This window comes from Trichosurus vulpecula, chromosome 2 (assembly GCF_011100635.1).
Source record: "Trichosurus vulpecula isolate mTriVul1 chromosome 2, mTriVul1.pri, whole genome shotgun sequence".
Lineage (NCBI taxonomy): Eukaryota > Metazoa > Chordata > Mammalia > Diprotodontia > Phalangeridae > Trichosurus > Trichosurus vulpecula.
The window spans coordinates 3141926-3214014 of NC_050574.1; the positions used below are offsets into that span (position 1 = coordinate 3141926).

At 41.9% G+C, this 72089-nt stretch overlaps 1 protein-coding gene and 1 pseudogene across 1 annotated transcript in view; both read right to left on the bottom strand.

Annotated features, from left to right (window-relative positions):
• Positions 1 to 9034: 9034 nt before the first annotated feature.
• Positions 9035 to 54228, bottom strand: LOC118839118 (annotated as a pseudogene).
• Positions 54229 to 63652: 9424 nt separating this feature from the next.
• Positions 63653 to 72089, bottom strand: part of LOC118840248 (zinc finger protein 345-like) — an 8446-nt gene continuing 9 nt past the window's right edge. Inside the window, exons 1-3 of the mRNA XM_036747738.1 lie at positions 72024 to 72089; positions 70588 to 70683; positions 63653 to 67196 (exon numbers count right to left, since the gene is read on the bottom strand). The exon at positions 72024 to 72089 is cut by the window's right edge and continues 9 nt beyond it. Of these exons, the coding sequence (XP_036603633.1) occupies positions 64993 to 67196; positions 70588 to 70683; positions 72024 to 72057 (2334 nt within the window). The 5' untranslated portion in view covers positions 72058 to 72089 and the 3' untranslated portion in view covers positions 63653 to 64992. The remainder of the gene's footprint in view (positions 67197 to 70587; positions 70684 to 72023) is intronic.

Genomic DNA, 72089 nt, shown 5'->3' on the forward strand with positions numbered 1-72089 from the left:
AATTGGATACTTAATAAGAGCTGTCTTATTCTACTCATTCTCCATAAATCAGGTAATTTTTCTTTATGACACCACTGTCATATGAAATGGTCCTCCCTCTGCTAAAGTAAACTCCTTTCCATGTGCAAATCCTCCCATTCGAGCAGCTCATCATCATCAGTATGCTACCTCTCCAGCATCCCCTTTTTCACTGCTTTTCAGTCTCTACCACACTAATGACCCCTTCCCTACAGCCACAAGTAAAGTCATTTCTCTCTAATCCTCAAAACACAGTCACTTGATCCATTCAACATGAAGAGATATTTTCCAATATCTTTCTTTCATTCTTTGGTTAAACAACTGGAGACTCCAACTTTATTTACAGCTGGTGTCTCCAACTCCTTTGGCTTCTCTGAAATTCTCTGCAGTCTAGCTCCCAATTTCATTGATGAACAGAAATTCCTCTCTCCAAAATGACCAGAAATCTTAAAGTTGCTACATCCACTGTCCCTTTATTCATCCTCATCCTTCTTGATTTCTCTGTAGCCTTTGATGCAGTCAATTACTCTTCTGTGTGTGTGTGTGTGTGTGTGTGTGTGTGTGTGTCTGTATGTCTGTCTCTCTCGATTTTAGTGACACTCTTCTCCAATTATCCAATACCAGACTCATTCTTTTTCCTACCTCTCATCTTCCTACTTTCCTAATGGTCTCCAACGAATCCTCACAATACTACAGACTGATAAGTCCAGTGTCATGTACTTCAGTGAAACTCACATATTCACACTTGTAACCCCCATATTCAATCTGCTACAAAGTCCTGTGATTCCACCTTGGAAACATCTCTCCCAACGTTGCCATTGTCTTGGTTCAAGTCGCAATCACCACACACCTGAGATATTGCAACAGACTACTGGCTGGTCCAGTTCTCTCAAGTCTCCCCTCACTCCAGTCATTCCTCCACATACTTTATCAAGTTCATCTTCCTAAAGATCTTACTTGACAATGTCGCCACCTACACAACCTCCTATGGCTCCCTAGCAAAAGGATCAAATATAAAGTCCTGTCTAGGTCTGTTAATCAACTACCCCTTCATCATCTACCCCTTTTGTCCTCTTCCTGTCTTCCTCAATTCCCCACCAAATATGTTATAATCTAGTGGTACAGGACTCATTACTCTTCTGTGAATAGGGCATTCCACCTCCTGACTCCACAGGCTTTCCTCACCATCTCCTTGCTTACAATGTTCACCCTGGCTTCCCAGAAGCCCCAGCTAGAGCCCACCTCCCACCATGAACCTTGCCAGTCCTTTCCTTTTATGCCTTCCCTCTCTCAATGAGCTCCAATTTGTCCAGTCCAGAACAGGATTTACGCTGTTGTTGCCATGTTTCCTGCACTTCCCCCCCTCCCCTCCCACCCCCCCCCCACCTCAGTCTGTGATTTCCAGGAGAGCAGAGAATGTTCCTTGTATCTCTTGTACCCCTCGTGCTTGGCAGAGAGGCTGAAACATAGTAGGCACTTTAAAAACGCTCATTGACTTGAAGGTCTAAGAAAGAGCCAATATTGGAAAGCCTAACTCATTTTTTGCACTTTCAGGGGAGTTCCATGCCCCCAAATTCCAAACACTGACTTTTTATAGGATCAGAGATTTATCACTGGAAGAGAGCTTCAAGGTCATGGTGCCCAACTCCCTCGTTTTAAAGGTGGGGAAACTGAGACTCAGTAGTTCAATGACTTGACCAGGATCCCACTGCTAAAAAGTTTCAAAAAGAATTCCAAGTCACATCTTCCTGCCCCCAGATCCAGTGCTTGCTTCACCCCCACACCCAGAAGCCTCTTGTAATCCCAGCTCTCATAGACCTGCTTTCCCCTCACTCACCTGGACAGCAGCTCCTCAGGCCTTCTTGCTCCAACAGCCATGGTGCTTCCCTTTCCTCCAAATAAGAGATCAGATCTTCTCTGGAAACTGGCAGCCCTGGGCATGGGGAATCAGGGATGAGGATGGAGGAAAACTTGTAATTTAGGTCTCTTTAGGGAAAAAAGTGGGCATACAAAGCTAGACAATCGCTCCATCATGTTCACACAGACCTGGCTTATTCTCCCATTAATACTTGTAATGCAAGTAACCCAAGCTAGGATGTGCCAAATCAGCCTTGAGCTCCAGCAAAAGGAACCTTGATGAATCAGCTTTGGCCCTGTCCCCTCCCTGCTCCCCACTCCCTGAAACCTATAAAAACCTTGCGACTCTTCATTCAGGGAGGCATTGCATCTTCAGGTGAGATCCTCCTGCTGGGGAACTCAATGAACCTTAGTTTGACCAAATTCTGATTCTTGGCCAGTCTATTATTCCTGCATTGACAGGGGCCTGCAAGCAAGGAGCACAGGATGGTTCCCAGAAGTCCTAAAACAAGGTGTCCATAGCATTTATTTGGGGAGCTTTGGGGAGAGATGGGGAGATCATGGAGCCAACTTGAAGTCAGAACATTTGGTCTTGGTGCCCCTTCTTCATAGGAGGATGGACTCACTGCAGAGCTTCCCTTATCTAGACAGGGTTCAAATCCAGCCTCAGCCAGTTACTAGTTGTATGCTGCTGCACAAGTCACTTAACCTCTGTTGGCTTCAGATTTCTCCAATGTCAAACACGGATAATAATATCACCCAATAACATTATATTGTAAAGACGGCACTTAGCACAACAGCTGGTGAACAGCAGGTGAACAGAAATGCTTGTTCCCTTCCTTCCTTCCCCACCTTCTGGGCTGGAATTTGGGGCAACGTAAAGGAAGATGAAGCACAAACGTGCCCTACCAGGCACAGCTAGGAGCTGGGAGCTACAAACTGATGCTTCTCACAAAGAAGAATCTCCTAAATATTTGGCCCCTCCCAAAGAGGACAGGGGGCAGGGAAAAGCTGCCTGAGCAGATTTCAGAGATTTGGCAGACAAAACTCATGTCCAGGCAGAGGCTGAACTAAGTAATTCATGGTATCATTTCCACATCTGAGGAGCTTCAACACTGATCTGAACTTTCACCTCAAGCTACCAATTGGCAAGAGACAGATTCAGGAGAAACTAGGAAACCTCTTCATCCAATTCATTAACCTTTTATAGGAAAACCAGGCAGCAGGAGAATCCTGTCTCTAGGACACAGGAGACCAGCACTTTTCCCTTTCTAGTAATTGATAAATGCTCCAAAGCCAGCTCACTCAGGAACGAAAATATGCCCTTTGATTGCAGACTCAGAGTGGGTAGAGGAAGTGTCCTTACCTAGGGAGAGCAGGTTCCTGGCATTCTCCAGCATGACCTACTTGTTGGTTGTTGTCTAGAATTAATTCTAGAAGAGGACCAAAATGGCATCACTATGCTAGCTGAATTTCAATGTATCTGACTGTGGTTGATCAGACCACTACGAGCTTGGAGTGCTCAACCATAAGTCAGGCACAAACAGTCCGTGTGAACATTTGGGATGAATTCTCTAAATTTGCACATCCTGCATCTCCTTTGAGCTGTTTCAATTCTGCTTTGTTCATAGAGCACAGTACCTTCTCTGATGTGGGCATGCCATGCTGAGCGGTCCTGTGCCAGTGTCTCCCATTTCACACAATCAATTCCAAAATTCTTGAGAGAGACCTTGAGAGCATCCTTGTATCCCTTCTTCTGAATGCCATGTGAATGTTCGCCCTGTGTGAGTTCCCTATAAGTTCTCCATGGTGCTGGCTGATGGAGCACCTGTGTTTTCTTGGTGTTAGTTTTTAGGCCAAAATTAGCACAAGCAGCAGAGAACAGATCCATAATTTGTTACATCTCACCTTCACAGGCTTCATTTGTGCACAATCATCTGCAAACAGAAAATCATGCACCAACACTCCCTCCACTTTGGTCTTGGCTTGCAGCCTTTTCCAGTTGAAGAATTACCATCAGTGCCACAACTGACTTTGATGCTGTGATCATCTTCATTGAAAATATTTGACAACATGACTGAAAACATCAAGATAAAATAGCATGGGAGCAAGCACACAGCCTTGTTTCACTCCATTAGTGAAAGGGAAAGCACAAAAGCACTGTCCATTATCTAGAACCTGGGCAAACTTGCCCTCATGAAATTCATGTATAATGCTGATGAACTTCTCTGGCAACAAAATTTTCATATAATTTTGCATAAGTTCCCACACCTGACAGGATCAGAGACCTTGGTTAGGTCTGAAAATTGTGTTCAGACCTCTGTTCTACTCCTGGCATTTCTCCTGGAGTTGTTGAGCAGCAAATACCATATCGAATGTTCCTTAGCCCTTTCTGAAGCCACACTGACTCCCAGGTAGGTGACCATTTTCCAGGTGAAGGATCAGCCTATTAAGGAGGACTTTGGCAAGAATCTTGCCAGTAATGACTAGGAGAGAGGACACCCTCCCTCCCCGCCATGATTGTCACAGGACAATCTATATCCTTTACTTTTATAGAGATGAGCAATGGAGGCATCCTTGAACTCATGGGGGATAACCTCCTCCTACCATAAAACCCAGAAAATCTCAGTCAGCTTTTGTATGAGCAATGGACCCCCTACTTTGTAAATCTCAGCTGGATTAGAATCTGCATCATTAGTTATATCACTTGACAGGTTACCTTTAAGTAAAGTCAACTAATTCCTCAGTAATTTGTGACAAATGTGATTTACAGAACTTATTTCTATACCAGAAGAGGAAGAAAAAAAATTACAAGAATCTTAGGAAACATTTTGAACATAATTCAATTGGACAAGGCAGGTCATCTGACTACTTACTCCTCCCAGGTTTTCTTGACCCAGATTCATCCTGTGTCTATCAACCTGTCTGCCAAATTGAGATTACCCCAGAAGTCATTGCTCTGCAGCTGATGAGTTTTGCAACCAAAAGTATTACTTTAAAGGAGCCTATAGTTTGAAGAAAGACTGGAAAAACGAACCCGTAGTTTGTAGTTAGAAGTCACACTCCATCCTCCAGCTGTCAGAAAGGGAAACATAACTTTAGAAGATTACACTTCTCAATATAGACTTAACCTCTAGCTGCAGAAAATATAAAAAGGAACTTATATACTAAGAGCTATAGTCACAATCCTACACACAGGTAGCCCAGGCCATAGAGTCATCTTTTCACTGAAAGTAGCAGTGGGATTGGGCAGCTCCCTGGGTGTCTCAGCAGCCTTTTAAGTATTGCATTGTTCATCTCCTGGTGTGAGGATGGGGCTAGAATAGGTGCCCTAAAAATTGTCTACTTACCCAGACCTGGCCTGATTACCATAGCAGGTGGGGATTGCACCCTGTGGTTGAAACACAAAAAAAAAGTCCAAAAATTTCTGCAAACACGATTATCCTTACTCTTAGTACATTGAGGTGTGCACAAAATCCAGTAGACATGAAAGATGCACAGCTATTGTTGCAAGGGAACTCAGCAGGCATCACATCCAAAAAGCAGCCCTGAGTGAAACAAGGCTGGCAAATGAAGGCATAGGTTTTGCAATCAAACTTAATCTAATCAACAAGCTTGTATGTCTGCCAAAAGGAGTGAATGACAGGCTCATGACAATGTGATTGCCACTTGCAGGAAAACATCACACCACCATCATCAGTGTCTATGCTACCCCCATGATAAACCCTGATAAGGTTGAAGAAAAAATTTATGAAGACCTGGCAACCCTTATCATCGATGTACCAAAAGAAGACAAGCTTATAACTCTGGGTGACTTTAATGCTGTAGTAGGCTCAGACTGCCAGACATGGCAGGGAGTCCTTGTGGGGAATGGAATTGGAAACAGCAACAGTAATGATCACTTACTACTGAAGACTTGTGCATCTCATGACATTCTCATCACCAACACTGTCTTCCATTTACTTAAATGCAACAAAACTTGGTGGGTGCACCGTTGCAGCAAACACTGGCATTTAATAGACAATGTCATTGTAAGGAGAAGAGACAGGATGTGAAAGTGACAAAGGCAATCAGTGCTAGACTGATCATAGACTTATACCCTCCAAGCTAAATAGTCACATTTACCAAGAGCAGTGGTCCCAAGGTAAAATGACTACCAGAACTAATGTGAACAGATTAGTGTTTCTAAGTAAGCGTGTGAACAGTTTGTTGCTAACTTGGAGGAAAAGTTGAGCCAACATACAGTTGGCAGCTGTGGAGCCGAAAAGGAGTGGGCAGCTTTTAGAGACTTGGTGTATAGCACTGCATTGGCTCATCTAAGTCAGAACACTGGCAAACACCAAGACTAGTTTGATGAAAATGATGGGGAAATTCAGAAGCTGCTAAATGAGAAATGAGAACTCCACAGGGTTTACCAGAAGGATAGTTGATCCACCTCTAAGGAGGCAGCATTTAATTCCACTACAAGTAAAGTACAAGCAAAGCTTAGAGAGACGCAGGATGGCTGAGTAAAAAGGCAGATGAAATGCAATTTTAGGCTGATAGTAACAATCCAAAGCACTTTCTACCCTGAAAACTATTTATGGACCAAAGACATATAGTGCATTCCCATTACTCAATAATGATGGAGCCACATAGATTAGGGATAAGGTGGTGATCCTAGAGGGATGGGCTGAAGACACTTCCATAGGGTTTTCAACAGACTATCACTCAAACTCATTTGTAAACTAGGCCCTCCCCTGAGTTAGCCCCACCTTGGGCCCCACCTTAGTTACCAATCCACACCCACATAGGTTTGGTTAACACCTAATAGGGGTTAGAGCCTGGGGCTTAGCACTTAGTTAGACTCAATGAAATACACTGAATTACTCAAAGCAAACAAAGCCAAACTCTTCAAGGGCACTCGTTGAACTAAGTGCTAAGGAACCCATTTTGCTTACCAACACAAATGCTGAGGCCATTGACTGTTTACCTCAGGTTGAAGTCAATCCCTCTCTAGCTGAAGTTCCAACTGAAGAAGAACTTTGGAATGGCATTAGGCTCCTTTTGTGTTGCAAAGTACCTGGTGGGATTCTATTACAGCTGAGATTTACAAGTGAGGGGATCCATTGCTCATACAAAAACTGACTAAATTTTCCAGGTTATATGACTATATTGAGTTTTTTTTCCTCCCTCCCAAGATGGCAACTGATCTGACAGAGGTTATCCAGGTGCAATCATGTGAACATATTTCCAAATTAGTCATGTTGTGAAAGAAGAAATGGAACAAAGGGGAACAGCCACACACAAAAGAAAAAAAAAGAACAGTGAAAAAAAGTACCCTTAAATCTGCATTCAGACTCCATAGTTCTTTCTCTGGAGGTGGACAGCATTTTCCATCACAAGTCTTTTGGTGCTGTCTTAGATCCTTGCATTGCTGAGAAGAGCTAAGTCTATCATGGTTGATCATCACAAATTATCACTGTTACTGTGTACAATATTCTCTTAGTTGGCTTCAGTTTGTATCAGTTTATATAGGTCTTTACAGGTTTTTCTGAAATCTGCCTGCTCATCATTTTTTATAGGAAAATAGTATCCATTATATTCACATACCACAACTTGTTCAGCCTTCTCTCAATTAATGGTCACTCCCTCAATAGGCAGTTTCTTTGTCACCCCAAAAAGAGCTGCTACAAATATTTTTGTATATGTAGGACCTATTCCCTTTTGTATGATCTCTTTTGAGATACAGTAGTTACTGCTGTATCAAAGGGTACGCACAGTTTAATTGCCTTTTGGGCATAGTTCCAAATTACTCTCCAGAATAGCTGGATCAGTTTACAACCCCACCAACAATGCATTAGTGTCCTAAGTTTCCCACGTCTTTTCCAATATTTATCATTTTTATTTTCTGTCATATTAGCCAATCTAACGCAACCTCCCCCTTTCAGAGACAAGTAAATGGAGGCACAGAAAGGTTCTTCCTCACCCAGAGTTACACAGTGAGAGAGTATTTGAAACAAGATTTGAAGCCAAGACTCCCCAACTCTAAACCCTTCTCCCTATCCATTACAACATATTGCTTTCAACTACACTCTTCTGAATGTCAATTTGAACAAAAAGAAAGAAAAAAGTGACTAAACTATCCATGCCTTTTAGGCCACTGACATTGCTATGAGACTTATGAGTCCAGGGAAAAATCATAATAGTGAGCTCACAAGTAGTTCACTTTACATAGTGCTTTAATACTTGCAAAGCACTTGACAGATACTGTCTCATAGTCATTGTCCCCATTCTACAGATGGGGAAACTCATCCAGGAATAAGTTAAGTAACTTGTCCAAGGTTGCACAGCCAGTAACCATCAAAGCCTGAATTTGAAGGTGTATTAACAATCCGGCTAGCAGCTCCTGTGGGGGCATAAGATCCCCCCCCCGCCCCCCACAGCCAGCACCCAGGAGGCTGCTGGGACGCCTGGAAAGCACAGGTTCTTTTTATCTGCTTAAACAAGGAAAGAACGGTGAAAGGGCTGACCAGCTTACTTTAATCCAGCATTCAGTTAGCATACAGACAACATTCATTTAGTTCAGGGGAAAAACGTCAGCATTCAGTTAGTTCAGGGGAGCAAAGAGACAAGCATCAAGAGATATACCAAATACAGATTCATTCACGTACTTCAGGGGAAAAAGCCAGCACCCAGAGGTTCAGAACATTCATTTGGTTCAGGGGAAAACAAACCAGCACCCCGAACCTCAAAACCAAAATACAAACAAATTACAAATATCAACAGACAGACCCAATACAATTCATAGTTACCAACATCTGGGCTCAGCCAGAGAGCAAGGGCTGGCCCAGAGTCATGCTCCCCACTGCTCCCACACCAACCGGAAAAGGAAAGAGAGCTCTTCAAGCTGTCCTCTCCCCTCTTATAGAGTTTTTGACATCATCAAGCGCTGCCTGAATGAGCGGGGCCAATTGGTTCTTGAGTTGGCCCCTCCCTCTAGCATAGACCAGGTTAACACCCAATAGGGCGTGGCTCTGGAGTTAACACCTCCCCTCAGCCAGCCCCATGACTCATCACACAGGAAGTTCTCTGCTCGCAGGCCATGAGTCTCTGGACTTCCTGCCCCAGAAGAAGTCACACAGGAAGTTCTCTGCTCCCAGGTATGGCCCTGCGAGGTTCAATGAGGTAAGCTGAGTCACTCAAAGAAAACAAAGGCCATTCTGGCTATAGAAGGGAGGTTTTCTGGACTCAGGGACTGCACCCTATCCATTGTGCTACCCAGCAGACTAAAACATCATTACAAAAATAAATGTCAAACAGACACCAAAATATTTATACTAGGGTTTTTGTGTCAGCCAACATCATGAGATAAAGTGAGTACCAATCATCTGGGGAATGGTGTAAAAATGCCATGGAATATTTTAGGAGAGCTATGAGAAACTTTAGGATTTCAGAGAAAAATTCAATCCATTTTCAGGGATCCATGCACAGTATACAATTTGTGGTGTCTAAAGAAGTCTGTGCTTCAGAAAGACATCCTCTCACTAATTAGATCTATAAATTTTATCTCCAGCAAGATTTTTCCAATGTTGATGTATGTATGAGCTCCAGGTGAAGTCCCTCCCATAACTGTTGCTTTTATAAAGGTTCTATTTTTAATATTGTGATGTCTACTGAACTCCATCTTCCAGGAAAGGCAGGACCTCATTGAACACATTCATAAGTCTTCTCTCTACAATGAATCCTTGATGCAAAGGAAGAGATGATCTCTGGCTGAAAGCCTTCCCACATTAAGTCTTTATAGGGCTTGTTCCCAAGATGGATTTTCTGATGTCTAAAGGCTCTGTATTCCATGTGGATGTCTTTCCACACTCATGACAGGCAAAATGATTCTATGTCCTATGAATTCTCTGACGAGACATAACAGATGAATTTAGCCTGAAAGCGTTCCCATGTAGATCATACTAATGAGGTGTAACCTCTAGTATGGATTCTCTGATGTTTAGTAAGAAAAGAGTGTGCATTAAAAGGTTTGCCACATTCTAGATACTCATAAGGTTTCTTTCCAATGTGGATCTTTGGATGAAGAGTAAGATAAGGGCAATATTTGAAAGCCTTTCCTTCTTGATTATATTCAAAAGCTTTCTCTTCATTGTGGCTTCTATGATGTTTAACAAGACTGGAGCTCTGTGTGAAAGTTTTTCCATATTTTTCAAATTCTCCCCAGGGAGGACTCTCTGATCTTCTTCAAGAGTGGAGTGCTGTGTAAAAGCCTTTGTACATTTATAACATTCATAAGGTTTCTCTCCAGTGTGGATTTTCTGATGTACAGCAACATTAGAAGTTCCTCTAAAAACTTTTCCAGACTGATTACATTCACAAGCTCTCTCTCCACTATGGCTTCACTGATGTAGAGCAAGTTTAGAGTTTTGTTAGAAAGCTTTTCCACACTGATTACATTAATAAGATATCTCTCCAGTGTGGATTCTCTGATGTACAGCAAAATTGGCCCTTTGTGTGAAAGTCTTTCCACACTGATTACATTCATAAGGTTTTTCTCCAGTGTGGATTCTCTGGTGTACAGCAAGATTAGAGCTCCTTCTAAAAGCCTTACCACACTGCATACATTCATAAGGTTTCTCTCCAGTGTGGATTCTCTGATGTACAGCAAGATCAGAGCTTCTTCTAAAAGCCTTTCCACATTGATTACATTCATAAGGTTTCTCTCCAGTGTGGATTCTCTGATGTAGTGCAAGTTTGTAGTTCAGTCTGAAAGTCTTTCCACATTGATTACATTCAAAAGGTTTCTCTCCAGTGTGGATTCTCTGATGTGCAGCCAGATGGGAGCTCTGTGTGAAAGCCTTTCCACACTGATCACATTCATAAGGTTTCTCTCCTGTGTGGATTCTCTGATGTGCAACAAGATGGGAGCTGCAACTGAAAGCATTTCCACATTGATTACATTCATAAGGTTTCTCTCCAGTGTGGCTTCTCTGATGTACTGCAAGACTGGAACTGAAACTGAAAACCTTTCCACATTGGTTACATTCATAAGGTTTCTCTCCAGTGTGGATTCTCTGATGTAGTGCAAGTTTGTAGTTCAGTCTGAAAGTCTTTCCACATTGATTACATTCAAAAGGTTTCTCTCCAGTGTGGATTCTCTGATGTGCAGCCAGATGGGAGCTCTGTGTGAAAGCCTTTCCACACTGATCACATTCATAAGGTTTCTCTCCTGTGTGGATTCTCTGATGCGCAACAAGATGGGAGCTGCAACTGAAAGCATTTCCACATTGATTGCATTCATAAGGTTTCTCTCCAGTGTGGCTTCTCTGATGTAGAACAAAATGGGCCCTGTGTTTGAAAGCCTTTCCACACTGATTACATTCAAATCTTTTCTCTCCAGTATGGCTTCTTTGATGTTTAGCAAGTTTGGAGTTTACTCTGAAAGCCTTTCCACATTGATTACATTCAAAAGGTTTCTCTCCAGTATGGCTTCTCTGATGTAGAGAAAGTTTGGAGCTCTGCGTGAAAGACTTTTCACATTTATCACATTCATAAGGTTTCTCTCCGGTGTGGATTCTCTCATGTACAGCAAGACTGAAGCTGCAACGGAAAGCCTTTCCACAATGATTACACTCATAAGGTTTCTCTCCAGTGTGGATTCTCTGATGTACAGCAAGGCTGGAGGTACAACGGAAAGCCTTCCCACATTGATTACATTCATAAGGTTTCTCTTCAGTGTGGATTCTCTGATGTTTAGCAAGTCTGGAGTTCAGTCTGAAAGCCTTCCCACATTGATTACATTCATAAGGTTTCTCTCCTGTATGGATTCTCTGATGTAGAGCAAAATGGGCCCTGTGTTTGAAAGCCTTTCCACACTGATTACATTCATAAGGTTTCTCTCCAGTGTGGATTCTCTGATGTTTAGCACGTTTGGAGGTCAGTCTGAAAGCCTTCCCACATTGATTACATTCATAAGGTTTCATTCCAGTGTGGATTCTCTGATGTGCAGTAAGATCAGAATTTCTTCTAAAAGCCTTTCCACATTGATTGCACTCATAAGGTTTCTCTCCAGTGTGGATTCTCTGATGTAGAACAAGGTTGGAGTTCAGTCTGAAAGTCTTTCCACATTGATTACATTCATAAGGTTTCTCTCCAGTGTGGATTCTCTGATGTGTGACAAGATTGGTGCTGCAACTGAAAGCCTTTCCACATTGATTACATTTATAAGGTTTCTCTCCAGTGTGAATTCTCTCGTGTACAGCAAGATCAGAGCTTCTTCTAAAAGTCTTTCCACACTGGTTACATTCATAAGGTTTTTCTCCTGTGTGAATTCTCTGATGTAGAGCAAGTTTATAGTTCAGCCTGAAAGCCTTTCCACATTGATAACATTCATAAGGTTTCTCGCCAGTGTGAATTCTCTGATGGGCAGCAAGATTGGTGCTGCACCGGAAAGCCCTTTCACATTTATCACATTCATAAGGTTTCTCTCCAGTGTGGATTCTCTGATGGGCAGCAAGATTAGAGCTTCTCCTAAAAGTCTTTCCACAATGATTACATTCATAAGGTTTCTCTCCAGTGTGGATTCTCAGATGTACAGCAAGTTTGTAGTTCAGTCTGAAAGCCTTTCCACATTGATCACATTCATAAGGTTTCTCTCCAGTGTGGATTCTCTGATGTAGAGTAAGATGGCTTTTAAATCTGAAAGCATTTCCACACTGATTACATTTATAAGGTTTTTCAGCAGTGTGGATTCTCTGATGTTGAGTAAGTTTGGAACTCTGCATGCAAGCCTTTCCAAATTTATCACATTCATAAGTTTCCTCTCCATTGTGGATTCTCTGATGTACAGCACCACATTCATGATACTCATATGTTTTCTCTGCAGTATAACTTTTTTGATGGTTAATAAGTGATGACTGTTGACTCAAGTCTTTCCCACAATGAAGACAATCATAAGGCTTCTCTCCTATGTGGATTCTGTGAAGTACAGCACAGATTTGTCTCCCAATGAAGTCACAGGGACCATCGCTCATGAAGCTATGCTCATGACTTTGTTCCAAAGAAATGCTTAGTTTTGCAGTAGTCTCTTTCATTTCAGGTCCAATCTCTCCTTCTGCAAGAAAGAAACAATAAAACATAGAGAGACACATGTACACACTTATACAGTTATAATCCCTTCTCTTTACTGGGATAAAGTAAACTACCTGATCTACATCCTATTTCCCAAATCTGAGACAAAAGTCTTCAAAGTTAAATGGACAGAATCAATCATTTGAAATTGCCATTAGCTCTTATCTCCAGGATGCTTGATTTACTAAGAGCTCCACATATAATCACATTGTATCTTCACAACACACCTTTGACAAAGGCAAGCCAAGCATTTTCATTACATTCACAGCTTAGGCCATGAGCTCAGAATGGCTGAGTGACCTTCCCATCATCCCTGCTGCTGAGACTAGAACTGCAACCCTGCAAGTGGGCATGCTCTGTCCATGGTACTAAATGGCCTTTCTCCATTGCATTTTCTTTTGGTTTTGGTTTTGTTTTTGTTTTTAAGAAAAATGGTTTCATTACTTCATGTTGATTTGTTCTGTCTCTCTTTCTCTTTGGTTCTTCCTATTCACTGAGACTCAATAATACTGAAATTAGGATGATTAATAACCCTACACTGCCAACCTTGAGCAACCACCACCCTGATCAGTCAGCAGCCATCAAAATTGAGCCAGAGCCTCTACCAGGAACAAGATTAAGACTCATTGGGGAGAGACAAGAGACATGAAGGTGGACTAAAGGCAGGGATTCACCTAAACACTCCCCAAAACCCCTCCAAATACCTTTTTTTCAGGGGGGAAGTCAGGGCAATTGGGGTTAAGTGACTTGCTCAAGGTCACACAGCTAGTAAGTGTGTCAAGTGTCTGAGGCCAGATTTGAACTCAGGTCCTCCTGATTCCAGAGCTGGTGCTCTACTCCCTGTGCCACCTAGCTGCCCCCCTCCAAATATCTTTAAAAATGACTCTAAACAAATTCTAGAGCAGCAGAACCCACAGAAAGAAAGAATGAAACAAATTGCCTGCCTTTCAAAAAACTTGGAAGTTCAGCAAGGTCTGTTGCACCAGGGTGAGAGAAGAGTGCAGTCCAGGGCAGGCCATGCCAGCACTAACTGGGCCCTAGAAAACTGGGAGCAGGCCTCAAGAAGACTGACTCGCTGGAAGCTGGGGCAGTTTCTAGACTTCTCAGCCCACAGATGCCAAAGACAACTTAGAAGGTCAGCCGGAAAGGTCTGTTGCACCTGGGTGAGAATGGAGCACAGTCCAATGCAGGCCACATCAGCACAGTCTCAGCCCCAGGAAACCAGGAGCAGGCCTTGTGAGTGACTGAATCAGCAGGGGCAGCAGCAAGGGCTGCTTCTGGAGCTCTTAGCACACAGATTGTAAGGGGGTCCAACAACCAGTCAGTAGGAGATTATAGGGGTCTTTTCTGCCAGCACTAAGGTAGGACTCTGTTGCTTTTTCCATACTTGGATTCAGGTCACAGTCCTAGGTGGTTGTCCCAGAGCAAGGAGAAGAACTAGCATAGCAGAGCTTGCAGCAACAGTAGAAGAGGGACCCTCCTCACAGTCCCAGGGCAGAAAAGAGTGTTTGTGGTTGCTCACAGACCAGAGCACAATTCAGGAGAATATTAAAAACTTCTCCTTAGATCACACCACCTTGGAAGAACTGAAAACTTGCAGATCCCTAGAAGTATCTCTGAAAACCACTGCACAAAACCCCTGAAGCTTGGGATGGTGCACCCTCCACCCTGGAATCAGAGCCCTACTTTAACAAAGAGTGAAAAGCAAAAAAAAAAAAAATTGGTTGGGAAAATGAACAAACAAAAAGTTACTATAGTGACAAGGAAGATCAAAACATATACTCGGAAGAAGACAAAAAAGTCACAGCTTCTACATCCAAAGCCCTGAAGAAAAAACATAAATTGGTCTCAGGCCATGGAAGAGTACAAAAAGGATTTTGAAAATCAAGGAAGAGAGGTAGAGGAAAAATTGGGAAGAGAAATGAGAGTGATGCAAGAAAATCATGAAAAATGAGTAAACAGCTTGGTAAAGGAGATACACACACACACACACACACACACACACACACACACACACACACATAAAACTGAAGAAAATAAAACCTTAACAAACAGACTAAGCCAAGCAGTAAAAGGGGGTCCAAAAAGCCAATGAGGAGAAGAATGCCTTAAAAAGCAGAATAGGCTAAATAGAAAAGGAGGTCTAAAAGCTCACTGAAGAAAATAATTCCTTAAAAATTAGAATGGAGCAAATGGAAATGAATGACTTTATGAGAAATCAAGAAATTATAAAACAGAACCAAAAGAATGAAAAAATGGAAGACAATGTGAAATATCTCATTGGAAAAACCATGGACCTGGAAAATAGATCCAGAGATAATATTAAAATCATTGGACTACCTGAAAGCCATGATGAATAAAAGAGCCTAGACATCATCTTTCCACAAATTTTCAAGGAAAACTGCCATGATAGAACCAGAGAGTAAAATAGAAATTCAAAGAATCCACCAATCACCTCCTGAAAGAGATCACAAAATGAAAACACTCGGGAATATTACAGCCAAATTCCAGATCTCCCAGCTCAAGGAGAAGATACTGCAAGCAGCCAGAAAGAAACAATTCAAGTATTGTGAAAACAGTTGGGACAGCATAAGATTTAGCACCTTCTACATTAAAAGATTGGAGGGCTTATAATATGATATTCCAGAGGGCAAAGGAGGTAGGATTACAACCAAGAATCACCTACCCAATGAAACTGAGCATAATATTTCTGTAAAAATATGGACATTGAGTGAGATAGAGTACTTTCAAGCATCCTTAATGAAAATACCAGAGCTGAATAGAAAATCTGACTTTCAAATACAAGACTCAAGAGAAGCATAAAAAGGTAAACAAGAAAGGGAAATCATAAAGGACTTAGTAACTTAGTTTACATTTCTACATGGTAAGAAGGTATTTGTTACTCATAAGACTTTTCTCATTATTAGGGTAATTAGAAGGACTATATACAGACAGAGAGTACAGATATCAGTTGAATACGAAGGGATGATATCTAAAAAGTAAAATTAAGGGGTGATAGAGGAATGTAATGTACTTTGAGAAAGAGAAAGGGAGAGTTAGAATGGAGTAAATTGTGTCACAGAAAAGAGGCAAGAAAAAGCTTTTACAGCGGAGGGGGAGAGGGGAGATAAGGGGGTGTGAATGAACCTTATTCTGATCAGAATTAGCTCAAAGAGGGAATGACATAAACACTTAATTGGGTATAGAAATCTATTTACCCTGCGGGAAAGTAGAAGGGGAAGGGGATGAGATAAGGGAAAGGAGTGACAAAAGGGAGGGAAGATTGGGGGAGGGGATAGTCTGAATCAAAACACTTTTGAGAAGGGAGAGGGTGAAAGGAGACAGAATAGAAATAAATGGTGGAGGGAGAGAAATGAGTAAAATTTATAAAAATAAGAGCCATTCTGCAATTGATAAATGATGAAAGGATAGGATCAGTTTGCAGATGAAATAATCGAAGCAGTCCATAGCCATATGAAAAAATACTCTAACTCACCATTGATTGGCAAAATTCAAACAATTCTGAGGTACCACCTCATACCTATTAGACTGACTAATAGGACGGAAATAGGTAGATGACAAAGGTTGGAGGGGATGTGGGAAAAATGAGATATTAATGCACTACTGGTGGAGTTGTGAACAGATTCGACCACCTGTAATTTGGAACTATGCCCAAAGGACTATAAAACCATGCATATCCTTTGACCTAGCAATACCACTATGAGGTCTGTATCCTAAAAGAGATTAAAAAAAAGGACTGATAAGTACAAAAATATTTGTAGCAGCTCATTTTTCGGTGCAAAGATTTAGAAATTGAGGGGATGCCCATCAATTGAGAAATAGTTGAAGAAGCTGTGGTATGGAATTATGATGGAATACTATTGTATTATAAGAAATGATGGACAGGATGCTCTCAGAAAACCCTGGAAAGACCTCCATGGGCTGATGCAAAGTGAAACACTCTGTGTACAAAGTAACGGCAGTATTGTAAGATGACTGGCTGTGAATGACTTAGCTATCTTTAGCAATACAATGATCCAAGGCAACTCTGACTATCCCCAGAGAAAGAACTGATGGTGTCTGAATAAAACTTGAAGCATCCTTTTTTTTACTTGACTTGATCTGATTTTTTTTTACAACATGCCTAACGCAGATATGTTTTTCATTACTACACAATATCAAACTGCTTGATTTCTCAATGGGGGTGAGGAGTAGAAGGGGGAAAATCTGCAGCTCAAAGTTTTCACAACAAGCGTTAAAAGTTATTTTTATATGTAACTTGGGGAAAATAAAAATAAAAAAAAGATTATGACTCGCTGAAGGCTCAGATGATAGCTTTTACTAGCAATAAAATATTCTTTAATTAAAGTACATTATTTTAGACATAATAGAATTGTACATATAATAGACAACAGTACTTTATAAAGTCAACTTTTATATGCACTGAGAAACCCAAAAATCAGGTGACTGACTTGATTGCAATATTCCGGTTACTGTGGTGCTCTGGAACAGAATCGACGGTATCTCTGAGCTGGGCCAGAAATTTGTCACTCTTGCTTTGATTTTGACTCTTTGCTCCCTAATTCTCCTCTCCTTTTGAAACTGTTACTCCCTCACTCCTCAAGTTCCCTTATATCCCATCGAACTAGATGTCTTTCCATTCCCAAACATTCTCCTTTCCCTGGACCAGCTATGGGTGAGGTTCCTGATCTGTTGCTTTCTTCTCAAACCACCTCCATGTTTGTGGGTCAGGGAGCTCCCTGATGGCAGGGACTGGCTTTTCCCTCCCTATGTATCCCTAAAGCTGAGCACTGTGCCTAGAAAATTGTAGGTGCTTAATCCATGCTTATTGACTGACTGATAGGGTTCACACCAGGCCCCACCCAGCCTCTACCTCACTCCCTGTACTCTGGTCTCTTTCTTAGTTGGCAAATTCAGGTTGTGGCCTTAGCCCTGTTTCTGGCTGTTTCTTGCACCTTATCCCCATATGGACTAATTTTGTCTGGTTCTAACTGTGATGGGACTTGACTAGACCCATAGAGAAAATCACAGAGACATCTTTCTAGGCTCCTAAAGCATCTCATATTATGGAGACCTGGAAATTTCTCCCTCCCCTTTCCTAAAATGAGAGTGGCTGTCACCTCAACGAATCTGGCCAATGATTCTCCAAAAATGGGCCAGAGATTGAGCCTTAGAGATCAGGGGGGTGATAAGGTTTAATGATTTATGTAAATCACAGTCTTGTATTAATTCTAAGTAAGGCAGCAACCTTTGCTACTACTTAGATTCTGCTGAATGGAGAGAGAGAAAATCATAAACCAGGCTTCCTGGGATCACTGCACATCTAGGCTACACAATCTGTGTGGCCCTCATTGTGTCGAGGCTGTCCTTTGACACCTCCCTGACTCCTTTGGGACAGCTAAGTGGTGCAGGGGATAGAGAAGTGGTTAGGAAGACTCAAGTTCAAATCCAGCCTCAGACACTTACTAGTTGTGTGACCCTGGGCAAGTCACTTAGGTCTGTTAGCCTCAGTTTCCTCATCTGTAAAATGAGCCTGAGAAGGAAACGGCAAATCACTTCATTATCTTTGCCAAGAAAACCCCAAATTGGGTCATGAAGAGTCAGAAACAACTGAAATGACTGAAAACCATATAACTGACTCATTATCCCATTCAGCATAGCAGCTTTTCCAATTCTTTTCATTCTTCCCCAACCCTCCTTTATTGCTTGCTCCCGCTGTCCACCCTGCCACTCACCTTCTCAGCAGAGAAATTTGTCTTCTATTTCATTGAAAAAAGTGGGTCCTTATCAAGGGCCATCTTACCCTCGTCATCTCCCATAAATCAGGCGCCATCTTTTCCCTTTCGACCCTGATATCTGATGAAATGATCCTCCCTCTGCTAGTTAATGCAGACTCCCTTTCTTGTGCAAATCATCCCATTCCAGTCTGCCATCTTCCTCAGTGTACTGCCTCTCCAGCATCCCCATTATTATTATTACTAATGACTCCTTCCCTATCGCCACAAATAAAACCATTTCTCTCTAAGGCTGAAAACACAGTCACCTGATTCATTCAACTCTAAGAGATACTTTTCCAATATCTTCCTTCCATTTCTTGGCTAAACAACTGGAGATAAACATTTATAACTGGTGTCTCCAACTCTGTTCCTTTGCTTTCTCTGAAATTCTCTGTAGTGTAGCTCCTAATTTCATTGTTCAACTGTCTCCAAGTTGCTAAATCCACTGGCCCTCTATTCATCCTCATTCTTCTTGACTTCTCAGAAGCTTCTGACACAATCACCCTTATCTCTCTCTCCACCCCTCCTTCTCCTACTCTCTCTCTCTCTCTCTAAATCTCTTTGGGTTTTAGTGACACTCCTCTCCAGCTTCTCCAAAATAAAGTCACTCTCTTTCACCCAGCCCTCCCATCTTCCTACTTTCCTGAGGCTCTCCAAGACATCCTTCCAATACCGCAGACTCAGAAATAAAGTGTCACGCATGCATCATTGACTCTCAAACATTCACAATCATGACCCCCATATTCAATCTGTCGTCAAGTCCTGGGATTGCACTTTGGGAACATCTCTCCCCTACACCCCCTTCTCTCCCAACACTGCCACTGTCTTGGTTCAGGCCCCAGTCATACCTGAGGTCCTGTAAGAACCTGTAGCTTGCTCCAGCTGCCTCAAGTCTCCCCTTACTCCAGTCATCCCTCCACCCACTTGTCAAAGTTCATTTTCCTGAAGTTCCTGACTGACCACGTCAGCATGTACTCAACAACCTCCTGTGGCTCCCTAGCGAAAGGATCAAATACAAAATCCTCTCTAGGGCTGTGAACCACCTACCCCTTCATCATCTACCCCTTTTCTACTCCTCTGATCTCCTTTCACATTATTTTCCCACCAAATTTACTATAATTCAGTGGTGGGGGCATTCCAGGACACTCTATCTCCTGACTCCATGCGCTTTCCTCATGAGCCCCCTGCCTAGAATGCTTCCCTTGCCTTCCCTGAAGCCTGAGCTAGAGCCCACCTTCCACAATAAGTTTTTTCAGTCCTCCATTTTTGCATCTTCCATCTCTAAATAAGCTTCAATTTGTCCTGTCCATGACAGGTTTCTACACTGCTGTTGGCATGTTGTCTGCCCCCCAGCCTGAGCTCCAAGAGAGCAGGGGATATTCCTTATATTTCTTTATACCGCTGGTGCTTAGCAGAGGGCCTGGTGCATAGAAGGCACTTGATAAATGCTCATTGACTTGAAGAAATTCTAAGAAAGAGCCCATATTTAGAAAGCCTAGCCCCTTTTCACACTTTCAGGGGAGGTCCATGCCTTCAGATTCCAAACAATGACTCTTGATAGGATATGAGATTTATCACTAGAAGAGAGCTTTAGGGCCATGGTGTCTAACTCCCTCATTTTACAAATGGAGAAACTGAGACTCAGTGCTTTGGTGACTTGTCCAGGATCCCACTGCTAAAAAGGGTCTCAAAAAGAATTCCAATTCAGGTCTTCCTGCCTCCAAATCTGGCACTTGTTTCACCCCCACTCCTAGAAGCCTCTTGTAATCCCAGCTCTCATAGACCTGCTTTCCCTTCACTCACCTGGACAGCAGCTCCTCAGGCCTTCTTGCTCCAGCAGCCATGGGGCTTCCCTTTCCTCCAAATAAGTGATCAAATCTTCTCTGGGAACTGGCAGCCCTGGGCATGGGGAATCAGGGATGAGGATGGAGAAAAACTTGTAATTTAGGACTCTTTAGGGAAAAGAGTGTGCATACAAAGCTAGAGAAGCACTCCATCATGTTCACACAGATCTGGCTTATTCTCCCATTAATACTTGTAATGCAAGTAACCCAAACAAGGATTTGCCAGATCAGCCTTGAGCTCCTGAAAATTAGACCCTGATGAATCAGCTGTGGCCCTGTCCCCTCCCCGAAATCTATATAAACCTTGGGACTCTTCATTCAGGGAGTCATTGCCTCTGCTGGTGAGATTCTCCTGCTGGGGAACTCAATGAACCTTAGTTTGACCAAATTCTGCTTCTTGGCCAGTCTGTTATTCCTGCATTGACAGGAGCCTGCAAGCAAGGAGCACAACATGGTTCCCAGAAGTCCTGAAGCAAGATTTCCATAGCATTTATTTGGGGAGCTTTGGGGAGAGATGGGAAGATCATGGAGCCAATTTGGAGTCAGAACGTTTGGTCCTGGTACCCCTTCTTCATAGGAGGACGGACTCATTGCAGAGGTTCCATTGTCTAGAAAATAGAGGCAGCTGGTAGTGCAGTGGAGAGAGTCCTGGGCCTGGAGTCAGGAATGCCTGGGGTTAAATCCAGCCTCAGACAGTTACTAGCTGTGTGATCCTAGACAAGTCATTTAACCTCTCTTTGCTTCAGCTTTCTAAAATGTCCAATGGGGATAATAATATCACCCAATGACATCATATTGTAAAGAAGGCACTTAGCACAGCAGCTGGTGAACAGGAATGCTTGTTCCCTCCCTTCCTTTCCCACCTTCTGGGCTGGAATATGGGGCAATGTAAAGGAAGGTGAAGGACAAACATGCCCTACCAGGCACAGCTAGGAGCTGGGAGCTACAAACTGATGCTTCTCACAAAGAAGAGTGTCCTAAATACTTAGCCCTTCCCAAAGAGGAAGGGGGTGCAGGGAAAATCCACCTGATTAGATTTCAGAGATTTGGCAGACAAAATTCGTCTAGGCAGAGGCTGGACCACATGTAGGATTACTTCCACACCTGAGATGCTTCAACACTGATCTGAACTTTGACCTCAAGCTACCCAGAATTGGCAAGAGACAGCTTCAGGGGCAATCAGGAAACCTCCAGCTTCTCTTCACACAATGGACTGACCTTTTATAGGAAAACTAGGCAGCAGGAGAACCCTGTCTCTGGGACACAGGAGACCAGCACTTGTCCCTTTACAGTAATTGATAAATGTTCCAAAGCCAGCTCACTCAGGAATGAAGATACTTCCTTGGATTGCCAACTCAAGAGTAGCCAGGGGAAGTGTCCTTACCCAGGGAGAGCAGGTTCTGGGCATTCTCCAGCATGACCTCCTTGTACAACTCCTTCTGAGGATAGTCCAAGAGGCCCCACTCCTCTGAAGTGAACATCACAGCCACATCCTGGAATGTCACCAACTCCTAAACCATCAAAAGTCACAGGATTTAGAACTGAGACTCCAGAATTCATATAATCTAACCCTCATCAAATCAGAGGAGGAAACAAGCACAGAAAGGTGATCTACCAAAAGGTCATACCCTTGATGAGTGTCAGAGTCAACACTTAAAACCATAGTCATTAAGAACCCAATGGAATACTTAGAAAAGCATTTAATATGGTCAGTCAAAATTAAATTGAGAAATGTCTTACTATGGAATGTATCTGTCTATGGAATCTGGGACAAAGTGTGTGCTTTACCTATGAGGCAGGAGGATCTATGGAGGAGAAAGGGAAAAGATGATGTGAAATTGCTTATCAGAGCTGACAAAAACAATGTTATGAAGAAAATTCTGTGAAGAGTTTGTGAGAAGCTGTCAAGTACAGTCTATTCTGGGGGTAGGAGGGTGGAATTTCTGTGTGATTACAGACAAGAGAGGAAAGAAAAAGAAAACATCTAGTTTATTTCCTGAGAAGCTGAAACAAAGTCTTCTCTAGATAAAACATGAAAAGGATTCATAAGAGATACTAATTACAAACTGGACTGAAGTGAGGGACATGAGACTTTTCAGCTAAGTGAAGGAGACTTATTTATTGTTACATTGAGGGCTTGAGGCTACCCTGGGTATGATGTACCATGGGCAAAACATCTTATGCCTTCACTTTATGATTGCTTTCATTTGTCAATATCATATATTTCTCTATTATAATATTTAATAAAATAACATCACTATGTCAGGGTCAAGGTATAGTGTGTCTGACCACGGGTGATCAAACTGATAGAGCCCAGAAGACTCTACCACAGGTCGAGCAAAAATAGTTAATGGGAACATTTTAAGTGAAGATGGCTCTAAATTTGCACGTCTCACCATTCTTTGGAGTGACTGCAATTCTGCTTTGCTCACACAGCACAGCACATTCTTTGATACAGGTGCGCCGTTCTGGGTGATCTCCCATGTTTCAGAGCTGATCACAGAGTTCTTCCGAGAAACCTTAGGAATATCTTTGTATCCCTTCTGACCACCTTGTGAGCTCCTTCTTTGCATGAGTTCTCCATGAAATAGCCTTTTAGCCAAACGTACTTTTGGCATTTGAACAACATGGCCAGCCCATTAGTGGTAGAGTGTGAATGCTTGGCAATCAAACTTGAGAAATGACCTTAGTGTCCCACATCTTATCCAGCCAGGTGATCGTTAGAATCTTCCTAAGACAATTCAAATGGAAGTGATTCAGTTTCCTGGCATGGCACTGGTACACTGTCCAGCTTTCACAGGCATACAACAATGAGGTCAGCACAATGGCTCTGTAGACCTTCGGTTTGTTGCCCAGTCTAATATCTCTTCTCTCCCACAGTTTCCTTAGGAGCCTCTCAAGCACTGAGTTATCTCTGGCAAAGTAGGTATCAACTGTTAAAATTATTTATCTGAAATAGAAAATAATCTGAGGTACAAAATTTGCTAGTCGATAATGATTTAATTGTAACAGTTGATGGGTTATCTTCAAGTAAGTTCAACCAATCCCTCAGTAATTTGTGACAAAGGAATGATTTAAAGAGCTTATTTTTTATAACAGAAGGAAGAATAAAATCACAGCAATCTTAGGAAACATAATTCAATTGGACAAGGTAAGTCACCTGACAACTTACTCCTGGGTTTTCTTGAACCACATTCATCCTGTGTCTATCAACCTGTCAAAGTAAGATTACCCCAGAAGTCCTTGCTCTGCAACTATTGAGTTTTGCAACCAAAATATTACTTTAAAGGAACCCACCGTTTGAAGAAAGATTGGGAAAGAGGAATTTGTGGTTTGCAGTTAGCAGTCACTCCCCAACCTCCAGCTGACAGAAAGGGAAACCAAATCATAGAAGACTACACTACTTAACTTAGACATCCTCCAGCTGAAGAAGAAATGAAAAGGAGCTAATTCACTAGGACTGGAAAGAGGAACTTAGCCTTCCATCAACCTCCTTTCTCCAGCAGCCAGAAATAGGAATTTAGCTTTTGAAAAGAGTCTTATAATCCAATGATTATTTTAGTCCTACAAAGATATGTGTCTTACTCTAAATTATCTGCTACTAAATGATAAAGTCCTATCAACCTATATACTCACCAAATCTGTAGGTAACCTAGGACTACCTTTTCCCAAAGAAGGGAACTTAATCCTACAAACAAATAATAAAACCCATTCCTCATAAGAACACTAGACAGCATAGTAAAAAATGGAGATTTTTATAAAACAATTAATAATACCTATCTAAAACTGTCAACAAGCATTATCCGTAATGGGAAAACGCTAGAAGCCTTCCCAAAAGTATCAGTGGTGGATCTGGTTATTGTCCTTCACTCTTGAAGTTACAGTATGTCCGACTGTGACTGATCAGACCAATACAAGCTCAGAATGTTCTACCACAGGTCAGGCCCAAATAGTCCATGTGAATATTTGGGTGAATTCTCTAAATGTGTGCATCTTGTGTTTCTTTTAAGCTATTTCAATTCTGCTTTGCTCATAAAGCACAGCTCTTTCTCTGCTAAGGCCATGTTATGCTGGGTGGTCCTGTGCCAGTGTCTCCCATGTCACGCAAACAATTCCAAAGTTCTTAAAAGAGACTTTGAGAGTGTTTTTGTTTTTTTTTTTTTGCTTCTTCTAGGGCCAACTGTATAGTAGTCTTGGCTTCTTCAAAAGCTTTACTCTGCTCACATGCCCAGTAAAATTCATATTTTTTCCTAGTACCTTTATATAAAGGTTTCAAATTCTGTCGTAGATGTGGAATGTGATACCTCCAATACCCAAATAACCTTATAAACTTTTGGGCCTCTTTCTTGTCAGTAGGGAAAGGAAAACCATGAATCTTTTGTCATGCTTGTGGGAGAATCTCTTGCAGCCCCTTATTCCTTTGCATACCTAGAAATTTTATGGTTTGAAGTGGCCTGTGAATCTTTGCAGGGTTAATTTCCCATTCTTTGCTTTTCATATGCTCAATTAAAAGCATCAAACTCTTCTCCATTTCTTTTACATTTTTTCCCTGTATCATAATATCATCTATGTAGTGGGTAAGCTGTATGCCAGGTAGTGCTAATTCATCCAAATGTTCAGCCACAATCCTATGACAAATAGTAGGGCTATGCAGATATCCTTGTGACAAGCAGGTGAAAGTATATCGTCTGCCTTGTCAAGTGAAAGCAAACTGGTCCCATTGTTTAGAATCTATTGGGATAGTAAAGAAAGCATGGGCTAAATTAATAACTCCATATCAAGCCCCATTATATTTCTGGATCCTTTCTATTAAAGAAATAGTATGTAGAATAGCAGCATACAAGGAAGGAGTCACCTCAATCAATTGTCTATAAACCACTATCATTCTCCATGTCCCATCTGACTTTCATACTGGCCAGACAGGATTATTCCAATGAGTGGTTGTAGGGACTAACACTCCTGTCTCAACATATTCCTTTATAGTATTGGTAATTTCATTTTGCCCACTTGGTACATGATACTGTTTTAAAGTAATTACTTCAGAAGTTTCAGGTAAAGTGATTGGGTCCATTTTTATTTTTCCCACTAAAACTGTACTAATTCCTATGTTCCTTACTGGAAATTGGTATCTCCCCTAAGGTAAATTTAGAGTTATAACTCTCAATATATCTATTTCAACGACATATTCAGGAATGGGTACGATGACCATAGTATATTCTTTCTTCGGTAATTGTCCAGTTTTCATCATCAGTTTGATTTGTCTGGCTGATATTTCAGCCCCTCCCAGTCCTGTGATGGTAATAGGAGTTCCATGTTTAAACTTATCAGGGTTTTCATATATAAGCGAGGCCTTTGGCCAGTATCTAATAATGCCCTAGTTACAGTATTTGATCCATTTTTCTAATATACTGTCAAATTGGTATGGGGTCTATAATAGTGTCTGTTTACTTCTTTAATCTGAGTTGGGGCTCGGCCTATTTCCTATTCTCCCTGAAGTTGAGACAAATTTGGATATAATGATTCAGGAGGGTCTGTAGGGGTGGTTCCTACTTCCCTGTTCAGTCTAATGTTAAGTATCTTCTCTCAGCACATCTTATATAGCTCATTAGTTGGAATACTATCTATTCTTCCAAAAGTTATCCCTGCTTTCAATAGAGCAGTAAACAATTCTTTTCTTGTCAATCTATTCTGACTTTGGATCTGCTAGCTATTTACTCTTCTTTCTCAAGGAAATTTATCTTTTCCTCACTCCCTAAATCATTTACCTCCAAAAGAAGGTGCCCTATTTCCCCACTTAGTAGTCAGAATTAGGTGCTTATAAGCAGAAGGAGCCATCTTCACTATGATATTTCTATGAGAAACTACTAAGGAGGTATTGTGATACACATCTGCATCTCCCATCATGATTGCAGTCTTCATTACCTCTTCCTTTAAATTTCTCATACAGTCTCTAAGTGAGTACCAGGGTCTATCTCCATTAGGCCACAGAGAGTCAGTAAGATACTGCCTGCTGCATTCGCTGCAGCTAAAGCTAACAGATTAGTTGCATTGTTAGTTACTTGCATATGGTGATCCCTAAAAGCTTACTGTACAAAAGGATTCTAATACCTATGAATTTCAAATAATCTATGTTATCTATTGATACTCCTCCAGCCCCTTCATCACTGATTCTCACCACCGAAGATACTAACAATTCTTCCAATTTTGGGGTGAACTGACTCAAAATATCTGTGACTACTTGCTGTGTAAAATCCTCAATTATCTCCCTAAACACTGCGTGGACCTCCTGGTTCTCCTACTTTCTTCTTAGCATTGGATGAACGCTTGCATTGGAAGCCTCCTCATCTAACCTTGTTTCATTCTCCTCCTCCTTGCAGGTGTCTGGGCCCCCATCAAGCCCCGCTTGTGAAAGGGCTGCATGTACCTTCCTCTTGCTATTTTTTTTGCTTCTTTTTGAGAGCGAAATTAAGAGCTCTTCTGCCACATAAGCCTTTTCAGCTTGCTCCTCTAAAGGAAAGTTCAAACATTGTAATACAGAGAGTTTCTTGTTCAAACCAGCTGTAACGGCAGTTTAGATTTGAAGATCTTTCCCACACATTAATAGGCCTTGTGAACTGCTTATGTCACAGGAAGCCTAAGTCACATGTGGTGGGAGGAGATTGCTGAAAGGAAAAGGAAAGTAGAATATGCTGAGAGAGCGCAGTTAGAGCTGAGGGAAAGAGCAGATATGTGGTGGCTGTGGGTGAGGTTTTGGGAAGGCCCCAGGAGGGGGGCAGATGGCTTTGCGATGGCAAGGCTCCATGCTGTGATATTGTGTCTAAAGTTCCTTGCTATTATGATAAAGTGGGCCTACTGTTTGTGGGATCTGGTCATCTGGTGTCTGAATAAATGTTTTATGAAATGGAGAGTTTCTATTATTTTGTGATACAGAACTCCATAGGCATAGTCACAATCATTGATGTTGTGTTTACTGCCTTGCTAATACGTTTAGCGCCACGAACAGGATTGTAAGGGATGAGATCTCTACTTGGAGGCAGAAGGGCTTTAGAGAGTGAAATGGCTAACCCAGGATGGCATGAGTTACCTTATTCCTCCCTAGCAAGGGAATGGGCCGAAGGCACCAGTTTGTGTGAGAACTGGGAACAAAAGCTACAGAGGGGAGAACCTAGAGATTTGGAGAGATGTTTGCAAGAAATTAAAGTTAAGACAGGGAGAGAATTGCCAACAGCACTCTCTAGGAAAGGCTGTATTTTACTCACAGAGTACCATGTTATATGTGAAAGAACGGACATACTATTATGAGAGAGAACGCAGACAGTTACCCGAACATCTAGCTCAAATGAGAATCTCAGGTGGCAGAAGAACAGATTGTTGTTAAGGAACTGACTGATTTTGCTGTTAATTTGGATAGAAGAGAGAGGGAGCCAAGGAGGTTCAGCCCAGGTTGAGTCTAGCAGCAAGTCTGGTTGCCATGGTGACAGGGGAAGAGAGTCAGGAGAGAATGATACAATATTAGAAGCTGAGGCACAAAACGGTACTTTGCTGCATGGTGCTCCTCACACAGAGAATGAGACATTGCTAGTCCCATAAAGGAGAAGAGGCAAGAATCCCAAGATAACAGTACAGTGTTCAGCGAGGTTATGGAGGACTTTACACAGCAAGGAATCACAGATATCTTGAGTAGGTTTACCCAAGGAATGGGAGAATGGATGATATCTTGGATTGTGAGAATTAGTGATGAAGGGGCTGCAGGAGTATTGGTGGATAGTGTGGACTGTATGAAATTCATGGATTAGTCAGGATCCTTTTGTACAGCAAGTTTTTAGGGATTATCATCTGCAAGGCGGTAACAGGACAATTAGCATGTTAGCTTTAACCGCAGAGGGATGTAAATGAGAGTGTCCAATGGATTTTATGTGGCCCAGTGTAATTAGACCCTGGTGTTCACTTAGGAATTGTATGAGAAGGTTTAAGGAGGAGGTAATGAAGACTACTATTATGATGGGAAACACAGAAGCATACTATGATACTCCCTTGAGTCTCTCATAGAAATTTGACAGTTAAGACAGCTCCTCCTGCTTATAAGCACCTAATTCTGGTTCTGCTAATTGGGGAGGTAAGGCACCATCTCTGGGAGGTGCTAAATAAGATTTCACAGTTAAGTGACTTAGGAGACTGGGGAAAAGATAAATTTCCTCAAGACAGAAGAGTGAATAGCTACCGGATTCAGTGTTAGAATAGAGTGACAAGAAAAGCAATACTTACTGCTCTATTGAGAGCAGGGGTAGGTTTTGGAATGACAGATGTTATTCTAACTAATGAGCTGTACAAAATGTACCAAGATAAGGGGCTTAATAGACAGAATAGAGAAGTAAGAACTTCTCCTACAAATCTTACAGATCTTGAACCCTTGTATCCAAGTGAGTCACAACTTTAGGGAAACTAGGCAATAGGCTGAACCCCAGCTCAGATTAAAGAAACCCACAGACAGGATTACAGATCCCATATTAATCTATGTATTGCAAAAATGGATCAAATACTATAACTAGGTCATTGATCGATACCAGGGAGGAGGCCACCTTGATTTATGTAAATCCTGACAAGTTCAGGCATGGAGCTCCAATTATCATCACAGGACTAGGAGGGGCTGAAATAGCCAGACAAGTTAAACTGATGATGAAAATTGGACAACTGCCTAAGACAGAATATACCATGGTCATTGTACCCATTCCTGAATGCGTCATTGGAATAGATATATTGAGATGTATGACCTTGAATTTACCTGAAGGGAGATATTAATTTGCAGTAAAGGAAGATACAAATTAATACAGTTTTAGTGGGAAAAAAAAATGGACCCAATCACTTTACCAGTACCTTCTAAAGTAATTGCTTTGAAGCAGTAGGAGGAAGTACACCTCTAGCCAGAATGATGACCCCAAACAGCAAACACATAAGATCTCAAATATTGAATATTGCACTGTGAGGGAAGATGTCCTACCACTGTATCCAGTAATATCTGGTTCAGCAGGGTATGATCTACATTTTTTAGAGGGCTTTTGGTTGGATAGAAAAGAGATAAGAAAAATGTCTACCGAAATATGTATGAGAATCCCTAAGAATCATTTTGGATAGATATTACCTAAATCAGGATTATTAGCTCAAGGAATACATGTATTGGCTGGAGTGATAGATTTGAATTATCAAGGAGAAATTACTGGGACATTCTAGAATTTGGGTGAAGAACCTGTACAGTTTTGTAAAAATGATAGAATAGTTCAAGTGACTATTATTCCTTGTGAAACCATACCCCTTGTGAAGACTGATCCTCCTTCTAAAATAACTATCAGAGGCAAGGAAGGGTTTGGTTCTACTGACAGAATAAAATTAGGAGCTAAAGTATGGGTAAAACAGAAGCCAGACAATGTTCCTAAGTCTGCAGAAGTTATAGCACATGGGAAAGGTAATACTGTAACAGTTGCTTATCCAGGAGAAAATGATTCTGAAACTGTATCTTTGACTCATGTATTCTATAGTGAATGAGGCTATGATTGTTTCCTTCTTTTTTTTTTTTTTTTTTTGGCTTTTCTCTATTAAATTTGTTTCTGAGATTTGTTTCCTGCAGGCTTAGTACCATCCACCTGCAGATGTCTAATCACTTAAGCCAGATGTCACCCTCTGATGTGTTCAGATGTCACTTCTGGACCTGTCAATGACTGTGATGTGTCATCCCTGGACCTGGCATTAACTGAGTTTCAAATGCTAGCTTGTTAAAGAACTGACCTCTCGAATAGGATTCTTTACCTCTTGGGTCAGGGACAGCTCTATGTCTAATTTCAGCAGGAAGAAGCTATGGAGGACAAGACCTTCTCCCCTTATCCCAAGATTTTGAGCCCCATTCATTCGAGGGGGTAACAATGACATTGTTTTATATGCTTATATTATGTTATCCCTGTTATATTCTTGTAAAGTTCTATTGACACCAGTTATCCCAAAACTCCCGTTGCCCCATGTAATGGAAAAGAAAGATCTTGGGGCCAAATGTGATGACAATTTAGATTTGAAGATCTTTCCCACCCATTAATAGGCCATGTGACCTGCTTATATCACAGGAAGCCTAAGTCTCATGTGGTGGGAGGAGCTTGCTGAAAGGAAAAGGTAAGTGTGTCACAGGAAATGCTGAGAGAGAACAGTTAGAGCTAAGGGAAAGAGCAGATATGTGGTGGCTCTGTGTGAGGTTTTAGTAAGGCCCCAGCAGAGGAGCAGATGGTTTTGGGATGGTGAGGCTCCACGCTATGATACTGTGTTTTAAGTTCCTTGCTGTTATGATAAAGTGAGCCTACTTGGTTATGAGATCTGGTCATCTGATGTCTGAATAAATGTTTTACTTCTACCTTCTATATAGAGAGTTTCTATTACTCTGTGATACAGAACTACATAGGCATATTCAATTATCGTCGACATTGTGTTTATTGCCTTGCTAATACATCTGCTAATTCCTTTTCCATCTGAACCCTCTCCTCGAACAACTTGTCTCTGCTTTTTTTGATAACTTGTTAGCAAGGCCCAGCTCTCATGCAAACCAACTAATTCCTTCTCCATCTGAACCCTCTCCTCCAACAACTTAGCTCTGCTTTTACATATAATGTGAGAACTTGTTAGCAAGACCCAGCCTCTCCTACACACCCCTGCCAGTTCTTTCCCCAGTTTCATTGGTATTCCTTGCAAATATTTTTCTAAATCTTTGGGTCCTCCCTTCTGTAGCCACAGTTCCCAATTTTCACAGAGCCCTGTGCTTTCAGCCACTTCTCTTTCCAGGGAGGAATAAGGTAAATCCTCCCATCTTGGGATAACCATTTCCTTCACTAAAGCCTTCCTGCCTCCAAGTAGAGTTCTGATATTTCATGATCCCATCCTCATTGCCAAATGTAATGCCAATGCAATACCCATAGCACCTATGGCTACTATAAATATGCCAGTGTAGCTCTGAATCACAAAATATAAGAGACTCTACATGAAAGACAAAACCAAAATATTTATTCCAATACCAGAAAGCCAAGTCCATCACAGCAACAAAGAAATTCATATACATTATTAATACAGAGGGCACCGACATCCCCAAGCCTTCCCTCTGTTAGGGCCTTCCCACAAACCAAGCTCCCTTAGGCAAAAATGCCCCTCTCATCCATGCTAGCTGCTCCAGTCTCTGACCACCTCCTCTCTCTCCAAGCTGCAACTCCCACCATCTCTCTCTCAGCTCTGACCCACACCAACTTCCTGCTCCACTCCTTCCCACTCCACACACTCAGCAAGCTCCTCCCACCAAAGGCTCATGTGACCCAGAATTCCATGTGATTCAGACAGGTCACATGGGCCTATTAATGGATGGGAAGATCTTCAAATTGTATTACCATTACACCACCATGTGAAAGCTTGCCTTGTGTGAGTTCTCCACATAATAGGCTTTTTTCTGGGCATAGGTTTTGCATTCGAAACACATAACCAGCCCATAACAGATGCATGCTCTGCAACAAAGTATGAATGCTTGGCAATTTAGTTAGAGAAATGACCTCAGTGTCCAGTACCTCATCTTGCCAGGTGATCTTCAGGATCTTCCTAAGACAATTCAAATAGAAGCAAGTCAGTTTCTTGGAATGGTGCTGGTATACAGTGCTGCCTTCATAGGCATTCAACAATGAGATTAGCACAACAGCTCTGTAGACCTTCAGTTTTGTAGTCAATCTAATACCTCTTCTCTCTCATACTTTCCTTCAGAGCCTCCCAAACACTGAGTTAGCTCTGGCAATGCCTGCATCAACTTCATTATCAATATGTAGACTCCCAATGTAAGTGAACCTATCCATGGCATTTAAAACTTCTCCATTTGCTGTAACTGATGGTTCCATGTATGGATGGTGTGGTGGTGGATGATGGAGTACCTGTGTTTTCTTGGTGTTAACTGTTAGGCCAAAATTAGTGCGATGAGCAGAGAATTGATCCATACTTTGCTTCAGATGCTGCATTAAGTGCACAATCATCTGCAAACAAAAAATCATGCACCAACACTCCTGCCACTTTAGTCTTGGTTTATAGCCTTTTCAAGTTGAAGAATTTATCCTCAGTATGGTAGCCAACCTTGATGCCATGCTAATCCTCAATGAAGGTGTTTGATATGACTGAAAACATGAAAACGTCACGCTAAAAAGCATGAGAGCAAGAACACAGCTTTGTTTCACTCAAATGGTAATGAGGAAAGCTATACACCAAATGTTTGAAAACTGCCCACTCTTTTTCTGCTCCACTGTTACCAACCGTGTGTTGGTTTAACTTTACCTCCAAGTTTGCAACAAACTATTCCTCTTTAGAGAAGAGCACTAATTTGTTGACATTAATTTCTTCTAACAGTCATTTTGCATGGGGGCAACCACTTTTGTTGAATGTGAATATTTAACTTGGATAGGATAAATCACAAGGGACTTACTAAAGCTGAACTATTTGGTTTACATTCCTACATGGAAAGATGATGTGTGTGATTGATGAGACCTCAATATCATAGTAGCTGAAAGGAATAGGCATATATATGTATATACTTATATATACATATGTGTGTGTCTATGTATGTATATATGTAGGTGTATATATATATATACATACACACACAGAGGGCACAAGGTGAGTTGAATATGAAGGGATGATAACTAAAAAAATAAAATCAAATTAAGAGATAAGAGAGGAATATATTGAGAGAGGGAAAAAGGGAGAGATAGAATGGGGTAAATTTTATCTCGCATAAAAGTGGCAGGAAAAAGTGTTTCTCTAGGAAGGGAAGAGGGGGCAGGTGAGGGGGAATGAATAAATCTTGCTCTCATTGGATTTGACCTGAGGAGGGAATACCATACACACTCAATTGGGTATCTTACCCCACAAGAAGGAGGAAGAAGATAAAAAAGGGGGGGCGATAGAAGGGAGGGCAGACAGGGGGAGAAGGTAATCAAAAACAAACACTTTCAAAAAGGGACAGGGTCAAGGGAGAAAATTCAATAAAGGGGGATAGGGTAGGAAGGAGCAAAACATAGTTAATCTTTCACAACATGAGTATTGTGGAAGGGTTTTACATAATGATACGCATGTGGCCTATGTTGAATTGCTTGCCTTCTTAGGGAGGGTGGGCAGGGAGGGAAGAGGGAAGAGAATTTGGAACTCAAAATTTTAAAAACAGACGTTCAAAAACAACAACAAAAAAAAAAGTTTTTGCATGCAACTAGGAAATAAGATACACAGGCAATGGGGCATAGAAATTTATCTTGCCCTACAAGAGAAGAAGGGAAAGTGGGATGGGAGGGGAGTGGGGTGACAGATGGGAAGGCTGACTAGGGAAAGGGGCAACCAGAATATATGCCATCTTGGAGTGGGCGGGAGGATAGAAATGGGGAGAAAATTTGTAATTCAAACACTTGTGAAAATCAATGCTGAAAACTAAATATAATAAATAAATTAAATTTTAAAAAAAGACATAATAGAAAAAAAAAAACATCGCTGCTATCCAGTTGCAAGTTCCCTAAGAAACTTCACCTGCTTCTACTGGCATCACAATAAACTTTGCCACTTGATTGGGAAAAAAAATTATTTAATTTCTAATTAATTTTAATCTATGTTTCCATGGCCCTTTATTAAAAATACCTTTTATTATATTATGATCTGAAAGGGATCCATTTAATATGTCTGCTTTTCTGAATTTGGTTGTGAGGTTTTTATGTTCCAATATATGATCAATTGCTGTGAAGGTGCTATGTACAACTGAGAAAAAATATACTCCTTTTTATTTCCAATCAGTTTTCTCCAGAGGTCTTTAATATACCCAACTTTACTGAAATTCTATTCATCTCCTTAATTTCTCTGTTGTTTATTTTATGGTCAGATTTTTCTAGTTCAGATAGGGGAAATTTGAAGTCCCCCACTAAAATAGTTTTAATGTCTATTTCTTTATTTAACTCATTTAACTTTTTCTTTAAGAATTTGGATTCCTTGGGATTGTAATTAGTACTGCTTCCCAGGGTCCCCCCTCCCTTGGGACCTGAAGTGAAACTTCACCTTGGGGTTTATTCTTCCTCTTGACTGAAAGTACTGCTCTCTTCTTGAACTATTGATGGAATCCTAATAAAGCTGCACCCAGCCCCAATATTCTAACTTCTTTACAGGCCCCACTGAACAGGAGGCCCACTGCCCCTACCTAGCCACTCCCCCCAGGCACACACTCAATATCCTAACTTCTTCATACATGCCTCACTGCTCACTAGAACAGGTGTGACCATGAACTCATAGTTCTCACATGTCCATGTGATGGGATCCCAGCCACTGCCTCTAGCTAGGCACTGCCCCCAGACCCCTTCTTAATATTTCCCATAGAAACAGCAGGCATGTCCATACACTCAACCACAATCACAACCATCTAGCCTTAGACAGGACCACAATAGCCATTCAAAAATTAAAAAAAAAAAAAAAAAAAAAAAAGGCACTTCATAGCCTTAGCATCCTGAAAGAGAACAGCAAAAAATCCTGCTCTGATTACCATTACATAATCCACCTCTTCCAGAATCCTTGGCCTTACAATCTAAATTAAATGGCCATGGATCTTGCAACAAATAGAGGCATTATACACTGCAATCACATTCAGGGAATTACAACATAACAAAACATATCATTCAGTATCACACCCCAAAATACTTGTTTATAATACAAACACCATCCACCCCAAGGTCACAGAAAGTTACAATCTCTTTAGTCAATACTGAGTATCCAAGTAAAGTCCTTCTTGAGGATATGTTCTTCTCCCCACATTAACATTGCAGGCTTCCTCCGGCACCCTCAGGTATGCATACTTTAGTTAGCAAAGTCCCAACACAAACAAAAAAAATCCAAATCAAGTTCTCTTGGGGATGTGTCCTTCTCCCCACATTGCTCCGGCACTCCACTTCCAAGTCCTGAGGGCAGTTGGGCAACAAAGCTAACCAGGTGGGGTCTTTGGGTGCCCATGACACTTCCCCCTACCCACCATAGACAACTTCACCCTCCACCTGAGTCCTAAACCATCCCAGGAGAAGGCAGAAAAAAAGCACACTCAGTGCCTTGCTGCAAAGTTTCCATCTTGCCCTGGGGCTGAACTCCAAGTTCCTGGGTTCCTGGTCATCCAGCTTCCGGTGGCCATTCCTGGCTTCTGCCTGAATTCCTGCCTGTGTAGGCAGCTCACTGCTCTCACGTTTCCAAAGTTCTCAGGCAGGCAGTTCTCCACTCTGGCTGGGTCAGAATGTCAGCAGCCATCTGCTTCTCACCAACTGCTCCTACTGAGTCTGACGAATAGGGTGGGATCGTGGGGTATAAAATCTCTATTTAGAAGCAGAAGGACTTTAGAGGAAGAGATGAATATCCCAGGATGGGAGGATTCATCTCATTCCTCCCTAGCAAAAGAATGGGGTAAAGGAGCTGGACTCTGTGAAAGCTGGGAACCAAGGCTACAGAGGGAAGACCCTAGGGATTTTGAAAAATGTATGCAAGAGATTAAAATCGAGCCGGGGAAGAATTGTCGGCACCACAATCTAGGCAAAACTGGATAGTGTTATCAGCCTATTGGCTGATATATGAAAGATTGAAACTAAGAGAAAGAAATGGGGATACTCCTATGCCACAGCAAGATGGGGAATCTCAGGTGGCAGGAGAAGAAGTTATTGCTCAGTAGTCTACTGACTCCAGTGAGAATTTTGCCGTTAATGTGGCTAGGAGAAACAGGAGGCCAAAGAGTTCAAGAGTGCATCTCAAGTCAGCCCAAGTTATGTCTGACTGCCAGCTTTGTCCTTGCCATGGCAGCAGGCGAACGGAGTCAGGAGAAAATGAGACAATGTCAAGGGCTGAGGCATGAAATGGTATTATGGTGCATGATGTTCCTCACACAGAGAATGAGAGATTGTTAAATACTCAGAGAGAAGTGTGTCCCATGTTGCGAAGGAGGAGGGAAACCCAAGATGATAATTCAGTTACGAGGGAAGTTTTGGAGAAGTTTTCACAGCAAGAAATCACAGACATTTTGAATAGATTCACCCAAAGAATGGGAGAATCATTCTTGGATAGTAAGAATAAGTGATCAAGGGGCCACAGGAGTATCTGTTGATTATGTAGATTGTATGAGATTCCTAGGTATCAGCGAGGATCCTTTGGTTCAGCAAGCTTTTAGGGATTATCATCAGCAAGGAGATGGCAACAGTATGACTAGTCTGTTAGCTTTAGTAGCTGAGGGACGTAATAAAAAAAATATCCTGTTGATTCTATGTGGCCCACTGGGAATAAACCTTGGTGTTCACTTAGAGACTGTATCAGCAAGTTAAAAGAGGAGGTAATGAAAACTGCTATTACAACAGGAATCATGGATACATACTATGATGCTCCCTTGGGAATCTTTCATAGAAATTTAATAGTTAAGACAGCTCCTACTGCTTATAAAAACCTGATGTTAACACTGCTACTTGGGAAGTAGGGAAACCTCTTTCAGAGGTGATAGATAAGATTTCATAGGTAAATGACTTAGGAGACTGGAGAAGAGATAGATCTCGAGAGAGGAGAGTGAATAACCAGCAGATTCAGCATCAAAATAAAATGACAAGAAAAGAAATGTTTTCTGCTCTATTGAGAGCAGGGGTAGATTTTGAAATGATAGATGGTATTCCAACCAATGAACTGTACAGAATGTACCAAGAGATAAGGGAGTTTGATACCAGACTCTGCAAATTGCCTGTGTAATGGAAGGGAAAGATCTTGGGGCCGAATGTAATGCCAATCAGTAAGTGAAAGATCTTTGCTGTCCATTGAATAGTCCTCAGATGGGGCCAACAAAGGCAGGCCTGATTAGGGACAGGCCCACACTCTTTCACTAATTAGATGTGAGGCCCCAAGCTAGTTAGCAAGTTAATTTGTTAGTTTTTGAGAGGCATGAAGCCCTTAGGGCCCTAAGGGGAGTTGCTAAGACCATAGCCAATGGCATGTACGCTGAGTTCTAGTCAATCAGATGGTGGCTAGCACTGTATAAAAAGACAGCCCCAAAGCGGGAGCACTGGAGAGTGGAAAGATTCAGAAGCAGACATCACAAAGACATTGAGGCAGCAGACACAAAGGAGAGCCAGCATCAAGACTGCAAAGTGGATAGTGCTGAACAAGACAGAGTTCCCGAGATTAAGGAACTTGGAGTCAGCAGAGCTGCAGGAGAGAGTGCTAAGTGGAGAGTTAGGATTCATGGGTGATCTTTTATAGGACGGCCCTAGCAGCAGGGGGAGGCTACAGTATGGCTTGGTTCCTTGCTATATTATTTTGTTATAATTTCATTGTTACTATAGTGAGATGAGCTTACCAGTTATGTAATATTATCACTACTATATCAAATAGGGGGCATTGGTCCTTGGATTTGATACTCTGTAGTCTAAATAAATGTTATACTTCCTCTGCCTTCTACCTAGGAAGTTCCTTATACTTCGTGATTCCAAACCACTCAGGCATGTCCATGGCCCTCTTTGAGATAATGAATTTTGCCTTACTGCTATACCTACTCCAGGATTAAAGTCACCCAGAACTATAACCTTGTCTTCTTTTGGACAACTGATGATAAGGGTCTCCAGGTCTTCATAAAGTTTTTGTTTGACCTCATCAGGTTTATCATGGTAGATGAATACCCAGTGATGATGATGGCATGACATTTTCCTGCAAGTGGCAATCATATTGTCATGAACCTGTCATTCATTCCTTTTGGTATTCACTCCTTTGGGTAGGTATACAAGCTTGTTGACTAGATTGGTTTTGATTTCATAACCTACGCCAGCTTCATCATGGCACTCCCCTTCACTGCAGCCACTCCAGAAAACCATGTACGCAGAGGGGTGGAGCCAAGATCCACCAAGTCCCTGTGAAAGCAGAGACTTACTGGAGCTCTCTTACAAATTCTGTTAGCTATCTCTAAAAAAGCAGATTTGAGAGAGTTAGAAGTCACTAGTGGAAAGAGTGTGGCAAATTTCCAAGCCAGGAGAGCCCACAGGGTCAACAGGATGGATTTGTGGGCTGGGAGAGCACTTGGCATGCAGAACTTCACCAAACCACACCAGAACAGGAGCAGCTGCAGAACCCAGACAGCAAACCTAGCTGGGAGAGCGCAGGACCCACACAACTTGTGTCGATCCCCAGGCCTCTCAGCCCAGGACAGGAGTCTGTCAGAGCTACAAGAGATGGCAGCACAGTACCTGCGGCATGAGAGCAACTACTCCTGAAGTTTGCAGCATACAGTCTAGAGGGTTGAAACTCACCTTCTTGAACTTCTGGGAGCCATGATGATCAGGTAAAAGAGTTCTCATCCCTCCCTTCCTCACCCAGATAACACTCCCTTGGGAGAAATCCTAAAATAGAGGAGGCAGAAGAGGAGCTTCAGTAGACAAACAGTTGAACTTACTGAGCCCCAGAGGGGTGGAGCAAGCAAGCATCAATACCAGCAACCCAGAGGTGCTTTTGCACAGCGAGGGGAAGTGTCAGACACCAGTGTAGACTACTGCTGAGACCACTCATGGTATAGCACAGCCCTAGGGGAAGAGAAAACTTCCAGCAGCCAGACCACCCTGACCCCACAACTCATAAAACCAGAGGCCACAGCACACTAAACTAGTAACCAAGCCCACAGTTCCCAGCACAAGAAGATTGGGACAGAGACCCCCAGGCCCAGAAGCAGAGATCCACTTTAAAAGCCAGGAAAAAACAAACATCATGAAGAAACAATCCAGAAAACCAAGGACTATTAATTCTTCTTATGGAAACAGGGAAGATCAAAATACCAATTCAGAAGAGGACAGCATTGACATTATACCCACATCTAGAAACTCAAAAGGGAATGTAAACTGGTCTCAAGCCCAAAAAGCATTCCTGTAAGAACTTAAGGAGGACTTTAAAAAAACAAATTAGAGAGGTAAAAGAAAAAAAATGGAAACAAAATTCACTAATGAGAACAAAGCTTTAAAAAAGTAAAATTGGCAAAATGGTTAAGGAGGTTCAGAATCTAATTGGAAAGAAAGACTCCTTGAAAAGTAAAATGAACCAAATAGAAAAGGAAGCTCAGAAGCTAAATGAAGAGAACAATTTGTTAAAAAAGTAGAATTGGGCAATTAGAAGCTAATAACTCTATTTGGCACCAAGAATCAGTCAAACAAAATCTAAAGAATGAAAAAATAGAAGAAAACATGAAATATCTGATTGGAAAAACAAGTGACTTCAAAAATAGATCCAGGACAGATAATGTAAGAATTATTGGTCTACTGGAAAACCATGATGAAAAAAAGAGCCTGGAGAGTATCTTCCAAGAAATCATGAAGGATAACAGCCTCAAGGTCCTAAAACCAGAGGGTAAAATAGTCATGAAAAGAATTCACCGGTCACACCCTAAAAGAGATCACAAACTGAAAACTCCAACAAATACTGTAGCCAAATTGGAGAATTATCAGGTCATAGGGAAAAAACATCAAGCAGCCAGAAAGAAACAATTCAAATATTGCAGAACTACAGTCAGGATCATGAAGGATCTTGCAGCTTCTACATTAAAAGACAAGAGGAATTGGAAAATGATATTCCAAAAGGCAAAGGAACTTGGACTACTTCCTGATGAAAAGGCCAGAACTCAATGGAAAATCTGATTTTCAAATACAAAACTCAAGAGGGAAATAAAAGGAAAATGGGAAAAAAACTTTTGTCATTCAATAAAGTAAAATTGTTTATATCCTTATATAGGATTATATTGGTTTATATATGGTGTGTGTGTGTGTATATGTATATTCACACACATACACATATGTATATATATGTGTATATTGAAAATGGTACAGTTATTAAGACAATTAAAAGGGATATACATAGACTGAGGGTTTCAGTATAAAGTAACTGATATGATAATAAAAAACATAATTAAGGGTTGTAAAGGGATTGTTCTGGGAGAAGAGGTAAGGAGGAGGTAGAAATACACATGAAGAGGCACAAAAACATAACATAGTAGAAGGAAAGAAGGGAGGGAGAAGACCAGTATTTGAGCTTTACTCTCACTGGATTTGGTTCAAGGAGGGAATAACATACTCTGATAAGTACAGAAATCAAACTTGTCCTACAGGAAGTAGGAGGGGAAAGGGGAAAGAAAAGGGGTGGGGGGATGGTCGGAAGGGAGGAAAGAAGTAGCAAAGGGAAAAGGGTAAGATAAGGGAGGGGAGTCAACAGGAAAGGAAACCTGAGGAAGGCAGTGGTCAAAAGCAAAACTCTTTTGAGGAGTGGAAGGGAAAAGGGAGAAATAAAAGCATAAAAAGGTGGATAAAATAGGATGGAGAAAAAGACACAGAGAGTATCCATAACTGTGAATGTGAATGGGATGAACTTTCCCATAAAACCGAGTCAGATAGCAGAATGGATTAAAAACCATAATCCTACAATATGTTTTTTTACCAGAAACACATTTGAAACAGGGGGATACACACAGAGTAAAGGTAAAAGGCTAGGATAGAATGTATTATGCTTCAGCTGAAGTAAAAAAAAAAGCAGGGGTGACAATCCTAATCTCAGACAAAGCAAAAGCAAAGATAGATCTAATTAAAAGAGATGAGGAAGGAAACTATATCCTGCTAAAAGACACCATAGACAACGAAGCAATATCATTATATGCAACAAGTGGCATAGCATGCAAATTCTTAGAGAAGAAGTTAAGGGAGTTACAGGAAGAGATAGAGAGCAAAACTATATTAGTGGGGAACCTCAACCTTCCTCTCTCTGAACTTGATAAATCTAACCTCAAAATAAATAAGAAAGAAGTTAAGGAGGTGAATAGGATTTCAGTAAAGGAAGATATGATAGACCTATGGAGAAAACTGAATTGGGATAAAAAAGAATATACTTTTTTCTCAGTGGTACATGTCACATACTAAAAAACTGACAATGTATTAGGGCATAAAAACCTCACAATCCAGTGCAGAAAGGCAAAAGTAGTCAAAGCATCCTTCTCATGATAAACTAAAAACTAATTGGAAACTAAATAATCTAATCCTAAAGAATGAGTGGGCCAAAGAACAAATCATAGAAACAATTAATAATTTCATTCAAGAGAATGACAATAATGAGACAACATACCAAAACCTATGGATGCAGAAAAAGCAGTTCTTAGGAGAACTTTTATATCTCTAAATGCTTACATGAATAAAATAGAGAAAAAGGAGACCAATTAATTGGGCATGCAGCTGAAAAAGGTAAAAAAGAACAAATTGAAAATCCCCAATTAAATACCAGATTAGAAATACTGAAAATCAAAGGCGGGATTAATAAAATTGAAATCAAGAAAACTATTAAATTAATAAATAAAACTAAGACCTGATTTTATGGAAAAAAAAAACCAATAAAATTGATAAACCTTTGGTCAATTTGATTAAAAAAAAAAGAAAACCAAATTACCAGTATCAAAAATAAAAAGGGAGAATTCACCTCCAATGAAGAAGAAATTAAAACAATAATTGGGAACTATTTTGCCCAACTGAATGCCCATAAATTTGACAATCTTAGGAAAATGGATGAATATTTACAAAAATATAAATTCCCCTGGTTAAAAGAAGAGGAAGAAAAATACCTAAATAACTGGCTTCTCAGAAAAAGAAATTGACCATCCATCAATGAACTCCCTAGGAAAAAATCTCCAGGGCCAGAAGGTTTTACATTTGAATTCTATCAAACATTTAAAGAACAATTAATTCCCATACTTTATAGACTATTTGGGAAAATAGGTGAAGAAGTCCTGCCAAATTCTTTTCATGACACAAATACAGTACTAATAACCAAACCAGGAAGAGTCAAAACAGAGAAAGAAAATTATAGACTAATTTCCCTAATGAATATTGATGCAAAAATTTTAAATAAAATATCAGGAAAAAGATTGCAGCAACTTATCATGAGAATAATACACTATGATGAAGTAGGATTTATTCCAGTTATGCAAGGCTTGTTCAATATAAGAAACTATCATCATAATTATGTCAACAACAAAACTAGCAGAAACCATATGCTCATCTCAATAGATGCAGAAAAACCCTTTGACAAAATACAACAATTCCTATTAAAAACACTAGAAAGCATAGGAATATACGGAGCCTTCCTTAAAATTATAAATAGCATTTACCTAAAATCATCAGCAAGCATTATATGTAATGGGGTTAAGTTAGATGCATTCCCAATAAGATCAGGGGTGAAACAAGGATGTCCATTATCACCACTGTTATTCAGTTTGGTACTAGAAATGTTAGCTGTAGCAATAAGAGCAGAAAAAGAAATGGAAGGAATTAGAGTAGGCAAAGAATAAACTAAATTACCACTTTTTGCAGACAATATGATGATTTACTGTGAAAATCCTAGAGAATCAAGTAAAAAACTACTTGAAATAATAAACAACTTTAGCAAAGTTGCAGGATATAAAATAAACCCACATAAATCCTTGGCATTCTTATACATTAATAACAAAGTCCAACAGCAAAAGATAGAAAGAGAAACTCCATTTAAAGTTACTGTAGACACCATAAAATATTTGGGAGTCTAGCTGCCAAGACAAACCCAGGGCCTATATGAACAAAATTATGAAACACTTTTCACACAAACCAAGTCAGATCTAAATAAATAGAAAAACATCAGTTGCTCGTGGTTAGGCCAAGCTAATATAACGAAAATGACAATTTAACCTAAATTTACTTATTCAGTGCCATACCAAATGAACTACCAAAAAATTATTTTACAGAGCTGGATAAAATCATAACAAAATTCATCTGGAAGAACAAGAGGTCCAGAATATGAAGAGAATTAATGAAAAGAAATGCTTGGGAAGGTGGCCTAGCTATACTAGATATTAAACTGTACTATAAAACAGCAGTCATCAAAACTACCTGGTACTGGCTAAGAAACAGAGTCATGGATCAGTGGAATAGGTTAGGTACACAAGACGGAGAAGTCAATGACTATAGCAATCTACTCTTTGATAAACCCAAAGAATCTAACTTCTGGATTAAGAATTCACTATTTCACAAAAACTGCTGGGAAAACTGGAAAATGATATGACAAAGAGATTGAAAAGGGGAAAATGACCTATTTAGGACAAGGTGTGTGGGATACAAGATTGTGAAAGCTTCCCTATGAATAAATCAGGCACGGTAATACTCAAATAGTACAAATTTAGTTAGGATGTAGACCTCACTAAGCCTAAGTTTCGTTTTCCTGTAAATCATATGATTTCAGGGAAATTGGGTGGTCTCCCCCTCTCCCCCTCCCCTAGCCTACTCACATGCTGTCATCTTAACACTGAAATTCCCCTATAAGGTAATTCTGTAGTTTCTATGGTACTATTGGGTAAACTTATTCTGGGATAGATTGTGAGGCCACCTGTCCCAGCAAATAGGGACAGGGGCCCAGCCTCTGGAGGTGGGATATCTTAGAATTGTTTGTACAAGGTTATATATCCCCTTGCCTGCCTTCTCTTCCTTACCTCTCTTCACTACCATCTCCCCCGAGATAGTGTTTGATGCCCAATTCTCACGAGACTTGATCAAATAAATCTTCTGTTTTGTTTCTACCTTGACAAATCTGAGACACCTCTGTTTTTTTATTTGAGCCGGTGTTCTTTTGTCCCACACAGTTGGTGGCTCGGTCCATGATCCCCTCGACCGGGAGAGTTCTCCTCACCGGGGAGCAGGATCTAGCGCGCACCACAAAGATTTATTGGGGGTTCCTGCTCCTGGTGTGGGGCTCCTCCCCGTTGGGGGAAAATCCTGAAGAGAGGGACTCAGAGGAACAGAAGCTGTGCTAGGCTCCGACATTCCAAAAGTAAGGGGAAAGAGAAAAAGTCCGGCTGGCCGGTGTGGTGTGTGTTGAAGTCATAAACGAGTACGGGTACTCTCCGAAGGTTAGCATTTGGAGGTTGGGAGGTTAGTCTGTTGAGTCTGGGATGCGGGGAGTGCGGTGATGCCTCTGGACCAAATTAGGGTAGGATACAACCTCATCGCAAGGACGCTCTCGAGGACGTTTCGAGGGGGACTTCTTGGGAGCGGGTGACCCTCCCACTCAGTTCGGCTAAGTTCTTCTGAACTTGGAGGGTGCGGTGACGGCCCTCGTAAATTATGGGGAAAAAGAAACAATCTGAATCTGTGCAGTTAGAGCACAAGTGTGAGGTAACTTTACGCAATCGATTGCAAAATTGGAATGAACAACAAAAGTAGAAAGGAAAATGGCCATAGACAAGAGTTCTTAAAACATTTGACCTAGGTGGGTGGAATGGATTTTTCCTGGGCTTTTGAGGAAAGGTCTCCCAGGGAAAGCGAAAAAGCTTTTGGATTTCTGTATCTTTGTGTCTGTATCTGTCTGTATCTGCGCTTCTGTGTGTGTGTAATCTGACACCCTGTAATGTCCACTATCTGGCTTTTTCTCCCTCCCTGACTCCAGTCTCTTCAGAGGAGTGGGAGGGCGGGGGAGAGAGAAAGAGAAAGAAAAATGTTTTCTTGCTTAAGTTATGTGATGGAAAAGGCAAGGTAAAGAGGAGTGTCAGGTCAGAATTAGAAAGAAATAAGGTATGTGCAGTTTTACAGGGGCTTTCATCAAAGTCCACCAGAAAGGAAAGGCAAGAAAGTTTAACCATATAGGGAAAAGACATGTGAAGGAAGTTTAAGAAAGGCATAATCTATTTGCACAAATAGTGTGAATAGAGGTTTTGAGAGTGCAAGGTGGAAACTTTGGGGAAGTTGTTTTTAAAAAAAAATGATATATATGCTCTTTCTGTCTCCCTCCATCCCAGATCTGGCCAATTTGGAATGTGGAGAGATAAGAAAGAAAGTGGGAACTCTTCCCTTAAATTTAAGTAAAATGTGTTACTTCTAATTTGATGCTTGGAATTTATTATGCTATTTGGTACTAAGGCAAATTCGGAAAATGCATAGATGTGAAAAAGAGACACTTTGAATTCCCTAGTATGAGGAGAAAAGGAAAAATCTAGAATGTGTACTACGATGCATTGTAATTATGGTTTCCCAATTTTCAGAATTACGAACTTTAAGTGATGATCCTACAAATAGAATTGGAAAATATTTAATAACATAAAGGTATTAAATAAATCTATAGTTAGTAAGTACTTTTTTTACATACAACTACAGAGATCCTTATGTACAATTTAGTGACCCTCATTCCTATTTGAATTTGAGAGAAAAAAAAAAGGTGGCTTAAAGCTTCCAAAATAGAGAAATATGACCAGAGAATGAGAGCCAATCTGAACATATTTTACCCAAAAGACTGTTGCTTATTACATTCCTGAGAAACAAAAATGCTTCCTAGAATAGGAATTAGCTCAATAGATATAGATATTTCTAACTTGTTGTGATTTTTCTAAGTTTGTTACTTGAAAAGTTTAAAAAGTGATTTGACTGCGGATATACAATAGAGAGTTGGCTCCTTTTCAAAAATAATTACCCCACTGACAACAGCCCTGGACCCCTGGGCACCCTAAAGCCCACACTTCTAGGCTATTGCCCCCACACCACTGGAACCTGGAATTTTTGCTCCTAGTCTCCAAACTATTAGAAAGTAAGGATCTCTCAGGGACCCTCCTAAATGACTCCTTAGACCTTTAATTCAGGTGCTGGACTCTGCAGCTTCCCAGCACCTTCCCCCCAATTCGCGGCCCCCCTTCAGTCCACAGCTAGGCTCTGCAACTATGGGGAGAGAAGAAAAGCCTCTATGCTTGGTAAGCCTAAAATATGCAATGATTTGGGAATGCAATTAACGTCATCTGCAAGTCTTTCTATTTGCACTATTAGTGTGCTTCTAAATTGTAGTAAAATGTCCTATATTGCAAAACTTAAGTAACCGAAGACAGTGTTAGACAAAGCAATTATTAATCTGAATTTTGTTGCAGAAAAGAAGACAAAAAAATGATATGAAAACAATTGTGTAAAACAGGTTAAGTTACTTTCTCAGCCTTAATTGCCATTTAGAAGACCAGGTATTTTCTACTTTACCTGTAGTTAATGGAAGGTCACAGCTAAAACGATTCAGCCAGCACTTACCTGTAAGATTGTTAACTAGGTTATTTGGGATTACTGTTTTAATGTTAAAGACCAAGACAGTTCTGAAGAGATAAAAGAAATTATGTCCATCCATCCTTTGGGCTAGATTGTGGGTGGGTTCTATTAAATCTTATATGGATATTAATTAGGGTAAAGATATTGATTGTTGTGAGTTATTATTGTTGCTGTTCAATTAATCATCAACCCCTCGGCCTGGAAGGGAGGCTGACTATACCTTGTTGACAACGCTTCAAATTTCTTAGGCTTCCTTTTTACCTGGGGCAAAAAGAAGTAGTTAAAATACTGGCCCAGCACATTTTACCCTGATCTAATTATAATAGGTGATTGCAAACTATTTGTAATGTGAATGGAACTTAGAAATGCATATTTGAATAATTTTCTAGAAAAGTGCATATTGTTATTTGGCATTGAGAAATTTATTAAATATATAGCCCCAGGAAAATTCTATTTACTGTAGTTTACTGTTCAGTAAGAGGATGGTGGTGGAGTCCATTCCCAGGGATATTACAAAGATCGCATGATTGTAAAGGTGCTTGGCACAGTGCTTGGCGTAGAATAAATGCTATTTGAATGTACACTGTTTTAAGTTAAGAATAATTGCTTCATATTTATTAACCTTATGTGGATTTTCTTCACTGTGAAGTTTTGGTGATGAGATGAATGATTCTCTGTATCAGGCAGTTCGGGGCCATATCTGACTGAGGTAAAGCCACCACAATGGAAATTAATTGGTTTTGGTTTTCAAGTTTAAATAGATGATAATTGTTTATGATATTGTTACATGTCTAAAATTCTTCTTATTGCATAACTTGGTAAGCAGCTGTATCATCTGTGTTGTTAGAGAAGCAATTTCTTTTACAATCTAAATGTTATTAGGTTAAGAATTGTAATTTAAGAAATCTTCAATTACCAGATTTTGTCTTTAATTGTTTTGCTATCATTTGGGAAATTTGTGAGATCATTAATTAAGCTGTTGATGTTATTGCTTAGAGATAGTATTTACCAGAGTACGTTTAGTTTTGGTTTTCTTCTAAATTATGTGGAAAAGGTTTGGTGATCAAAATTTGGGAATTGTTTAGCACTTAAGAATTAATATCAGGATAAATTATGAGCTGTTTCTGAGAAGGAGAGATTAAAAAAAAGGGGGGGTTTGTAAAATCCTTTGTATGATTTTTAGAAAGCCTCAACCTTGAATAAGTGTGCTCAGAGAAACAGCAAAAGATAGCAAACAGACCCAAGGTTTTTCTATTTACCCCTTCTTGGGGTCCATGTTACTTCTCCTTATTTTGTAAAATTGCCAAGGCACCTGGAAAACTATCTGCATGGGCAAGGTCATCAGCCCCAGACAAAGAACTTCTTTGAGTTTTGTAGGTCCTAAACACTGAACTTAGCTTGCTGAGAAATTAAAAGTTTATGTACTATAGATAGAAAGGATTCTAATATTTGGCTTTTACAACAGGACAAGTTTAAAGTGGAGAACGAGAATGTTTAATTAAATCCCTTATGTATGTGAGTCCTGGTAAATCTTTACTGCTTATTGCAGCTCTGTATCTGACTTTAAGCTGTGACTGCTGGGACTTGCTGTTTAAGGTTAAAAGGTACTTGGGACTATAACTACTTTTGTTTTGAGTTTGAATCTGGGATAGTTGTCTACATTACATCAGCATCTGATAGAAATGCCACAAGCTACTCAGAAAGAATGTGATCCATACTGTTAATGGTGGAGATCTGCATTTGGGACAAAAGCTGAGGGGACAATCGTAGCCTCAGTCTAGGATGGGATCCTCCTGGCCTCAGTTTCCCCCTGTGTTCCTTTGCAAAGGAAGTTTCCCACCTATTTCTGAGTGTAGCAATGTGGTGGCAGAGATGCTACATAATTGAAGAATCAAAACTATATCTGGATTATAAACAGAGCCAAGGATGTTTTATCCTGTCATATTTGACATATCACATGTCCCTGCCTTTTTTCCTTCTACAGCAAATTTCTGTGATCAGAGCAAGTAGTCAGTAAAAGATATGAGCTCTTTTTGTGTTATCTTACTGGGCAATCTAATATTATTTTATTTAGAACTAGGGCAGGTACAGAAATTTAAACAAACTGCTTAAGGCTCACTTTAAGATGTTCCCTTTGTCTAAAAGGAATCTAAGAGCAGTATTACTTTCCTACGATCACACTCTTACTGCTATCAATGTGAGATTCTATTACAACACCTTTTTGACTAAGAAACTTTGTAATATTTAGGAATTCTGCTAACTAGAAACTTTGTTTGTTATGATGCTTTGGAATTAGTGTTACATATGGACTTTTGCACCAACTTAGTAAAGCTTTATGAAGAAGAGTAGAAATGCATACGAGCCACTTAGAACTCCCTTTGTAAATGTTCCCTAAGCAATGTGAGAATGTTATTTTGTTATTTGATTAATATCATGCATGCTTAAAATTTTGGGGAAATTAATGACGAGTCATGTAAGGTATGGGAATTTGGGTCCTGATGTGAATTTCTTCAACATGGCAATTGGCCAAGGTTTCAATTTTGAACTTGTAAAGATGATCAGGGTATCATTATTAGAAATGGTAACTTGACAAGGGGGTGGCATTGGGAGTCCTTGCCCAAACAAGAGGGGGACAGAGAAAGCCGGTAGCCTTCCTCTCAAAGATTTTGGATCCCGTTGTGCAGGGGTGGCCCACCTGTATTCAATCTGTTGCAGCCACTGCCATGCTGGTGGGAGCCTCATTGTGAGTGTCCCACATCAGGTCCGAACCATCCTTAACCAGCGAGCAGGGAATATCTATACTGATTCTAAATATGCTTGGGGTGTGGTTCATGTCTTTGGGAAAATATGGGAGGAAAGGGGGATGAGAAATAGTAGAGGAAAAGACCTAGCCCACGTTGCCTTGGTCTCTCAGGTGTTAGAATTAGTATTATTACCAGGAAATATATCAATAATCCATGTGAATGGTCATCAATCTGGGCAGTCCTTCGAGGTTAGGGGTAACCGCCTTGCAGATGAGGAAGCACAGAAAATAGGAGCTATAGAATCTGAACTACCCGACCATTTGCTGGTACTAATTCCCTCTTTTCCTCCGAGTCTTCCTTCCCCAACCTTTACTACAGAAGAACACAAGAAGGTGTCATCTTTAGGGGCCGAGGAGCAGGAAGGCTGATGGTATCTCCCAGATGGAAGAGAGGTACTGACCGAATCAGGTATGAGGCAGGTCCTTCAACATTTACACCAGGGTGGTCACTGGGATGTCCAGAGCCTGTGTGATGCTGTTCTCACGCAGTATGTGTCAACCGGCCTTTACACCCTAGCAAGACAATTGGTACAGGGCTGCCTTGTTTGTCGAAGGACAAACAGGACTGCTTTGCGCCAAACCCCGATCGGTGGAAGGCCACCAGGTCTTCGGCCGTTTCAGAGCATACAGGTGGACTTTACTGAGCTGCCCCCCATAGACCGTCTCAAATACCTGCTGGTCGTAGTGGACCATCTGACATCTTGGGTGGAGGCTTTTCCCTTGCCCCGGGCTACTGCCCCTATGGTATGTAAGATTTTGTTGGAACAAATAATCCCATGGTATGGAATGGTGGAACGAATTGACTCGGACCAGGGGACTCATTTTGCAGGTAAGATCCTGCAGCTCCTTATGCAAGCCTTGGATATTACATGGGAGTTTCATACTCCTTGGCATCCTCCCTCATCAGGCAAGGTAGAAAGGATGAATCGGGAGACCAAGAGACAGCTTATGAAGTTGATGTTAGAAACGCAGTTACCTTGGACTAAGTGTCTCCCCCTGGCCCTACTCAGAATATGTACTAAACCTTGAAGGGACGTGGGGTTGTCTCCTTGTGAACTCCTATTTGGTCACCCTTATCGAGGAAGAGGAGAAACTTGGGATCCTATATATGAACAGGAAGATAGGTTTTTTAAGGGAATATGTATCTGCCTTGGCAAAACACCTCCTTATTTTACAGACTAAGGGGTTGATCGCTCAGACCCCACCTTTAGGCTTTCCGGTGCATAAGTACCAACCAGGAGACTGGATCCTGATCCGGACGTGGAAGGAGGAAAAGCTTGCCCTGACCCGGGAGGGGCCTTTCCAAGTCCTGTTGACATCGGACACCGCAGTGTGGACCACAGAGCGAGGCTGGACCCATCACTCCCAAGTGAAGACATCTACTAAGCTGCCCGGCGAATGGACTGTTGAACCCTCGTCCCAGGGACCCATTAAAAATACATCTGGGGTGTAAGCCTCCCACTGACTGAATGCATGAACCCTGAACCCCTACTTGATCCATAAGATTGCTAATAGCTATAAGTGGAGCTGTGCTCCTTCCAATTTGCCTCCCGTGTATGCTGCAATTGATTACCAGCATGATAATAAGGACTCTATCAAAGATGATTAAGTTAGAAGGTACAGCCAGTGGATCTATCAGACTGATGATCCTTAAAGGGGGGGAATGGGAACCAGTTGAGCAGGAGGACCCACCAGAGCAGACCAACGAGTTGGATCGTGCAGTTGAAGCAGTGTATACGAATTGGCGTGGGAAGCTTTCAACTATGGGATAAAAGGGGGGATTTGTGTGGGATACAAGATTGTGAAAGCTTTCCTATGAATAAATCAGGCACGGTAATACTCAAATAGTACAAATTTAGTTAGGATGTAGACCTCACTAGGCCTAAGTTTCGTTTTCCTGTAAATCATATGATTTCGGGGAAATCAGGTGGTCTCCCCCTCTCCCCCTCCCCTAGCCTACTCACATGCTGTCATCTTAACACTGAAATTCCCCTATAAGGTAATTCTGTAGTTTCTATGCTAGTATTGGGTAAACTTATTCTGGGATAGATTGTGAGGCCACCTGTCCCAGCAAATAGGGACAGGGGTCCAGCCTCTGGGGGTGGGATTTCTTAGAATTGTTTGTACAAGGTTATATATCCCCTTGCTTGCCTTCTCCCCCTTGCCTCTCTTCACTACCATCTCCACCCTGGTAGTGGGAGATGCCCAATTCTCGGGAGACTTGATCAAATAAAGCTTCTGTTTTGTTTCTACCTTGAGAAAACCAAGACACCTCTGTTTTTTTTTATTTGAGCCGGTGGTCTGTTGTCCCACACAAAGGGTATTTATAATAGTTCTTTTTGTGGTGGCAAAGAATTGGAAATTGAGGGAATGCTCATTAATTGGGGAATGCCTTTACAAGGTGCGGTATATGATTGCAATGGAATACTACTGTGCCATAAGAAATGACAAGCAGGACAATTTCAGAATCACCTAGAAAGACTTACAAGAATTGCTGCAGAGTAAAGTGAACAGAACCAAGAGAACATTGTACAAAGAAACAGCAATATTATACAATGAACAACACTGACTACCTTAGCTATTCTCAGTGATACCTTCATCTGAGACAACCGCAAAGGACTCATGATGAAACATGCTGTCCCCCTCCATAGAAAGAACTAATTGAGTCTGAATACAGATCTAAAGGATACCATTTTTCACTTTCTTTCTTTCTCTTGGTTCAAGGTTTCTTTTACAAAATGACAAATATAGAATGCTTTACATGATTTCATATGAATAACCTGTTTCTGATTACTCATTGCATGCAAAAGGGGTCAGAGGAAGGAGGCAGGTGAAGAAGTAGGAACTCAAAATTTAGGGATGAAAAAGTTTTTATATGAAATTGGACAAAAATTAAATATTATTTTAAAAAAGACTAATAGCCAATGGCAGCTAAGTTATCTAGAGAGCCAGGCCTGGAATCTTGAGTTCAAATTTAGCCTCAGACTAGTACTAGCTGGGAGACCCTGAGCAAGTCACTTTAGCCTGTCTGTCTCAGTTCCTTATCTGTAAAATGATCTGGGGAAGGAAATGGCAAACCACTCCAGTATCTTTGCCAAGAAAACCCCAAAGTGTGTCACAAAGAGTGAGACACGACTGAAACAACTCAAAATCAACAAATAGCCATTCCGCAATAGATAAATGGTCAAAGGATATGAACAAAGAATTGTCAAAAGAAGAACTGCCAAGTATTCCCAACCACAGGAAAAAATGCTCCAAGCCACTAATAAGAGAATTGGAAAACCAAAACAACAATGAGGCTTCATCTCATACTCTGCAAAACTCATCATAGTGACAAAAATTGGCTGCAATGTTGGAGGGGTTGTGGGAAGGTGGGCACACTGAGGCAATGTTGGGGGAGCTAGGAAATGGTAGAAGATCATGAAGCTCTGAGTTGAAATTGGGATGCAGACACTTACTAGCTATGTGACCCTGGTAAGTCATTGAACCTATTTGCCTCAGTTTCCTGAATTGTGAAATAGAGATAATAAGAACACCTCCCATATAGGGTTTTTGTGAAGATGGTGCAAAGTAGATTTGGGGAGAAGGTATGTCCCTCCATTGCGTCTTTCCCTTTGAGCCTGATGCCTCTCTGAGAAGAGCTGAGTGTCTCCATCAGTAACCCCCTTTCCCCCATTGGAAGAGAAAACTCCCAGAACTTTGAATGGTTCCCCAAACTCAGCCCTTTCCCTATATCCTCTCTAACAAGGGAAGGCCCTTCACAAATGCTAATACATTAACAGCTAAAGAAGGTGCTCTTTTCTTTGACCTGGTCCAAACAGCTCTGCTAAGGTCTGTGAACCTGTGAGTGTGACCCAGAAGCCAACTTAGCCTGTTTTCTTCGGTTGCCTTATTTTCCGGAAACACTGGATGAGAGTATGCAGGAGGCCAGTCCCCCACCCCACCCCTACCACCACCACCACCACCACCACTACCACCACCACACACACACACACACACACACACACCCATGTGCTCACAGCATTTACTTCTTTTAGCCCTCACCGCTCTCTGAGTGTGCCCTTGAGAGTCAAACCAGCTACAAGACAGCACAAGAGACAAATAAACTATTTGTGTAGCTTGGACCCTCGAGAACAAGCAGAGCATCCTATTTCCAAGGTTGGGCAGGGAGAGCTTGGCCAAAGAAGCAAGGGGGAGGGGGGAGCAGTTCTGTGGATGTGGGGGAGGGATGCTAGGCAAAGATAAAGGGATCAAAGACAAGACCCTACAGGACAGAGAGGAATGAGTGAAGTGGTCATCCTTGTGACTCAAGGATCTTGAGGGAAAACTTTAAAAAAAGGACAGGGGAGGGTAGCAATTGGGGTAAGGGGTGGAGGGTAGTTGGTACGTTGAAACAGTTCAAAACACAGAAGGAGAAATCAGGGCAGTGTTGTTACCACTATTTCAAATTTCTTGCCTGTTTTTGTAAAGAAACAATGCATAGGTGAGGTATTACTAGCCTCACAGAAAATCCTCTGGGTCTCTGGAAATGGCATCTTTGGCTGATGTTGGTCAAGTCTGAGGATAGAGTGCACTCACCTGGGCTGGGGGTCTGCAGCTCCCAGGGGCCATTCCCTCTGGCTCCAGGCTCCCTGCTTGGGCCAGGCCTTGGTCCTCTGCAGGCTGAGCTGGGGAGGCTGAAGAATCCCAGGGCAGGAGGTTGGCCTAATGGGATTTACAGAGGGTCAGGCAGAGCGCTAACCCTAACCCTTAGGGCAGAGACTCAACCTACAAGTTTGGTAGGAATTGAAGAAGATGATCCCATCCTCCTTCAGAGAACCAAGAGACAGAAGGGGCTTGGGATCCCAGGTGGGATGACACCAGTCAGAGCCTCAATGGCTCCTGAATCAGAGATCTGCCTCCAGTTGGTTCTCTGCCCTCCCTGCCTCCCCTCTCCCCAGCTAACACACTGACACATTATCTAGACAACAAACTGACTGCTTGATCTAGGGAGGAGGGAAGCTTAGGAAGGTTGGGGGTGGGGACAGCTCCGGTATGGAGCCACCAGGAAATGACCATTGGAAGCCCGAGGTAGGGAGACTAAATATAGTTTGGGATTCAGCCCCCTGGCCAGGGTTCTGAGGGCTCTGAAAGAAGAGGGGGCCTGGGGAAGGGGAGCCCAGGTAGGGTCTAGGAGGGACACATTTTAACCCAGGTCATGGCAAGGAGGTCAGGGACACTGGAGAGACAGGACTCCAGGAGGCCACTAAGCTTGGGAAAGCAAGAGTACTAACCAGGAGCCGGGGAGGACTCCTGGGACCCTCTGGTAGAGCTTAGGCCTGGAATCTCTCAAGGGAGACTACGCACAGGGAGCCAGTGCCTGGGATCTGATAAGGAACCACCACAGAAGCTAGCTAAGGGTGCAGGTAAGGAGGGCCTGGGTTCCTACATCCAAAGTGAGGTCCTCAGGGCAGGCAGAACTTTTGGTTCCTTATGTGGGGATTGTGAGGACAGGGGCCTTGGCATGAAGGAAGAACAACTCAATCTCTAACAAAAGGTTGGGGGCAGGGAGACAGGACACCTGGGTCCTGGTGGGAAGATTCCTTGGTCCCTAGGGTGTAAAGTCTGCATTTGGGGAAAAGGTGACCCAATGGTATGTCTGGGGAGGGTCACCCCGGATATTTGGGAAGTGATCGGGAGTCTAGAAAGAGTTAGGGTTGCGAGCTTGTCCAGTAGCCAGGCCTGGGAGAGAGGATCACTCCAGGCCGACCTGGAGGGCACTTACCACAAGGTCAGAGGAAGAGAAAGAGATCCCAAGGTAGGAACAGGCAGTAGGAACCAGCACATCTGTAAGGGGCTGACTCACACCTACCTGGGATCTGCACCCACAGAGTTGGCGTCCAGAAGGCAAAGAGATCTCAGGTCCAAGAGAAGGCAGAGAGATCTCAGCTGTGAGGGAGGAAGGCAGAGAAATCTCGGTTCCGAGGGAGGAAGGCAGAGAGATCTCGGTTCCGAGGGAGGAAGGCCGAGAGATCTCGATTCCGAGGGAGGAAGGTAGAAAAATCTTGGTCTGAGGGAGGAAGGCAGAGAGATCTTGGCTCCGGGGAAGGCAGAGATCATTCAGTTAGCTGTAAGGGAAGAAGGCAGCCAAATCTCAGAACAAGTTCCTGTTTTCAGCCAGCCCCCTCTGGGAAGGCCCTCCCACCTTCTGCCCAGCCTCGGAGGCCCCCAGGACGGGCCCTTTCCTCCAATCACAGGCACGGCCAGGAGCTCAGGACCCTGCCTGCCTCTCCTCCCAAGCCCAGCCCTCCGTCACATGGAATCCCTTGGCCACTGGGATGAGCCCTCTCCTGCCCTAGATCCCGCCCACGGCTCCAAACTCCACCCCAGGGCTCCTATTCCTCCAGGGCCACCACCCACCAGACTGGCCAGCTCTGAGAGCATCTCCTCCCCATCTCTATCACCTGATTCCGGATGTTAGGAGGTGGGAGGTGGAGATCAAGGAAGAGGCAACCTGGAGATTTCCAAGAGAGCGAGTGATTCACAGCAAAACCGGGCTTAGTTTCAGAATGGAGGTTGTTCACCAAATGCAGTCAGGCTGGCTGGCACATTTCTCTAATTTCAATTAGAATGGAGCTCATTTACCGGCAGACCGCGGGAGGGTAATCGGGATGTTTGACCCTCTAAGGGCAGATCCACCATTAATGCAAACAACACTTAACATTCACATTTAGGAGCTGAAAGAATAGAATTAAATGCAACTGAGTCAGAATTACCCTCTTTTCCTCCCTGAATGTGATCAGCCCACAGTGTCAGAGGAATACATGGAGAAAGTAGGTTTTATACCTGAGACAATTCTAACACAATCAACTGAACTGATGCTGTTTGACTGGAATTTTATTTCATGTATTAAGACTGTAACATTTTTATGTTCTTCTTATGCTTCAGATTTTTCTCATTTAGGGACATTGGGGAAGCCATCATACAATCATATTCTAAGTTATGCTCTCAATTTGAAAAATTGATTTCTAGAGGTATATGCAATTCTAACCTTAGAAAATGAATTTTTCTTTTGATCAGAATGCTGAGGAATTATGTGAATTAAGTTGTAATGGTGCAGTTACAATGTTAAAAAATTAGACATATTTGGCTTGAAAATGAATAATCATAATTTACTTTTTGAGAAAAGTACAAAAAGGCCTGGTTATTTCTTCATTCATGTTTTCATCCTGATTAAGGAGGCAAAACTCAAGAATTAAAAGGAGTCTATCGTCCTATGTCAAGATAGCAACACACTGAGGTGTTGATCACCCTTTAGGTCAGCAAGGGAATGGCCAGTAGATGAGGGCCACCAGGTGCAAACAGGTATGGTGAGGTGGGGCTGGCTGGGGGATGAGCAGCAAAAGCAGCAGTCTGGCTGATGCCTCCCCCAACACTGACTGACCAACAGGGAACAATAGGGCAATGAGTCAGTACTAAGTTCGGTATTCTCTCTGAAGTGCTTTGGGAACTTACCAGGTAAGGGCCTTGGGACCTTCTCCTTGGCCAAGACCACAAAATCTGAGGACCCTGGGGAAAAAGCTGCCGAAAAAGAGCGTCCAATTCTAAAGTGATGAACTTCACTGAGTAACCAAGACATCTCACAGCTGAAGGCAGAAGGGCAGAGTCAGGGGACAGGTCAGTGGAAAGGGCAGTGAGCAGAAGCCAGGAACTGTGTGTGGCCCAGGGTCCACCCTTCCTGGGGCCTGCCCCAACAGAGCTGGCTTCCAGAAGGCAGAGATATCTCAGCTCCAAAGGAAGGCAGAGTGAGCTAGAAGGCAGAGACATGCCATCTCCAGGGAAGGAGGCTTTCATCAGTTCACACAGGTCCTCCCAGATGTTTTGTAAACATCCCCTTCATCATTTCTTACAGTATAATGATACACCATCACATTCTTACACCATAACTTATTCAGCCATTCCCCACTTGATTGGTATCTCCTCCATTTCCAATTCTCTGTCACCACAAGAACAGCTGCTACAAACATTTTTGATTGTTTAGAGTTTTTCCTTTTCCTGTTATCTCCACTGAGAAAAGACCAAGTAACGCCATTGCTGGGTCAAAGGGCATGCAAAGTTACATAGCCCTTTGGGCAAACATCCAAATTTTGCTCCAGGTTGGTTGGACTAGTTTACAACTCCACCAACAGGGCATTACTGTAGCTACTTTCCCACATCCCCTCTTCCAGCATTTGGTATTTGCCTTTTCTCCCATCTTACCCTATCTCATGGAAGTGAGATGGAACCTCATTTGTTTTTCATTTACATTTCCCTAATTATTAGTGATTTAGATAATTTAGATGACCATTAATATCAGCAAGGAGATGGTGATGGCAGGACTACTGCGTTGGCGTTAGCCGTTGTGGGATGCAATAAGAGATATGCTACTGATTCTATGTGGCCCACTGAGCACAGACCCTGGTATTCACTTGGAGATTGTATCATGAGACTAAAGGAGGAGGTAAAGAAGACTGCTATCATGATAGGAACTGCAGACAAATATTACAATGATCCAATGGGACTGCTTCATAGGAATTTAATAATTAGGACAGCTCCCCCTGCTTACAAACATCTAATTTTGAATTTGTTACTTGGGGAAGTAGGGAGCCGTCTTACAACAGTGATAAATAAGATTTTACAGTTACATGACTTAGGAGACTGGGGAAGCGATAGATCTCCTGGAGAGTGAAGGGTGAATAACCAGCAAACTTGTCGCCAAAATAGAATGACAAGAAAAGAAATGTTTACTGCTCTATTGAGAGCAGGGGTAGGTTTTGAAATGATAGATGGAATTCCAACCAATGAATTGTACAGAATGTACCGAGATAAAGGACCCAATAACAGAAGAAATAGGGAAACAAGAACTGCTCCTGCAAACCCACAAGCCACTCAGAGGTAAGGTGACCTTGTGTGATTAACGGATGAAAACTTGTACATCTGGGGAAAGGCTGGGAGGACAATCCTAGTCTCTGTCTAGGATGGGATCCTCTTAGTTTAGTTTTCCCATTGTGTTTCCTTGTACATCTGGGGAAAGGCTGAGAGGACAATCTTAGTATCCATCTAGGGTGGGATCCTCTTGGCTTCCTCATTATGTTCCTTTTGAAAAGAAACATTTCCCTGAGTTTGGCTCTGATATTGGATCTTTGCATAACTGAAATCTCAACCAAACTAGAGATGATTTTATTTGAAGGATAATAGCCCATACTTGCCTGCTCTTTTTGTTCTTTGTTTTGGCTAACCTTGTTGCTAGTTCTGTCTCCTTTAGGCTTAAGCACCCTGCACTTTCCGGTGACTGCCTAAGCACGTAGCATTCTTGGAATTCCTGCCAGCTCGTTAAAGAACTGACCTCTGCAATGGGACTTTTTGGGGCAGGGACACCTCTACATCCAATTTCAGCAAGAAGAAGCTACGGAAAATGAGACCTTCACCCCTTACCCCAAGATTTTGAGCCCCAATCGTTCAAGGGGGATGGGAATGATGATAGTGTTCTATGTACTTATTTTGTGTTATCCTTGTTATGTTGTTTTATTGTTATGATATTATTGATCCTATGCAATGGATACAAGGATCTAGGGGTGGACATTTGAATTCTTAATAGTTATTTTGGGGATGACTGATTGAAGAGATTATCTTGCTGGGACCTAGGGGTGGATCACATTTGAATCATAAACCAATATTTGGGAATGTCACTGAACGATATGTTTTGCTTTATTATGAATGATATGTTTTAGTTTCCTTTGCAATTAGATCACAATGTATGTTCTAGGATACATGGCTGATTAGATTATGTATCCTAGAACAAGGGGTGGAGTGTGTTGGTAACCAAAAATGGGCTCCTTAGCACTTAGTCAACAAGTGCCCTTGACTAGTTTGGCTTTTTCCCCTGAACTGAATGCTGTTTGTATGTTGGATTGGAGTAAGCTTGTCGGCCCCTTCACCTTGCTTGCCTTGCTTAAGCTGATCGAAAGAACCTGTGCTTTCCCAGTCAACCCCTTCACCTTGCTTAAGCAGATTGAAAGAACCTGTGCTTTCCTCATCGTACCTTACATCCCTGCAGAAGCCGGATGGTTAAAAACAGCTTCCGTTGGAGCCAGAGGTTGCTACAGCTACAGCCACAGCCGAAGCTGAGGTAAGAGCTGCCGGTAGCAGAGTTGACCTACGGGAGGAAGCTAAACAAGGACTTGAGGCCAGTGGGTAATCTTTTTCCCATAGAGGGGAAGCATGTATATGATTTTGCTTTATACCATCATGCTTCTCTGTGGCCTCCTGGTTACTCTTGTGAGGCGTACTTATTGGGCCTGGAAGCTTTTGATCAATATATCAAAATGGGGATGCTGGTTCATGGGTTGGTTACTGTGGAGCCTAAATATATGCTTTGAGTCTTCTGCCTCCTACTTTGAGAGTTTCTTATATCCAGTGGTTCCGAACCTTTCAGACATATATATGATCCTCTTTGAAATTATAAACTCTGCCCTCCTAATACAGGGGGGATGGGACAGCTCTGCCACACCAGCACTCCTCCTTCCCCAGAACCCCTAACCTGGACTGGGCTTAGATCTTCAGCAGGCTGTGCAGTCCTGCTCTGATCCACCACTTAATTCCTCCCACCAGGTGGGCCTGAGGCTGGAAGCAACTGCAGCTGTAGCTGCCCCACCTCTGTTGCCCTAGGGGTGGTGGCCAAACCACGAACTCCTTCCACTCCCGAAGCTTTTCCCACTAACCTTCTTGGCTGTCTTTGGTGTTTGTGGGTTGAGAAGTCTGGTAATTGCTGCAGCTCACTGTTTCAGGGCACTAGGGCAACCTCCACCCGGCTCATGGTCTGGTTGGTCCGCACCGCTCATGCTGGGCTCTGCTCCAAGCTTTGTGCAGGATAGACCTCACCCAGAGACCATCCAGGCTGTCCTGGGCTGGAGCCCTGCTTCCCTCTGCTCTTTTGTGGGTTCTGCAGTTCTGGAATTGGTTCAGAGCCCTTTTTTATAGGTTTTTGGAGGGACTCGGCAGGGTGCTCACACTGGTCCCTGCTTTTCAGCCGCCATCTTGGCTCCGCCTAGTTTCTCTACTTTCTATTCCATTTGGTTAATTTTACTTTTCAATGAGACATTTTCTCCATTTATATTCTGAACCTCCTTAACCATTTCACCAATTTTACTTTTTAAAGATGTTTTCTTCAGTGAATATTTTTTCCACAAGACGGCTGGAGGACTCACGGGTAGCTGCTCCCACAGCCACAGGCTCTGAACTGGTGTCTCATGTAGCCCCACCTGGGATGAGGGCCCTGGGGGTCACTCACTGCCTTAGCTGGTACTTCTACCTTGGGGCCTGCTGCGGCTCTGGTGTTTTGTGAGCCCAGAGGTCACCCAGACCTCTCCCATGCTGGTGCACTGGCTGTGTTCCTCTGCTGTTCCGTCGTTGTGGTCTGGTGCCCATTCTGTATGCCTGGCTCCACTCAGTCTACTAGTAGCTTCTAACTCTCAGATCTGCTCAGATTCACTGTTTTAGACATATGCGACAGAATTTGTGAGAGAGCTCTAGTAGTTCCCTACTTTCACAGCACCATCTTGACTCTGCCCCAGACCTTTTTTTTTATTACTTTATTTTTATTTTTTTAGAGTGGAAGGCAGGGCAATTGGCGTTAAGTGACTTGCCCAAGGTCACAGTCAGTAAGTGTGTCAAGGGTCTAATGTTGACAGAGGTGAGGCCAGATTTGAACTCAGGTCCTCCGGACTCCTGGGCCAGTGCTCTACTCACTGCACCACCCAGCTGCCCCCTTGCCCAGACTTTGAAGCTAATAAGTACTCAAGGGAAATAAATTCCTCCCAAAAGTTGTCATTTCCATGAATGAGATGAAAGAAAGTATGCTGTAAGAAATGATGATGGTGAGGGTCGGAAAAGAACCTGGGAAAGCTTGTATCAACTACTATAAAGAGAAGTGAGCAGAACCAGAACACCTTATAAATAAAAACAATAAAGCAATGAAAAATAAGTCTGAAAGACTTAAGAACTGGATCAATGCAATGACCAACCATGTCTGCAGAGGACAAAAGATGGACTATGTTAGCCATGTCCTGAGAGAGATGAAGGACTCACAATGTAGCATGAGACACATTTTTCCTTTCATATGGACAACACAGGAATATTGTTCCTCAATAAACGTTTGTGATTCCCTGTATTATTAGGGATTGTCATTTTCTTATCACCTTTACTGACCTGAAAATCTGTCTAATTATTACTGATGTGGATCATTTTTTCACCAACTTTATAGTATTTTACGTTTTCCAATGATATGTAGATAGTTGTCCACATTCACTTTTGTGAGACTTTGAGTCCTGATTATTTTCTCCTACCCTCCCTCCTCTCACCCCTCCCAAAGATAGCAAGCAATCTGATATAGGCTATACATGTACAATCACATTAAACATATTTCCACATTAGTCACATCGTGAAAGAATCAGAAGGAAAGAGGGAAACCATGAGAAAGAAAGAAAAAGGAAATATTATGCCTTGATCTGCATTCTGGCCCTGGGCCATTTTATTGAATATGGTCATTGAAAACTTGAGTTTCTTCCTTGGAAAACTATCCATACCTTCTCAGCAGAGATCAACTGGGCAATGGCTCATTTTTCTATATCTGGATCCAGTATTTAAATACTTGGAAATGAGACCTTATTGGAGAAACTTGCTGTAATTGATTTCCCCCATTTAATTACTTTGCTTTCACATTTTAGATACATTGGTTTCTTCATGATGTAAAAGTTCCATTTTATTCTGTATACTCTTCTCTTCACTTCTCAGGGGATACATATTTTCCCCCCTCCAAAAATTACAAAATGAATCTTCATTATGGTTTCTCTGATTTGTTTCAGGTAACCGTTCATAGCTCAAGGAATGTACCCATTTGGAGCTAATCCTAGCCTACCCGATGAGATGGTGGTCAATACCTAGTTTTGGCCAGACTGCTTGCCAGTTTCCCAGCATTCTGTAGTGATTAGTAAATTCATTTCTGGCAGGAGAGCTCTTGGGATTTGTTGAACACAGAGTTAGTATGTTCATTTTCTTTAGTGTATTACACATCAAATTAGTACAAGGTCTCTTATTTTTTTAAGTAGCACAGGACAGTTTCAGTGACTACCAACCTGGTCCTCCTAGGCCTCCTTCCTGAAATACCAGAGGACTTTTGGAAAGGGACATATGAATGTACTTTTGATGAAGACTCCAATTTTGAGTTGGAAAGGACCATAGAAAGCACTGAGTCCAAATTCCTCTTTTTACATTTATTTTGGTTGTATATTTGAAGTTCTGAACTATCTGCTTCCCTTCCTGGCTCCCTCCCTATTTCTTTTATTTTTAGTTGTCTACATTCATTTTTATAATATTTGGAGCTTCAGATTTTTTTTCCTCCCTCCCATCCCCTCTCTCCATGATGGCAACCAATTTGATAGAGGCTATACACATGTAATCATGTACACATATTTCCACATTAGTCATGTTGTGAAAGAAGAAATGGAACAAAAGGGAAAAGCCATTTTTAAAAAGTGAAAAGAGTATGCTTCCACCTACATACAAAATTTATACTTCTTTCTCTGGATTTGGATAGCATTTTCCATTATGAGTCTTTTAGAATTCTCTTGGATCATTGTATTGCTGAGAAGAGCTAAGTCTATCATGGTTGGTCATCACACAGCATCACTGTTACTGCATACAATATTCTCTTGGTTCTGCTCACATCACTTTGTATCTGTTCCTGTAAGTCTCCAGGTTTTTCTGAAATCCACCTGTTCACCTTTTCTTATAGCACAATAGTATTCCATTACACTCATGTGCCACAACTTGTTCAGCCATTCCCCAACTGATGGGCATTCCCCCAATTTCCAGGTTTTTACCACCACAAAAAGAGCTGCTATAAACATTTTTTCTGTATGTGGGTTCTTTCCCCTTTTTTATGATCTCTTTGGGATACAGACCTAGTGGTGAGATTGTTAGATCAAAGGGTATGCACAGTTTAATGTGGCATAGTTCCAAAGCATTCTGCAGAATGGTTGGATCAGTTTACAACTCCAATGTATTAATGTCCCAATTTCCTCACATCTTCATTTCCCTTTTCTGTCATATTGTCCAATCTGATACAACATCCCCTTTTTAGAGATGAGTAAATGGAGGCACAGAAAGGTTATTTCTCACTTAGAATTACACTGAGAGAGCATCTGACACAAGATTTGTAGCCAAAACTTCCCAACTCTAAACCCTTCTCCCTATACATTTCAACATATTGCACTAACCTACACTCTTCTGAAGGTTAATTGGAATAAAAGAAAAGTCACTAACCTATCCATATCTTTTAGCATTGCAATGAGACTCACGATCCCAGGGGAAAATAATAATAGTGAGCTCACAAGTAGTTCACTCTACATAGAATACTGATCCTCTCATTGACCCTGGCAGGTGGAAACTATTCCCATTTTACAGACAGGGAATCTTATGCAGGAATAGGTTAAGACATAACTTGTCCAGGAACACATAGCCAGTAACCATCAGAGGCTGAATTTGAACTGAGGTCTTGTGAACTCACAGACAGCCCTCTATGCATTATGCAACCCAGCAGACTAAAACATCATTACAAAAATAAATGTCCAACAAATACCAAAATATTTACAGAGGGACTTTCTGTGCCAGCCAACATCACGAGACAAAGTGAGTACCAATCATCTGAGGGATGGTGGAAGAATGCCATGGAATATTTTAGGGGAGTCATAAGAAAACTTAGGATTCCAGAAAAAAAATTCAAGCCATTTTCAGGGCTTCATACACAGTATAAAATATGTGATATCTAATGAGGTCTGTGCTGCAGGAAGAGGCCTTCTCTCAGTAATTACATCCATAAATTTTATCTGCAGCAAGATTTCTCAAATGGAGATGCGTGGATGAGGTCCAGGTGAAAGCCTTCCCACAATCATTGCTTTCATAAAGCTTCTGTCAATAGCTAAAATTGTGTTGTCTAGTGATCTCAATCTTCCAGGGAAAAGCAGGAGCTCATTGAGCACCTTCTTAAGTGTTCTCTACAGGATGAAGTATGATGTAAAAGAAGAGATGGTCTCTGCCTTAGTCCCTATAGGGCTTGTTCCCAAGAAGAATTCTGTGATGCTAATGAGCGCTGTACTCCATTTGGATGCCTTTCCACATTCATGACAGGGATAGGATTTGTATCTCCTGTCAATTCTGGTGAGAAATAAGAGATGCCTTTAGCCTGAATGATTTTCCATGTTGATCATATTAATGAGATTTATCTTCTAGTAAAGATTCTCTGATGTTTAGTCAGGGAAGAGCATGCAATAAAAGGTTTACCACATTCCAGACTTTCCTAAGATTTCTCCCCAGTGTGGATTCTCTGATGTACAGCAAGCTCACAGCAATGTTTGAATATGCTCACTTTGATTACAATCATCTCCAGTGTGGATTCTCTGATGTTTAACAAGACCAGAATTACATCTGAAAATCTTTCCACACTGATTACATTCATAAGGTTTCTCTCCAGTGTGGATTCTCTGATGTACAGTTAGACTGGAACTCTGTGTGAAAGCCTTTCTACACTGTTTACATTCATAAGGTTTCTCTCCAGTGTGGATTCTCTGATGTGCAGTAAGACTGGACTTCTGTGTGAAAGCCTTTCTACACTGTTTACATTCATAAGGTTTCTCTCCAGTATGGATTCTGTGATGTACAGCAAGGTCAGAGGAACTTCTAAAAGCCTTTCCACATTGATTACATTCATAAGGTTTCTGTCCAGTGTGGATTCTCTGATGTGCTGTAAGACTGGCCTTCCGTGTGAAAGCCTTTCTACACTGTTTACATTCATAAGGTTTCTCTCCAGTATGGATTCTCTGATGTACACCAAGGTCAGAGGTACTTCTACAAGCCTTTCCACATTGATTACACACAAAAGGTTTCTCTCCAGTGTGGATTCTGTGATGTACAGTAAGGGCAGAGGTACTTCTAAAAGCCTTTCCACATTGATTGCACGCAAAGGGTTTCTTTCCAGTGTGGATTTTCTGATGTGCAGTAAGACTGGCTTTCCGTGTGAAAGCCTTTTTACACTGTTTACATTCATAAGGTTTCTCTCCAGTGTGGATTCTGTGATGTATAGTAAGGGCAGAGGTACTTCTAAAAGCCTTTCCACATTGATTACATTCATAAGGTTTCTCTCCAGTGTGGATTCTCTGATGTGCAGTAAGATTAGCCCTGTGTGGGAAAGCCTTTCTACACTGTTTACATTCATAAGGTTTCTCTCCAGTGTGGATTCTCTGATGTACAGCGAGATTTGAGCTCTGTGTGAAAGACTTTCTACACTGTTTACATTTATAAGGTTTCTCTCCAGCATGGATTCTCTGATGTACAGCAAGGTCAGAGGGACTTCTAAAAGCCTTTCCACATTGATTACATTCATAAGGTTTCTCTCCACTGTGGATTCTCTGATGTACAGCGAGATTTGAGCTCTGTGTGAAAGACTTTCTACACTGTTTACATTCATAAGGTTTCTCTCCAGCATGGATTCTCTGATGTACAGCAAGGTCAGAGGGACTTCTAAAAGCCTTTCCACATTGATTACATTCATAAGGTTTCTCTCCACTGTGGATTCTCTGATGTGCAGCAAGATTGTTCCTGCAACGGAAAGCCTTTCCACACTGATTACATTCATAAGGTTTCTCTCCAGTGTGGATTCTCTGATGTACAGCGAGATTTGAGCTCTGTGTGAAAGACTTTCTACACTGTTTACATTTATAAGGTTTCTCTCCAGCATGGATTCTCTGATGTACAGCAAGGTCAGAGGGACTTCTAAAAGCCTTTCCACATTGATTACATTCATAAGGTTTCTCTCCAGTGTGGATTCTCTGATGTGCAGTAAGATTAGCCCTGTGTGGGAAAGCCTTTCTACACTGTTTACATTTATAAGGTTTCTCTCCAGCATGGATTCTCTGATGTACAGCAAGGTCAGAGGGACTTCTAAAAGCCTTTCCACATTGATTACATTCATAAGGTTTCTCTCCAGTATGGATTCTCTGATGTACACCAAAGTCAGAGGTACTTTTACAAGCCTTTTCACATTGATTACACACAAAACGTTTCTTTCCAGTGTGGATTTTCTGATGTTCAGTAAGATTGGCAGTCTGTGAGAAAGCCTTTCCACATTGATCACATGCATAACGTTTCTCCCCAGTATGGTTTCTCTGACATACAGCAAGATAGCTCTTTGTGAAAGCCTTTCCACATTGATTAAATTTACAAGGTTTCCTGCCAGTGTGAATACTATGACATATAATGAAAGATGAGTGTTCACTAAAAGCTTTACCACATTCTTGACACTCATGTGTTTTCTCTACATTACGAATTTTTTGATGGTTAATAAGAAATGACTGTTGACTCAAATCTTTCCCACAATGATGACAATCATAAGGCTTCTCTCCTGTGTGGATTCTCTGAAGTCCAGCACAGATTTGTCTCCCAGTGAAGTCACAAGGACCATCCCTCATGAAGCTTTGCTTGTGAGTTTCTTCCGTAGAAATGCTTAGATTTGCAGTAGTGTCTTTTATTTCAGGTCTAATCTCTCCTTCTGCAAGAGACAAACAATAAAACATATATACAGAGATGCACATACACACATATATAATTCTAATCCATTCCCTCCATTGGGAGAAAGTAAACTAACTCATCTACATCCTATTTCCCCAGGCTAAGAGAAAAGTCTTCAAAGTTCAATGGACAGAATCAATCATCGAAAATGGCATTAGCTCACACCTGCAGGATGTTAATTTACAAAGAGCTTTACACACAATTACATCAGATCCTCACAAACAGCTATGACTCCAGCACACCATTCTCAGTACATTCACAGCTCTGGCCGTAAGCACAGAATGGCTGAGGGACCTGGCCAACATTCCTGAAGGAGACACTAGAATTCCAACCCTACAAGTGGCCATGCTCTGTCCATGGTACTACACAGCTTTTCTCTACTGAGTTTTCTTTTGTTTTGTTTTTAAGAAAAGTTATTTTATTGTTGCATGGTGACTTGTTTTCTCCCTCTTTTCATGTCTTTCTATTCCCTGAGAAGTAACCATATTGAAATTAACAATCTAACAATGGGGCTTTAAATGTCAAGTGAAAATATGAGTCAATGAATGTGACAAACTTCACTGTTGCCTTATTTTAAGAAATTGCCACAGCCACTTCGAACGTTGAGCAATCTCACCCTACCTCCTCCCCGCCCCATCACTCAAAAGCCATCAGTACCAGGCCAGAGGCACCAACAGCCACAAAATTAAGGATCACTGAAAGATCAAATGATAGACAGGTTTAATTAGCTATAAAATGTTTCAAAATTAAAGTATACACATTCATTTAGACATGAGTATTGTGCATGTAATAGACAACAGTCTATTGCAAACATAACTTTTCATGCAGATAAACCAAAAAATTTATGTGACTCATTTTGTGGCAATATTTGCTTTATTGTGGAGCTCTGGAACACAACCCACAATATCTCTGAGATGTGCCTGTATTGTAGTCATTCTTCTTTTGATTTTGACGCTTCCTTCCCTAATCCTACCCTGCTTCTCACAGTGTTACTAGCCTCACTCCCTGCGTTCCCATATATCCCACTGAATTAGATGTCTTTCCATTCCTAAACACTCTCTTTCCACTGGATAGGCTAAGAGTGACATTCCCAAGCTGTTACTTCTTCTCAACCATCTCCATGCTTGTATGGCAGACTGCAGGCCCTTACTGTGGCAAGGCTTTCTTTTGACATCTCCCTAACTGACTCCCTTGGGGCAGTTAGATGGTGCAGGGGACAGAGTACCGGTCAGAAAGACTTGAGTTTAAATCTAGTCTCAGACACATACTAGCAGTGTGACCCTGGGCAAGACACTTAGGCCTGCTGGCTTCAGTTTCCTCATCTGTAAAATCAGCCAGAAAAGGAAATGGCAAACCACTCCATTATAGTTGCCAGGAAAACCTCTAATAGGGACATGAAGAGTCAGAAGGAACAGAAATGACCAAACGACCTCATAAATGACTCACTATCCCATTCAGCACAGCAGCTTTTCCAGTTCTTTTCATTCTTCGCAACCCTCCCTTACTGCTTGCTCCCACCGTCCAGACCCCACTCACCTCCTCAGCAGAGAAATTTGCCTTCTATCACTGAAAAAATTGGATACTTATAAAGGGCTATCTCATCCTCCACATCTCCCATAAATCAAGGGCCTTTTTCCTTTATGACACCACTATCTGACGAAATGGTCTCCCCTTGCTTGCTGCAGCAAACTCCTTTCCAAGTGTAAATCACTGCATTTCAGCTTGCCATCATCCTCAGCATGCTGCCTCTCCAGCATCCCCATTATTTCACTACTTTTCATTCTCTCCTACACTAATGACTCCTTCCCTACTGCCACAAATCAAACCCTTTCTCTCTAATACTCAAAACACAGTCACTTGATTCCTTCAACCCAAGAGATATTTTCCAATGTCTTTCTTCCATTTCTTGGCTAACACCTGGATATGCCCATTTACAACTGGTGTCTCCAACTCCTTTACTTCGCTTTCTCTAAAATTCTCTGCAGTCTAGCTCCCAATTTCATTGTCCAATGGAAACTCCTCTCTGCAAAATAGCCAAAAATCTCCAGCTTGCTAAATCCACTGCCCATTTTTACATCCTCATCCTTCTTGACTTCTCTGCAGCCTTTAGACAGTCAATCACCCTGCTCCTGCCTCTCTCTTTTAGTGAGGCTCTTCTCCAACCTAAACTAACTCCCCCAACCCTCCCCTTTTCCTACTTTCCTAAAGCTCTCCAAGGCACCCTCCCAATAGTGCAGGCTCACAAATGAGGTGTCATGCCTTCCTCACTGACTCTCACGCATTCATACTTCTGACTCCATCTTCAATCTGCTGCAAAGTCCTAGGATTCCAACAAGGTAACATTGCTCCCACACACCCCCTCCTTTCCCAGCACTGCCACAGTCTTTATTGAGGCCCCAATCACCCCATACCTGAGGTGCTCTAAGAACCTGCTGCTTGCTCCAGCTGTCTCAAGTCTCCCCTCACTCCAGTCATTCCTCCACCCACTTGTCAAAGCTCATCTTCCTTAAGTTCTATACTGACCATGTCAGCATGTATTCAACAACTTCCTATGGCTCCCTAGCAAAAGGATTAAAAAATAAAATCCTCTCTAGAGCTGTTAATCACGTGCCACATCATAATCTGCCCTTCTCCTACTGTTTCACCTCATATCCCCACCAAATAAGCTATAATCTAGTGTTACGGGCCTCCCTTCTGTTCTGTGAACAGGACACTCCACCTCCAGACTCCATAGGTTTTCCTCACCATCCCCCAGCCTAGAATGCTCACCCTGGCCTCCCTGAAGCCCCAGCTAGAGCCCACCTTCCACAATGAGCCTTTCCAGTCTTCCTTCACTTCAGGGCCTTCCCTCTCTCAATGAACTCCAATTTGTCTTGTACAGAACAGGTTTCTATATTGTTGTTGGCAGGCTGTCTGGCCCCCAGTCTGAGGTCCAGGAGAGCAAGGGATGTTTCCTATGTTTCTTTATACCACTGGTGCTTTGCAGAGGGACTGGTGCATAGCAGGCACTTAATAACTGCTCAGTGATTGGAAGAGGGTCTAAGACAGAGCCCATGTTAGAAAGCCTAACACTTTTGTCACTTTCAGGGGAGGTCCATGCCTCCAAATTCGAAACAATGAATTCTATAGGATCAGAGATTTATCGCTAAGGGAGAGCTTCATGGCCATGGTGTCCAACTCCCTCATTTTACAGATGAGGAAACTGAGGCTCAGTGGGTCAGTGACTTGTCCAGGATCCCACTGCTAAAATGGGTCTCAAAAAGAATTCCAAGTCAGGTCTTCCTGCCCTTGATCTAGCACTTGCTTCACCCCCCACAACCAAAAGCCTCTTGATATCCCAGCTCTCATAGACCTGCTTTCCCCTCACTCACCTGGACAGCAGCTCCTCAGGCCTTCTTGCTCCAGCAGCCATGGGGCTTCCCTTTCCTCCAAATAAGTGATCAGATATTCTCTGGGAACTGGCAGTCCTGGGCATGGGGAATGAGGGATGAGGATGGAGAAAAACTTGTAATTTAGGTCTCTTTAGGGAAAACAGTGTGCACAGAAAGCTAGAGAATTATCCCACCATGTTCACACAGATCTGGCTTATTCTCCCATTAATACCTGTAATACAAGTAAGCCAAACCAGGATTTGCCAGACCAGCCTTGAGCTCCTGAAAATTAGATCCTGAGGAATCAGCTTTGGCCCTGTGCCCTCTCCTGCTCCTCACTCAGTGAAATAAATCTTGGGACACTTCATTCAGGGAATCATGGCCTCTTCAGGTGAGATTCTACTGCTGGGGAACTCAATGAACCTCAGTTTGACCCAATTCTGCTTCTTGGGCAGTCTGTTATTCCTGCATTCACAGGGGCCTGCAAGCAAGGAGCACAGGATGGTTCCCCAAAATCCTGAAGCAAGGGGTCCATACCATTAATTTTGGGGAGTTTTAAGGAGAGATGGGGAGAAGATCATGGAGCCAATCTGGAGTCAGAACATTTGGTCTTGGTGCACCTTCTTCATAGGAGGAGGGACTCATTACATAGCTATGATTATCTAGAAATTAGAGGCAGCTGGTAGTGTAGTGGACCCTGGGTCTGGAGTCAGGAATGCCAGATGTTAAATCCAGCCTCAGAGAGTTACTAGCTGTGTGCTCCTGCACAAGTCACTTAACCTCTGTTGGCTTCAGATTTCTTAAATGTCCAATGGGGATAATAACATCACCTAATAACATTATATTGTAAAGAAGGCACTTAGCACAGCAGCTGGTGAACAGAAATGCTTGTTCCCTTCCTTCCTTTCCCACCTCCTGGGCTGGAATTTGGGCCAATGTAAAGGAAGAAGAAGGAGAAATGTGCCCTACCAGGCACAGCTAGAAGCTGGGAGCTACAAACTGATGCTTCTCACAAAGAAGAATGCCCTAAATACTTGGCCCTTCCGAAAGTGGAAGGGGGTGCAGGGAAAAGCCGCCTGAGCAGATTTCAGAGATTTGGCAGGCAAAATTCATGTCCAGGCGGAGGCTGGACTACATAATATAGGATTACTTCTACACCTCAGATGCTTCAACACTGATCTGAACTTTGACCTCAAGCTATCCAGAATTGACAAGAGACAGCTTCAGGAGCAACCAGGAAACCTCCAGGTTCTCTTCACACAATGTACTGACCTTTTATAGGAAAACCAGGCAGCAGGAGGACCCTGTCTCTTGGACACAGGAGACCAGAACTTTTCCCTTTCCAGTAACTGACAAAGCTCCAAAGTCAGCACACTCAGGAATGAAGATATTCCCTTTGATTGCCAACTCAGAGTGGCCAGAGGAAGTGTCCTTACCCAGGGAGAGCAGGTTCTGGGCATTCTCCAGCATGACCTCCTTGTACAGCTCTTTCTGAGAAGGGT